The following is a 72,089-nucleotide window of genomic DNA, read 5'->3' as shown; positions in this document are numbered from 1 at the left end:
CTTTACAAGTCCCACAATACTTAGGCCAAATATTGGGTCTCCATACGTCTCGAAAAGCTCAAAAGCAGAACTATATGTTCACTTGTCAGACCCTCCTCTAGATTCCATCTCTAAATTTCCATTTGTGAAGAAATTGGCAACTTTTTGAAATCTTTAGTATGATGATACATTGGACCTGCTGGAGCAAAGTTGGACAAGGGTTGGTAGTTAATTGTTAGTGAAATATGTTGGGAAATGCAATTTAGAATAATTATTGGAGCGTATTATGCTTTTGATCTCAAAATGCGGATATTCATTTATATATTGCATGACCAAAGTGCAAATTACTTTTGGGCCCACTAGAACACACTCTTTGAACTTGTCCAAAGATACAGAAATTTCAGACCATGATGGTCAATTTCATGACAAGGGTCGCATGTTGATCTAGATTAGCTTCACCCACTTTGCTCCACTCAATGTACCTCCACCAAACCTCAAAGTTCTCAACCAACCTCTCTATTGAAATTTGAGCAATTATGCCCCCTGGCTACCAAGAAATGTATCATGCAAAACTGTCTGAGCCCCTCCCCTCCCTCCCTACCCTAATTAAACAATTACTGCACTGCCTGATACTCATGAACAAGACAGAAGCAAGTCAACACACTGACACTCACACCTCATGTTTTTTTAGCACCTGGATGGCTTTCTTTTCTGAGACACTCACGCCATCCCAGCTGGAGAAAATCATAAAAGCTTTCCATAATTCATCATGGTACAACTTCCGTGCCTTGGGAGGCCATAATTACAATCAACGGACTACTCACCATGCTGCCCCAAATTGGACCTTTTTATTACAGGAGAATACATATGGATTTATTATTTGCTCCCCCCTCATCTTCTTACATATTTAATTGTTGTATCCAAAGCATAAAATCCCTAAGCTCCCTTTCTTTCTCCCACCCACATAATTGAATTGTTTATATGTTAAGTCTAGTGCTAGTCCTGTTCTCTTTAACCCACCCCAATCCCTCCTTGTTGTCCCTCATCTCCCTAAAAAATTGGAAAATGAGCCAATATATTGACAGGACACTTATTCATGATGTTTTATTTCACTTTCCCTTAGAGATACTTTATAGTTTTGTAATAACCTAATACCTAACAATGCACTTTATTGCTATGGTACAGTAGCTTGTTTGTACTGCCAATATTTTCCTAGAAATACTTGCCAGTATTTATAAAATCCATGGAAAGCGTAGTATTTTCCTCTCCTATTAACTTTTAGTAATAACTAGTCCCAGAGCTAGGAATATGGATTTATGAAGAGAAGAAGGGACGCCTTTTAGCATAAAGTGCATAGGCAAAGGAAGTACTCTTTTAAAGTCTATGAAAAATACATATACCAAAAAACCCTGGTAAACCCACAACTGCTTTACCTTTACTCAATTTAAGGAAAACAACAATAAAAGATTCCCTTCCTGTGACAAAACCCCAACAACTAAAGTGAGAGAATTGCTGATTCCAGGAGACCTCCAAGCATTGGCTGGTTAAGTAGTCATTTAGAAAATAATGTACGCATAGAAGGTGTACTATAAATTCAATTGTAGCGCTCCAGAGGTGAGGAAGTGCCTGGTGCAGTCAGATGTTTTCAGAGATGTACGCAGGTTTTGTTTTGATTGGGTAAAGAGCTTTTCCTAAAATACTAGTCTGATTTTGAAATATATATTGTCAATTATAAATACAGTAACGTTGGTAATACTAGCCCAGTGTAGATGGGTTTATTAGACCATCATTAGTTGTAACCTTGTAACCTGTAAGGTAAATTTCATATGCCAAGCTTACCAAGAACTTTGTCAGCACTGAGCAGTCCTGTTAGTTTGCCATTGCCTTAGTGCTGCAGTAGTATGGAGAGAAAGTGTTGTCTCATTGAACTAAAATAAAAATGTTGTTACATGTGTCATGTGCATAACAAATATAAAAGTAATTTTTTTTATTTTAACAAAAAGTTTACTTTGGAATATACTAAAATGTAATATTACAATACAGTACTATAGTAGCTACATTGCTTTTTTATTTTTCAGTGTATGTTGTGCAAGTACAGAAAAATACCTGTTGGTCCTTTCAGAAATCTTGTTTCTTTGTAACTTTCCTCTGCACTGAACTTTCACTACTATCATTTGTAAACCATGAAACCCATGTCCCCATGTAATTGAGATAGGGCTAATTCACACTGATTCACAATAAGATTGTGCATGTACCACTTCCTCACCCCAGGAAACACTGCCGCTTAGGAAGAAGCCACATGTAGTGTCTCTCTGCAAAAGCCCCATAGGGAATGAATGGCCTCACAAAATTAGGCACCTAAGAGGCATGAAAACTTGACCATAAGGACAGGGGAAGATGGTTGTGTCTAAATCATCATCCTAGGGTGGCAATGCTGCTCTTCCATTATGTATGGTGAGTACGTTTGGCAACCTAGGATAAGATAAATGTAATCTACCAAAGACTGGTAAACTGCAGTTTTAACTACAAAATAGTAATGATCTGAAAAAGGTAAAGAAATAAAATAGTTGCTGCAAAATTAATTACATCAAAATCACCAGAACTGATGAAAATGTAAAGGAGTTTATCCGATGAATAGATTATTTAAACAGTGTATATATTTTGTTAGGTTAGCTTTTTTTATATAATTTTATGTTCAGTTCTTAAATCCAGATGTTAATGTTTTTTTTTAATTATAGTATTGATAAGTATGTGTCATAAATCTTTCCAAATGCCAGGTTTCTTAGTGATGATATTCTGCATAGTTGCCTAAAATCATGATAAAAATACTGTATACAAGTCTGTAACTCCTGAAAATGTAGATATAAAATGACTCATTTGATAGAGATTTTTTTTCACTGCAAAGGAATTTGTTAATTAAAACGGGTAAAAATATAGTTAGGATCTCACATCTTTATTGGAGGCAGGTTGACCTAATTTGAAAGTAAAAAAAAAAAACCCTCTGGCATATAAATTTGAAGATTTATTTTTATTCTTGAAGAAAAAACTAAAAAAAAATGTATCCCTTACCCAGCATTATACATACCCAAGTATTGTTAGTATTATACTGTAGGTCGTTTCGTTCTTTTAATTCAAATACAGAAACCCATACGCCCAAGACGATTGTAGTCAAACTATTGCACTTCATCAACACAGTTGTGTACTGTCTTTGATACTTTTTATTTGCACTTTTTCACAACAAGCCCCACTTGGACCAATCAGCACTGACACACAAATGTTTAGCAGATGTTAAAACATCTGTAAAGACATCAATCAGAAAAAAAACACAAAAAACAAAAACAAAAACAACAAAGTAAATCAGATACGGGGCAGACAAGTGGGCTTTGGGGATGAGAGGGGGAAAAAAAGAGGCCCAGAAGTGAGAATGGTCATAAAGCTTTGATAGTGATTTAGAAAGCTGATTTCCACATTCAGTTTTATCTCTTGTGTCAGATAACAGAATTATCATTTGTAATTCAAAGAAGTATTTTTAAAATAAAGAACTAAAAAAGTCATGTCTTCTTTAAAGTGGCTGGGTTGTGAGAAATGATGTCCCATGGGTGTAGAGAAATCGTGTAGAATAATTCTTGTATGTAATTTCTGTTCTGTTTCTCCAATATAGCATCCCTGGCTGCATTTGTTGAGTTGTTCGAGGTATACCACATTAATGGAGGTGCAGCTGTATGGTCCAATAATACTGAAGGTTCCTCTTCTGTGTGTGTGACACTTGCAATATATCAGTGTGGCTGGATACAGGGACCCATAATCAGATAAGCAATAGGAGGGCATATTGCACTTAGCTGAAAAGATAATGTGAGGATGGGATTCTGGATTCTGGTACTGTTTGATCTCCTACTGGAGACAGCACTGGTATCTACAGGTGGCCCTGACCTTTTCCCTATTTATATTGTAAATCAATCAGCCAAGATGAACTCCTTCAGTGTCTACAAATCATTAAACATACGTCTTGTAGGTCTGACTATACTCTGTATGGAGGGATGCTACAGGTAGTCATAGACAGAAGAAGGTGTCTTGACATGTAGGGTTGTTAAGGAAAATCTGTGTTTAAAATGATGGAAGTTTTCCTCACTGCTTACAGTTTAGGTAATTGGACAATGTTTTCAAACCTTTACCTAATGTTCACAAATATCGTATAGATTATCACCTTGATAAAGGCTATTATCCAATATCTATAGACACATTGATGCCTAGTTACAATGAAGGAGCAGGATGAAGGGATAACCTTTGTCTGCACTTTATGCAAATAGTTGCTATTGTATAAGTTTGAAGTGCAAGTTAGAAACTTATTATGGCAGCACCACAGGTTGCCAAAACTGAAAGTTAAATAAGGGTGTGAGTCAAAATGGATGCAGGTAAACAATGGTACAAAGAAGTATTAAACACACCAAGAGTCAGATAGATATTATGATGGCAGGCAGATAATGCATTCAATGAAGGCATTTTCTTGTAATTACTTTGAGGTGCAAAGCTTTATGTGTTTCAGTCTAATTCCACTTTAATCCCATCTCCCTTCTAATCCCACCTCCCTCTTTCACCTCTGCTATAATCCCACAGTATTCATGCTGTGTCCAATGATGCATTTATCACTATGCAGACAGACTTTGTGCTACACCTTACCTTTTTCTGCTATTCCACTGCCATTAACTCCACTCACTTCCACAGCTCTATTGTCCTTCTCACTGCTGCACTTCATGCTCTTTGCCTCTCCTAGCTATGTAATGGGACAAACAATCTGCTAGCAGGCGGCCACATCACCATTCATTTTATCATTGATCCCTATCTGCTACTAGAATTCTTCTTATCATTGCTCAGCTATTCTTATGTCATTGTCACTCAGAAAACCATGCATCACACACAGTATTTCATCTGCATTTCTCTTATCTGTTGAAATCCTTGACTTCTGCTTCTATAGTCCCTAAGATTCTATGCAGGTTCTATGCACCTTAGCTCTGCAGCTCCCTCTGCTGTATACCTGCCTTGGGCTTTAAAAAAGAAAGATCAACTTTTCCTGTTTAGTCTAATGGTAAGGAAGTGAATGTAAATCTCCCTAAACAGACACAAATGAAAAAAAAAGAGAGCTTTAGTTTTATAAAAGGCTGCCCCCAAAGTGAATGTTTTGTATCAACTGTAAAACAATAAACATAAACATACATTTTAAATGCACAAATGAAATACATATGAAACTGTAAAAAGTATAAAATAAAAAACTAATCATTGATCGTACCCTTCATGAAAACATCTTGAAAATTACTTTATTCATATTTTTTATTATTCCAAAAGCTTCAGTTTTAAATTTTTATCTACATGCACACCACAGAGTGAGCTTTGACAGGGACACTAGCAAGAATAACTTCCTGGACATGTTACTTTGTATGATTATAAAACCATTATATCGGGCAAATGTCATTCAGGCCAAACTACGTATAATTATAGACATGGGATGAGTCAGTTTTTTTGGTTTGGATCACAATTTGTGCCAATAGGTGTTTTGTGTGACCATCAGCCGACAACTCTTAGGAGTTTTCTGGAACGTTAATAAAGTTAGATAACCCATCTTTTATGTGGATGCGGGTTGAGAATGGTATCTACAGCACTGTCCCCAGCTTCCACAGGTGAAGGTGATATTTAAAGGTGGTATTCCTATTCATCAGCCAGTTGGAGTGGTACCTGAAGGATGTAGATTAGTACCTGCACAACAAGTGTGAATCAAATGTGTACTGCTGAACATAAATATGATAGATTTATTGCTGTTTGCATTGACGATTGTAGGACTCTGATATGGTAAAACATCGAAGATAATGTGAAAGTAGTAGGAAGAGAAATCTGGACAGTTTTGGTAAAGCATTAGATTTGGATTGATACAAAATGGAGACATTGCATCTCTTAGCTGTATGAACATTTTTAACAATATTTTCAATTTACCATGTACAGTATATATTTAGCTGTTTGTTTAGAATATTTTTTTAAGACAAAAATACTTTTATGGTAATTTCTTTACAGAACATGAAGCTTGCGTCACAGATGTTACTTGTTAATATAGTTTTTGTAGTATGTTGTCTACAGTGATCAAATAAAATTCCTATTCAATAACTCACATGGCCTAATTTGATAAATACTTTTTAGGGCTTTATTTCAAAATACAATGGGTCTTCAAAAAGTTTCTGCACTTTTATATTTTCTTTGGAAACGGTGAGATTGGAGCAGTAATTGTTCTTGTCTGAGACAGACTGGACTAATGTTCCCCCCACTTTCACTGCTTCTAACGAAAATATAAAAGTGCGGAAACTTTTTGAAGATCCCCCGTATGTTTAATCTTTTTGTTAAGGACAATGGCAAATTACATAGAATACAACATTCACCAAACATTCAGAGGTAGTTAATCACTCCCGGTATTTAAAGGCATATGTAGTAGGAAAACTCTCCTGTAATGGATATTTGGTAAATGTCATATTCACCCCATTTTTAATGCAATTGTAAAACAGAAACTGATTCTTATTTTTCAGCTGATAAAATTTGGATAAACAGTGTCATTTTAAGGATATTCTTAAAAGGACATTTTGCAAATTTTTATTCTCAATAGCACAATTGAGAATATGGCAAAACACTGAAACATAAATTAGGAAACATCAGTGTTTATTTGTCTACTGTGTTTATTGCTTATGAGAAAACATTAGTTATTTAATGATACGAACTGGAAGGGCATCATGTGAATGTACAAGACAACTGCTGCTGGAGCTGCTGGCCATTTTATCTATTTTATAATAATTGCTCCAGAAGAAATAGGTAAAGCGGTTATCTTCATGCAATATCTGTACAGGGCCATGATCTAGAGCCCTAGAACCTTCACAACAATACAGTCTGTTTCTATTCCACCTGTCACTTTTACACTCATCACATGATGATGGCAGATAGAAGATCTGATATCCTCAGCTGTAAGACACAGTGCTCATGTGATTATGTAACTTTAAACTTGGATTCAATAGGAAGAATTAAAGATTGTTTGTCAATTTATTTTATAAATTTGCAGCTTGACCAACCTAAACATCTCCTGGTTCTACCTGACCCCAAAATAGATTTCAGATTGAGCCCTTTATTCTCATAGTGTTAGGCAGAGCTCCTTTTCAGGAATGTTGGAGGCCATGGTGATGGTCCTGCAATGTAACACAGGCTACTACACTTTAAAGCTCCACAAATTCATAATCCAATAATCTGTTCACATTTCAGTTTATTTCAGTTTTGCCACTACAACTTGCCTAAAATAAAAAAATAAGGTTGCTAGATAATAGTATAATGGGAGTATGAAAAGCAACTGTAAGAACTGCATTACTTCTTAGTTCCTAGAAACTAATGATTTGTTCTGGTCTAGCACCATTTTTTTTTAAACAGAAGCAAGTTACAAATGAATTATGACAGTTTTTATTACTAAACAGATTACGAATGCAGTAAGAACTAGAGGATTTTTATTGAATAAAAATAATGGTATTAGTTACTGACCTGAGTTGTTATTGTGTTTACAGGTACAATTGGACTCAAGGTAAAGCAAATATATGTGTGTATAGATTACAAAATAGCAGCCAGTGTGCTAACCAGTTTTTCATTGCTGATGATTTGGAAAGACATATTTGAAAATTGCAGAATTTCTAGATCATACTTTCCTATTCTTTCTAACTCTGGTCTAATCCTATTAGTAAGCATTGTTCTCAGTTTTCTCTGTGGACTACAGAACATTTCTCACTTTTCTTATGCTTATACCATTTAACTAGAGTGACAACACCGCTCTTCCATAGAGAAAGAAAGGTTAGTGAGTATTATTAGGTTTAGGTATTCTTTAAGGTAGTTCATACTTAAATTATACAATTTACCCAACTAAAGACTAAATAGGTTCATCTTCAGGTAGGAATTTTATGAATAAATGCGATCTTTGATCATCCTTACTAGTTTTATGGAATGATATTAAGATGCTTATAAGAAACTTATAATTTATGTGATATTACATATTCTAACAGAGTTTTTATGACCAATAGTCTGCAATAATTCCCAATCAACTGAAATATGGAATCCAACAAATACAAATATAATAATCACCCTCTACAACTTTCCATACATTTAGAAGAAAACTGGGGACAAGAATGCAGTGTTTTCCTTTGGTTAATATTATACTTTGGTATTACAAACCCACACCCCCCAAAAAAGTTTTTAGGAAATTTTTTAAGTGATGTTTTGAGCAATATTTTGGAACATATGCAAACCGAATCATTGGCTACTTCTGGCATATCTGATAAGGTTATGTAAGAGTAAGGATGGCATATACCAAAACCAAGACAATTACTGTTTGGTGGTCCTCGGGTATTGACTGCTGCACATTCAGCAGTGTGGCTCTGCAATTGTTTTTATTAACCTTTATTTTTTAATCATGCAGTTTTGACACAGTTGTATTCTTAAGTTTATGATGTACAGTTTGCAGTATATGCTACACAACCAAAAATGACAGGTCCTGTATGCTTTGTGCCAAGAAGGATAATTAGTTTTACCTCGAAAGTGCCTTATTCACAATGGCCTCAAAGAACTACAAGCCATCAATAATGATAAGAGTGATATACAATATTTCTAGAACTAGGATAGAAGAAAGATATGCAAAGAACAAGATTAATATTTTCCTTTACTGATACTCCTATTTAATTGTACTATATAATGGCTTGATCTGAAGCTTAAAAATAAAAGAAATGCGTTTGGTCTGATCACTTATGTTTTCTTAAAAAAGATGTACATCTTACAAATTCTGCCAAGGGTATCAAAGCAACACAAAACCATAATAGCAAAAAATTAAATGTAAATTAGGATTTGAAAGAAACATCCACTTTTTTTAAGAGAAGCTTTTATGAAAATGATTTTGTTTTATTAAAAAAACGTACTAAATACATCATGCACTACCAACAAACTCTATCAGTCCTTGGGTTAATGTTACTTAGTAACAGAGATTCATCTTAAACAATACCTCAACCACTTATAAGCATTAGGCATCTTTAATGACATGCAAGCATAAGTCTTTAAGCTGATACACCTCCTCCTAATAAACATTAGTTTTAAAGAATGTGTAATGCTGAGTGGCCAGAAGAAGAATCGCCTATTACAAAGCTGGCCTGGGATGAGTGTTTGCACATATTTGTCATGTCTTTTGATAGAAATAGAGGACAGTTGTAGTACATAGCCCCCTGGGGAAAGGGGATCTGTCCCGTCCTGCCACTTCTTACTAAACAAAGCAGTTTTGCAGCCAAGATCTGAAGCAGCAGCACTTGCAGATAATGCTAATCCCTGTGGCTTTGATCCGACAAGAAATGAGGGGAGCACATGATGTTGATGCACAAATGTCATTTCTTGATTAATTCAATACAAGTCTGCAAAGCAACACACCTGCTTTGGAAAAGCCAACCATACATTTTCTTTATATAGGAAAGCGTAACGAAAATAGAAGCACTCTTATTTTGCTGCTATGTGTTTTATATAGTGATTACTTAGGAAGTTTGCACAGTCATTTTGTTACACATATAAAGTATATTCTAAAAAAATACACATAGAGTAAATATACAGAAGTACACTAAAGTTTAGTGACGTCCCAAAAGGGTAGAGGCAATACCCAATAGCGTTGATGATAGGAATAGTAATTGGTCAATGTGGTCCACTTCAGGATCCTACGAATTTACTTTTAAATGCCAAAAAACAGCGCCTGCCTGGATAAACTATATCAGCTTTACAGAAAACCTAAACACTACAGCTGGTAATATTAAAAGCCCCTTTCAAGGGTTTGGTTGAAAATTTTTGGCCCATTGCACAATCCCTAAAATTTTTCCAGAATACCTTTATTATTTATAGGCTGCTAATTGTAAGGATATCGAATGTTGTGCTTGGCAAATACCACCAACATTACTTGGAAAAAGATGGAGTCTGTGTCAAACGTCTGATGGATCCAGGCAAATATTTTCAGCAGACACATATCAATTGGTAATTAATTTGCCTAGATTAGTGTGTTAGTGTGTTAAATGCAAAGCATGACAAACTCACTGGATGTGAATTGTGGCAGCAAAAAAATTAGTGAACAGTATGTGTTAAATAGGCATCAGAAAAATGGAAAAAAGTTAGAAATAATATTTATGTTTACTACTTTATACATAATTTAGAAGAATTCAGTTGAAGCACGGTTTTGAACAAGTTTCAGAAATGTATTTAGCTATTTGTTTTAATTCCAGAATAACGACCTGAGATGGATGATCACTAGGCATCAACCCCTCCACACGACCCCTAGCTAATATTCTAATCTAAATGCACATTTTACTTAAGCTTAAAACATGGTCCTGAGTTTCCTTTCTTGCCTGAGTGATATAGACCAGTGGTTGCCAACTGGTTGTCCAAGTGAAAGTTTTGGTGGCCTACAGAAAAATTTGGACATTATTTTCAATTTTTATGTTTTATTAATATTAAAACACAAATAATATTCTAATAAATTCCTATATTCTGAATAACAATTTTCACCCTATATTGCAGTAAATTCATGAACTGTACTAGAGCCAGAGGCGCAGCGTGATGTTAGTGTAGTATTAAGTTGTATGAGACAACCGTTGCTGAGCCGTACGCTTCAGTATTGTTTCCACCATTACAACAGTCACCCCGCTCCGCCAATACAGATTCTCATTCAATTGTTTTATTTTATTTGTTTTTTTCTCAGATGCTCTTTTAGGTATGTATGACCTTAACTGTGTATTTTCTTTAACTTTTCTTTAACTCCAATGTCACTGTCTGTATTTGTTTGTCATTTGCACCCCCTATTTAATGTTCAGAGCTGCGTAATATGTTGGTGCTATATAAATTCTGTTTAATGATAATGATAATAATAATAATAATACCTGTTATATTTAATGGCATCAAATAGTTTCACTTTGATAACTATCATTTCTTGTTTGGTCTTAGATTCAAATGAAATAAACCCATAATGAGTGAGAAAAAGCAAACAAATGTTTTGCACTTCCTTAGTAATACCAAAGATAAGGCAACTATTGATAATAGTAACTATAGTAATACAACACTTACCCGTTAACTGATCAATAAATCAGAGCCACCACAGTCCTTGTCAGGCACCAATGGGAAGATCATTATTTTACAAATGTAGTTATCTTTTTAAAAAAATTCATATTAATGGTCCACAGGATTTCAAATTATGAATTTAGTGGTCCATGATGTCCGAAAGGTTGGCGACCGCTGACAAGACAACTTGTATTGGCTGGCCAATGGAGGGCTCCCTTTTAGATCTGAAGACTGCAGAAGCATGATAATATTATGATGAAGAGACCAGTCTGTGGCAGACACACAGCAGAGCTAGATTTAAAATTGCCTTCTGCTCCAAATACAAAACAAGTACCAAGACAAGACATGAAATTGGGAGAGTAAAATAGAGGTTAAAAACCAAAACATCATATTGACTGGGAAGGTCTAAAGCAGACCTCTTCAGTTAATAGAGTCCTATTTACCTGAGTAAATTCCACATGCAAGGTGGAAAGAACTTGTCATTCATTTTTTCTAAATGACATAGCATATAGGTCCCTAGATTAACTAGCTTTAATTGCTGATCTCCAGTTTTGCCTTCAGTCTTACACAACTGTGCAGGCTTATTCCCCGTACTGGAAGTCAGATTCTAATAGTGTGCATTGGAACCTGTAGCAAAACAGAGCCCATCTTATTTCTTAGCTGGTGGATGTCCAGCATTGTCTAGCTCTTTTCTCTGTATCCATGCCTATGTACTGTGAGACCTAATTATCATCATTAGCACACTAGAAAAGATCCAATAATCAGAAGCAGTGATGGAAACTGAAAATATCACTTGCTTTTATTAGGCTGTCTACCAGATGCCTTGGTGTCTATGGCATCCTAAACAGATGTATAAGACAGTGAGTTTGTGGAAGAGGTTAGACCATACCAGTACATAAGAGTTTTGAATCAGTAGCTCCTTAGGAGGTACATATGGAGCTCTTTGATAAAGCAGACAAAATGATTTGCCATATATGATGTGGAACGTTCATGTCAGGTTACAATTCCCATCCTATCATACATTTATTTTTAACCAATTGTTCAGTAGGTAAATCTATAGAACGTAATGCATATCAGAAGCAACCTTTTTTTCAGGATAGGCTTTGTTTATACAATTGGACAAATGCCGTTAGTTTTGAAAGCATGCCAATTGTAGCTAAATTTTGGGAAATTGATAAAGAGTGACAGTAAGCACTTCATTAAAAAGTTGTAATGTTGTGATTGTATTTACATTCAGAGTCTATGCAGATATTAAAGATGAAAAATATTCCAATTCTTTATTCATTAATACATCAATAAATTATATTTTTTAAATATAAGCCATGTTTCCAAATGTGACCTCTTATCAGCCATTTGTATTCTAGTATAAAGCAAGTCTCAGACTGGGAAAGGGCAAACAGTTGTGGTGCAGTGCTTATGTGCTAACAAGAAGCATGCTCCAATAAGAATGTTTTACTTTCAAAGTCAGATTGGCCTTTCATGATTTCATGTCCAGTTATATTCATTATTCTCATTTTTTCTGGTTCTTGGTATCCACTTGGCGAGTTATACATTGCCTTTTGTTAGATGTATTTTACTTTACTCCTGGTAGCTGAGCAGAACAGTGGAAAAGTGAAGAAAAGGTAATTACAAGCAACAAAACAGAAGCTTACTGCTTGCATTTGAAGGTTCACTTTAAAGCTCAGCTGGTTGAAAAAAATTCTGCCAAGCACATAAGGAAGTAAAGCACAGTGAAAGAGAAGCTCCTCAGTGTTTAAATGTCCGGTCAAAGTATAACTTTGCTGCGCAAAGAAAAATTGGCTAGACGTGACTGTGCTGGGTATCTATGTAAATCACTGACCAAAATGGGCAGAAATACAAATTTGTCAGCTAAAACAGCTTGTATTTTTTTATTTTATGCATTTTTATTAAAGAAGAAATGAAAATGCTTATCACAAGAAAGCCAAACACTTCTAATTTTAATTTGAAGTTCTAAATTCTAAGTAAGCATACCCTATGAAAAGTGCTAATTTTCCAATTTATTTGAACTTGTGAACATTGGAGATTCAATAAATAGTGCCTACAAGTGAATGTGATATGTTTCAATAAATGGCACCTTAAAGTGGAAATAAGGTTCCATGGATATTGATCTTTTAACATGATAATGATCTAAGCACAATAACACTTACACCAAGAAATGGATTAAAAAGAAGGTATTGGAGACTGACCTAGTCAAAACCCTGGGTTCAGTCCCACTGAAATGTTGTGGAAGCTGTTGAAAAAACAAATTAGATGTCATTGACTGATGGACAGTTATAAAAAATACCTACAAGAAGTCATTTCAGCTAAAGTGGGTATTACCAGCCTCTAAGGCCAATGGTGTGCCTATTTTTTCCCACAGTTCACTAGTCTAATTAAATATAATTTAATTTAACATATTGTTTCTTGTAAAAAAAATGCAAGTATATCCCTTTAATTGTTAAATATTTGCCTGTCATTTACCCCCAAGCAGGTGCACTTACTTTTTCTAGATTACTCTTTAGTAGCCTACTTTTGTGAGAACCCCATGAGAATAAGATGCTATATGTGGTGGGTTCACATACATCTGCTATTGATTAAACTGGAAATTGACATCACTGTATTACTCCAAAGGGCTAAAGAAACTTAGTAGGGTCACCATAGCACTGGTAGCAATTTTCATAAACATACATCAACAATTTTAAAGGAAACACTTTTAAAACTGTTTGAGAGAACTCATGTTCTACAGGGAGAACATAAACAGAGAATGTAGAAGAAAAGAGAATAAAGATGGGAATATTACAAAGTAGGTGGGTAAGATGGTAGGTTATGTTTAACCTAGATTGCATTCAGCATTTTCACTTTAGAAGCACTCCTGTTTATTTCCAACAATAGGCAGAATGCAGAAGAGGTTATATCAGGCGTCAATCCGGGTGATTCTAAAATAATTTATTTAGGGATCAAGAACAACATACAACATCTCAAAGCAAATACTTTCCACCCCATCTCACCTGTTCAGGACCTAATAAATACCTTATAATGCCCTTTTCTATTTACTTAACACTGCTACCTGTGTTCCATGCAGGAATGCCTTCTGGGAGTGGCAACTAGTTAATCCAGTGCCGCAGTCTGTGCCAATGCCAACCAGTCATTTCATTGTGACATCATCAAACTACTGCAGCCTTCTGCATCCTAACAGCACCCCATGGCTAGACTGTCATTATGAAGTGTTCACATCATTTTGGCAGAAACAGTTATTACACTCAACAAATGACCCTCCTCCTTCTTAGGCAAAGAAAACAGGTCACTCGGGACATAGCATGCCACTTGACCATGGATTTAGGTGGGTAAATGGGCGATTGAGTTCTGATGTAATTTTCCTATTTTAAATGTTTACCAACTACCATTTATTTTACATTTTTAATTGGCAGTATATAATCTTCATTGATTTCATGACATTGTGTTTTCAAAACATTTTTTTCAGTAAGATCAGCAGATACCTTAGGACTGTCTCCTTCTAAGTGATAGTCTATCTAAGAACATAAAAGACACTAAGAGTAAATCTTTACTCCAACTAACGTAGTTTCATGACCGTTCTGAATAGAGCTGCAAATCTTTTTCAATGGGCAAAACTTATAACTGTATAATCGTTAACAAAAAAAATACATATAAAAAAGGGGGCATCCAAGTGAGTAACAATAAAAGCCCAGAAGGGATCAAGGCCACCAGTAAAGAAGCTTGAAGATGAAAGCTTTGAGCTAAGAACTACAAGTCATCATCAAACTGCATTATGTGTGTAATTATTTTATGTATGTATTATATTATCTATGAATTAGTATAAACAGATGTCAGGTTCAGCATTAAGGCGATACCATCAAGAATTCTGGGGTCACACTAATATGTATACAAGCAAGAAAAATGTGTGTCTTCTTATGATTACACACTAAGAAAGGAACACTATTGTGATCAACATGTTATCAACCCAGATAGGATTTCACATGAAAATATGGGTTTGGACAAATACAAAAAAAACTTCTAATATAAAGACAGCGTTCCTCAGAACATTCTTTACAGTTTGTACGTGTGTCTGTAGAATAGATACATAATAACTTTATCTTGTTGAGAAAGGTGAGATCAGATGACCATTGGAAGGTCTATAGCTGGCCATGCACTAGTCAACATTTTTAATAGAAAAGACAATAGATTTGATGAAAACATCAAATTTAATAGGAAGGATTTTTTGTAGATTGGTCTCCATTTTTATCACTGCATTTCTGTATTGATTCAGTGGCCTCTGTGGGCTGTTAGGGTAAACAGCAAGGAGTGCTTCCATTGGAGGGATAATAGAGGGATATCAATTGTTTACCTAATAGTGCATCATTGACTAGTATATGGTAGGATAACCATAGACATCAACTTTTTCAGCAAACTAGATGTACAAAAAACTATAGGTCATGGTGTTTTTATTTTATATCATTCTTTACTGTAAAGGGGTTGTCTACAGTGCAAAAAGGTGGGTAGGCTCACATAATAGAGGTTCCATATCTATTATTATATTCTTGTATTTACAGATCACCAAGACATTGTGCAGCACTTTACAAAGTCCCTAGTTAGACCTGTCCCCCAGAAAAGGTTCACAATCTAATGTTTCTATCATAATCATTTGTCATTAACACAGTCTAAGACCAATTATTGTGGAAGCAAAAATCTAAACAATTAGGATTCACAAACTAAATGATCATTTCTGCAGCCTGGACAATTTACAAAATAAATTTTGGCCAAACGTGCTTGATTCCTTAATCATCTCTATCTACAGAAATAAAAATATTTGGGCAATAGTATTAGTAGGACAAGGTTTTTTCATGCAATAGTGGAGTAGTGTAACTTTTATGACAAACTGCAAACTCAGTGACAATCCCCCTTTTCTATATAATTATTCATATTGAAATAAGATTATATGCATCTTAATTATTATTATTATATACCATCAACACTCACCCCTAGTATACTTTTAATATTTTATTTATGCTTTATACTTCTTACCTTAATATAATCATATACAGATCAATAACTCACCTGAATACTCCTTTTTTCCACAATTTTGGTAACCTACTTGGAGAGATCCTCCATTTGGGCTCATGTAAGTCATATCTTTTTATTTTGGCCAGATCAACTTGATATACTTGACTGATGAAGTCAATAATTAAGCTATAGTGACAACATTGAACAATTTGATTAATACTGAGTATGTAATTACTCACTCACTCACTCACATTCTACTTATTCTTCATTGCCCCAGTGGACTATGCCTAAACAAACTATACACTTTGCCAAGGCAATAATGATCAGATGTTATACTGTTATGTTTTTACTAACCAATATGTGCTTTATAATAAAATCCTATGTAATGATAGTGTGCTTTAAATTGTGATCTTAGGTAATGCTAATGTTTACTTGTGTTTTATAATGCACTTAGACTGCACACAATATTTGCAACTACCAATGCACAGCTACCCCTGAAGAAGCCCACATTGGGCAAAACGCGTTGGGTTGCGTAAACATCACTGTTTGGTTTTATGGGGCCCTGATACATGTGATGATTACTATATAGTAAGTAGGTAACCTTTGTCTACCACCAACCTTTTGGGTTGAATATTGGACCTTGTAAGGTATTGGGAATACCTTGCACCTTGAATCATTGTATCTTTATGTATGTGTAATCTTTATGTATTTATTTGTGCTGTAATTTTTGTATCTTTGTATTCTGAGACGTATCACTGAATACGGTACTTATTTGTGCTGTAATTATTGTATCTTTATCACTGAATACATTACTTATTCTTGCCTAAAAAAACCCACTTGCCTATTTGTTTTCTGTTTCAATAGTAATAATAATAAATACCCAACAACCTTATAGGTTTATGGTTAGTTTGAGTTGGCCTTTTTCTTTAACTAACCTCTTTTTCTATTTGCAATGCTTGTGTCTGAGATGTTTTGCAGTGACTTGCATTTTTTTGTGACAGTAACGAGTTTTTATCTTTATGTATACCGACAATATCAAATCCTACGTTTTCCTATCTCTATAAAATTCAGTTCTCTCTTATTTCCCCATTGCACCCTGTTCAATTCTGCCTTTTTCCTTGCTCTCATTCCTTCTCTTTCTTCTCTCTGCCTTCCATTCCTCTTCCACCCCCCCTTCTCTGTGCTCAGCTTTCTCTCACTGAGCAGTAAAACTGATTAACCCCAGGTCACCCCCTCCCTCTCTTTCTCGCTCCCTATTGCTTCTGGCTCTTCTCTCTTCTGATTTACACGCTGCGTTCCGCTCACCACATTTGCATATGGTTATTGCGATTTTATTCTACACCAGGATTTTTATTTTAAAGGAACAACCGCATGAAAAAAATGAGCCTTGGGGGCTGGGAGGGAAATGAAGTGATTTCAAGGTAAAAGAAATAAAATAGGTATACAGGCAGGATTAGAATGGTTAGGTCATTTGAGAGGTTATGTTTGTTATAAAATATTGATCTTTTAATTTTTTTTTAGAAAAATGGGCTGCTTGGGGGGGGGGGCGTAAATTTTGGTTCTGAATTGGTTAACGTGCTCACAAAACCATGCATGCTTATGTAGTATGAAGGTTATAAATCTGCCATCTTTTCATGTCTAGGGTGGATGATATTGGATTGTTGTTCTCTTCATTCATTTGTCATATCTTAGGTGGTCAGAACAAGGTGAAACTTTCCAGCATCTTCCACCCAGCAACTATGCATTCATCTTGGCCGGTGCTAATGGTAAAGAATTCAGCTTGCTTTAGGTACTATGTGCTAGTAAAAGGGAACATGCCATAGTTGACCAATTCTGTTCTGTTATGATGAATGGCGATATCTCTACATTACACATAATACAGAGAATATGTATAAAACAGAAAGGTATTGTTGAGAATTTAGTATTTTAAAGATCATTGGGAGTCACTGAAAAGCACATATAGTAAAGGAACTTGGTTGATAGGCAAAGGGTAAACATGTATGGTGGATATACACAATACCAGAATAGTATCGAATTGGTTCTTTAAAGAATAAGTGCAAAAATTAATAATTTTCTCCAGGGCACTGCAGGCGTTGCCTTCACTTTTAGATATTTAGGGGGTAAATTGCCTTTTTTTTAATTATTTACTAGTCAACAAACAACAGGTAACAATAAAATACTTGTGCATGTTTTTAGCAACTTTTATAGACACCCCCTGACCTCAGTGGAACAATTGAATGAGAACAATATTACTGGGCAATGGCTTCTTTCTGCAGAGACAATGATAGCTATGTCTGCTTCAAAGAACATTTGTGCCATTTTATGCCTAGTTGTTTTTTGGGCATTCTAGTAGGGTTGTTTGTGCTACTGTTTTCAACTTTATTCAGCTGCCCATTAGAGGAAGGTTGCACTTGCCCTGTGGCATTGTTTAGCAATGTTGCATGAAAGGAATCTGTCAGGAAGCCAAGTAATCCCTGATAGCAACTACAATTCACAGGCTAGCAAGCTTCATCTTAGATCTGAGGTGGTATTATTTGTAAGCAAGCTACAAAGACTCAAATTGATTGATCTAAAAATATAATTTAGAATGTAATTTAAAGTATGGATACCTTCATTAGAAGAGGCTGAGACAGATGTTTAGTTTCTCAGTAATTACATTTAAAGATGTATCAAAACGCAAAAACAGTGTGAAAAGAATATTATGGTAGAAGCCATACCTCAATTAATGTTATGATTGCTACCTCCAATGAGGTGAATCTCTGGATGGGTTCAGATTTACTATGTAGTAACTACTAGGCGGGCACATGAGCCTAGAGATACCCATTTCCATTAAAACATCATTACATATAATTTATTTTGACATATTTCAAAAAAGGATAAGACAACAACAGGAGAAACATGAGTAGACCTCCATGGATGGACGTATTCTAGTAGGAGAATTTTTCCATTTATGGAAAAAAGAAAATTAAAAATCAATGGGCATTCAAACCCACAGCATGCCATAGATGACCAAACATAGAACGGATTTTCACAAAACTTTAACACTTTTCAACTTTTTTCAAGACCAAAAAAGAAAGTTTTTGAAACTTGGGTAAAAGTTATGTAAATATTGTAATTCCTAACAAGAGCTAGGGTGTTTTCTAACTGAATTCAAAATGTAAAGCATAGCAAAGGTAATGCATTGACCCCCAACCCCTTTGTGCTGGCCACCACCTTAGCTTCCGCTTGCCAAAGCTGCAATGAAATGATAATTTTCAATGGTTGGCATTAGATTTTTCATTTTTACATTAATTTATTACTCTAAAAGATCATTTGGTCTATTAATTTGACTATTCAATATATTGGAATATTGTTAAGTGATTCTTGAACAAAAATTGTACGTTTTGCGTACTACTTTTTCTATTTAGGGTTTTATATCTTCAGCAGTGTGGCACATCTATGAGGGCTACATTTACCCTCACCTATAGTATCTATGATTTAACCCAATCTTGGCTGAAATGTGTCAAAAAAAGAGGGCCCAGGCAGAGCTGAAACTTGTAGGAGGTTCTAAGCAAGTCTCTGTGATGAATATGATGAATGTCATTTTGAATTTTTTTTTTATTAACATTGATATTATGATGTATCCCCTCTACAAGGCTCCAGGTATAAACCATTTTTCCAAGCTTAAAAACAAAAAAATTATTTTTCTTTTAATGTAATTTGGGATAGAAGGGTTGATTGCACTAATTTTATGATGTATTAATGCTGATGTATTCCTAGTTATGTAATGTAAATAACCATTTTCCTTTTCACATTTTTTTTTGCTTCTCTGATCTTAGGTGTGTACTAGGTCTATGAGTGTACCACTGTGCCGAGAATCTTTGTTGGGGTGCAAACCATGTGCTGACTCGTTTGGGGTCCCCAAATAACAAGTAGAGCAGCAGGGTAAATGTTGATCATGTTGGAGAGCATTTTTTTCTTAGCTCTCTCAATGTGATGTGCTGGCATTGTATATTTCTGAATATATTTAGAATTACTCCACAAAGCTTTGTAATGGGACATGAATGTCAGCCACTGGCATGCAGATAAAATATTGATCTCAGATGATCTTAAGAGCCCCTCTATCTACCTCTGCTAACAAGCAACTAGCAAAAAAAGGGTCTTATCTTAACATGTTAGAGTAATTGAAAAATTATATATCCCATTTAAGTTATTTAAATGATTTTTAATGATGATGTATTATATTGGTTGTATGGTTGTGCCCCCTGCAGATCTTTGAGACGGTCTCTCTTGCTGCACACTTTGTGCGTTCTAGTCATAGCTGTAATGAGAGTAACATAGTTCTCATTTCCACATTTCATGTAAGGTCTTTTTGTGCATACATTTATCAAAATTGAATTTACATTTGGAAATAATTATTATTAAGGTTGAAATATTTGAATATAAATATTGTTCTAGGTTGAAATAGGCTTTCTTTTTCCTTTGGGGGAGCAGAGTAAACGTGGTCCAGACATTACTGCCAAATTGACCATACAAAATATTAGAGAGAACATTGTAGAAATGTGTTTAATTTATGGATGGTTAGGAGAGGGATTACAGGCATCTTTGCGTGTAGGTATCTATGTATGTTGTAATAAAGATTAGAAATAATTCTGTATGAAAATATAGGTAATTGTACAAACGAAATCCACATTAGCTGTTTTTTATATATACAGGTATGTGGTACCATTCACACCCCACCCATACTTTGAATATCTCCCTGTTAGCTATGCTACACTAAAGAAAAGCTGTACAAATCCTACTTACCTGACCAGGGACTGCATTTCACTGGTGATCAGGGTGATCATCCCTATGGTTTACAGTGGGACTGTCCAGCATACTGATGGGCTTTGGTGGAACTGCTGCTTAAAACTTTTTCACAGAAGCTTCTATGAGATTCCAACTAGTGGTACCTTCAAGTTTTCAAGTCCTACCCTAGATTAAATATTTCACTTAATCTGTAACAGTTCTGTGCAGAAATCAAATGTGGCAGATATATTATTGCCAATGCTTTTGATATGCTAGCTTGGGATTTAGACAAAGGAAACACCATATTTAAGCATGAATGTGTAAAAACTGTGTATTGTATGGAATTATATATCAGAGGGGCTACAATGTTGCACTGACGTCTGATTTAGTAAAACTGAATGTGTATTTGTCTTTATAACTCCTAAAACATGCAATTTATTTATAGTATTGTAGAAATTAATAGGAAAATCATTCAGCAAAATGCTTTAAATTGTGGTCCTTAAGTAATGTTTTTTTTCTGTGATAATATAAGTATAATTCTACAGAAATGTAATATACATATTCTACTTTGGGAATGGCAATGACACCACCAATGATATTTATCTCTAGAAATTTTTATTTCTGCAATGTGGAATCAGGTACTAGTATGTACTTGTACTAATGAGTAAAAGTATGTTTTTTAAGTGTAGAATAATTCATAAATTCTCGTTTATACCATGTTGTGTGCAATGAAAGTGAAAGTAAACAGGGCTTCCATATTGAGACATACTGAAAGCTGTTACAAAGTGGCCAATTAGTAAATGTATTTTAGTTTATCACTCAATCTGCAAAACCACAGCATTGGAATATTTTTGGTACAAGGAAATGCCAACAATATTTTTTATACTGTGTGCTATTGTGGTTATTGTTAACAGTTGTTTTGTGTGTAGTGTTTGCTGTTCACCTAATACAAGCCACAAACATCTGTGACGCTGGAAAAAAAACCCCAAACACATTCTTCTGTAATATCTCTTCTGAAGTAGGCTAATAAAAACTAGCTTCCAATCAATGTTAAAGCAGCTTCCCCATAAAATGTAAGTGGAGAGTGCACATTCATGTATAGCTACCAAGTGAAGCTATAATATTGTGTAATTGCAATAACCAATGAGTCATTAATGTGTGACCAACCTGCAGCCTTAGAATCCACCTGGTCACCTTGCTCTTTAACATATTATGATCTCTTTTAAACTAAGAAAATAGGTGTTTTAAATCTATGACAATTACTATCATTAATGTCTGGTTCATGCAAAAAGTGAAAACCGGAACTGACGTCAGTGATGTCAGAGAATCTGCCTAGAATCTATCACCACGATACAAATCACTGTCCTGGCACAAGTATGTCTGGTGTTGGAAAACCTGATATGAGCATACTTGTTTCAGTACATTGTACAAGGGATTGAATATATGTTTAGGTGAAGCATTGAACTCCCTTAAAAGAATAGAAGTTATGCTTCTCAAAACATTTTGCTGATTAATATTTTATGTATCGTGTGTGGTCACAGATACGTAAATGTAGAGTTTGTTAATAATGAAAATAAAAAAAGTAGTAATAAGTAGTGGCAATCAATAAGTTTATTTCTAAAGGTATACTCAAACATGGCTGTTTGCTGATACAGAAACAGCACAGTTTGGGTCAGACATAGCACTGCAAACATGCCTTGCTCTGATTATAAAGCAGGTATCTCACAGATAAAATAGTGTGCTGTGTGCCTGTTGGACATCACCTTTGCCTAATTTTGGATGAGAAGGGATAGAGTGAAGTGTCCCCTGAGCAGCCACCCCCACCCTGGGGATGGGCTGCGTACTGACAGGAGGCCAAAACCATTTAACATCTCATCAGGCAGCATGGCGGTCCGGCTGTCACCGTGGCAACGCCGGGGCTCAATTTCACAAATGTCACATTGCGTTAACATCTTCACACTGCCCCACAACCCTGGGATTAACCCCTGCCAGTCTGCAAAAGAGTGTATAGCCTACAAACTAACTCGTCTTCACGGCATATGAGCAGATCTTTTCCTAACACTTGCAAAGTTTAAATAAAATATATTGTTTAAAAACATCAGGGTTTTTGCTTTCTTGGATTCTTAAACTGTAAAGTTGTGTAGCAGAACCTATAAGAATTGTAACCAAACACCTTTCTTTAGAACTCTCAGTCTATTTTTAACAAACTCTCCTTGGAGTCTCTCAGATCATTACAGATCCTTCCCATTGCCCATAAAGATTGGGATAATCCCCCTATCAGATTCCCAGAACAAGCTTTTTTGTACTTATACAGAATCAACGCCATAAATATGTAAAATGTGACTTTTAATTAAACAAAATGCCCCATGGGCCTGAACTTCTCAGCTTAAAGATGATTAATAGAGCAAACAAGTCTTTGACTCCTTCTTCAGTATCAGGAAGAGCTTTCAGGCCCTGGGATCTGTCCAATGCCAAAATGCACCGGGAATCCATTTCGCTTCCTTTAACAAGCCCGAAATCATTTTTTTCCCATTAGGACTTTGGGTGACCGATGATAAAGATGTTTTTCCAAAGAGATTCCCCAGGTTGGCAGTTATAAAAACTAGAAAATAATAGCACTCATGTTTTTTTCTTTACATAAAATGTAGAGATGGGTCCTTCTGAATTCAATGCAGAGGTCCAGCAGTCAGGTACAGGTCCATCAATGGGTTTTGTTACAGGATCTCAGAATCACCTCTTAAACAGGTGTAATTTGAATGATGACAGACTCTGGAGAAACCGTTCACAAAACCTTAGTGGGGGAAAAAGGGGAGAACAATTAACCCAGACAGCCAAAAAATCAGCTCAGCTCAGTAGAAGCAAAGCCTGAGGCTAGCAAGTGTGCTTAGCTGTGCGTTCAGCGGTATGTCTGCAAATCAAACAGCTTGCTCTATACACTGTGCCTACTGTAATAGCATGCAAAAATTGATCTGTATATTATAGTCTCAAAATGTACCAATAAAAATTTGGGTTCTTCCTATGAATAAATTATAAGTGAAGCAAAGATTAAAATATAAGGAATTGTATTGAAAATTACCAACACGAGGCAGAGAAAGGGAATCAAGAAGCTGAAGAAAGGACATGTAAAAAAGAAAATTGGAATTCTGTTTAGAAAAGGGTTGCAGATATGATTGGACAGGGGGACACTCATACTGGTAAAGGAGGAGAGAGGAAATACAAACGATGGACAGACTGGGCATCCGGAGGAGGGAGGCTGCACATGGAAGGAAGGGGGAGAGGAGCCCATCTGGCCACAGTGCTACACAGAGATTGCTGGTATTAAAGGTTCTCTCGGCTGAGTGGAATCAGGGGACGGCTGGTAATGAGATGACAAAACGCTGGCAGTCTGGGAGGAGCGGCTCGGTCACAGCGCTGCGCGCTCAGCTGGGTCATTTGTAAGTGTCAATCACATGGTGCCCAGGGGGAAGAGAAGGGGGGCATCATTCTACTTCATCTGTTCCAGCATAAAGCTCTAGCTGAACCAGGTTTTCCCAGCTACCTGAAGTATCTACAGACACCACCTGTCAGCATGTGTACACATTTATACAGAACATTTTAAAGAACACTAATATGGATTTGAACACATAGACGATGCTATTACCAATAGTTATCTGAGTAACAGTGTTCCTATGGTTTAGATGCAGACATTTAAAGCATATCCTAACCATCTGTTGGTCTAGTCTATGAACACTGCTCATGCAGCTTACACTCATGGTACAGGCAGAATGACAATTTAGGCATATTACACAAAGTCTAGATCTAAAACCCTCACTAAACATTTTTTTATCGTCCATGCCCAGGCAGCGCTAATATTCAGTTGAACCTGGGACCATAATCCTTACATATTATTCATCCAGATCATCTGTCTCTAGGCTCCCCATGAAATCATCCACCAGTGCAGAAGCTTTGCTTTTCTTTTTTGGAGGACCTGTGTGAAGTAAAGAAACAAGGAGGACAAGGTGCAAATTAACACTATGGCAAAATGGTATATGCAATATCAAGAAGTCAGATGTGCAATGCTAATAAGACTCATTGTTGAATATACAAAATAAAGTTACATTTACTAGAATAAAAATAGGATTTTCAAAATGGCAGAAAATGCTTGTTTAATGCATGTACACCCTAACATGATATTTTGTTGCCGTTAACTTAAGCAAAAGAGGTGTTTAGGTATCCTGCATAGTGAATGGTGACTTCCTGGATGAGTGGCACGCCAGTATTCCCCAAATCCCCTGCATTATTTCTCACTGTTGCCCTTCTGTCTTCTCCAGGGAAGTTCCCTCCTTTGAGGATGGAGTGGGAGGCCCCACTGACTGACATGTTTACAGAATGCAGAAAACTAGTCAATACTAATTAACCTGCTAGGAGACACAGTTGCTGACGGTGAAAGTGAAGGAGGAGAGAGAAAGACAGAGAAAGGAGAAGAGAAGGAGTGGAAGAATTAGGAAGTTGAGAAAAGTAAACAAAAAAGCAAACAAAAAAAGCAAATACAATGCCACAAAGATTTACCAAAAAACTTGCTTATTCCTAATTTGATAGGTATTAAATGAGCTCTAATGCAGGAAGAAATAGTATAAAGAGTTGGTGATAAACAATGGGAAACCATACAGGGAGAAGTATTATGTATTTAATGGAGGTGCAACAATATACATTCAAATTTGTATAAAAGGTAAGCACACTCATATCCAAACTACAAAAGCATGAATAATAGGCAATGTGGACCAATGGTATATAAAAGGGGTACAAACCAAGAGAAAATGTGAGATTTAAAATATCAAGGACATCTACAAACACTGCACAGGGGGCATGAACACAGAGCAGCAACAGCACTCTGGGTTGAAAAATGTAAAGGGAGAAATTTTCCAAGTCCTTCACTGAACTTTTGATACATAGAAAATGAATTTTGTCTGGGGATCAAAGATTGTAGATGAAGGACATTGTTGACTGTAAATGTTCATTAATATCTCTCTCTGCACCCTATTCATTTGGAAAGACTGTGTTTGCAGGTTCTGCTGTGTTTGTACAAGAGTCATGGGCAGCACTATTCATTTGATTATAATCTCTTGTTCTGTACATGGTAAGGGTCAATACACATCCGCTTACATTAAAGGACTACTAAAATGCTCACAAGTATGAATAGAAAACATTTAAAAAGCTTGTCATAATAAAATAGACATGAGGTTACAATCTCATCTGAAGATAAACTGACATATATCAGAGTAGATGATACATTTTTCCACTTTTCCACATTGGATCTGTTATCCAGCCATGTTCACAGAATATATTTCAATAAAAATTCTGCAAAATCTGATTAGATAATCCAAGTGAACAGTGTCTAGGGTGAAAAACATTTGTAAACTTGTATACATTTGCCACATTTTGCACGGATATCTATAGCTATAGGCAATTAAAGCCTATGTATTTTAAATTCCCGGACCCTATATTATGCTATCATTAACTAAAGTGCATTCAACAGTATTTGCAAATTAGAGATAACTATTGATTTAGGCCACAACAAAAGCGTTAGAGACAAAGAAATTGAAATAAATTGCTGGAATATCTTGTCATTTAACATAAACATGTAAAAATGAACTAACCTACTGTATATGGATGGCTAACAAATTGACTACTTATGGAAAGTAGATTTTTCTGAACTGAATATAAATCATGGGTATCAAACAGGGTATCAAGCACAAAATGTGGCTGATTTATATGTTACTTGAGCTTCTTTTTAGATGAATCTCCTTGATTTGGGTCACAGGTAGCAATAAATGCCTGATAGAAGTTTTAATCCTTCCCCATTCTTTCCCAAACAACTTTGCTCAATAAGAACACAGGCTTGTATTTATGTAAAATGCATTCAAATGTTCCCAAAAAGATAAAAACATGCAAAAGTTACTATTTGTATTTTGGGCAAATATGTAAGCTCATCACCCTCATGACGAGTTCTCGTCTTTGGTGGCTAGTGTATTTTATGTATATCACAGAGATTTTTCGAATGACAATCTCTTGTAACCTTTAAATGTTGCACTATGGTTATAGCGCGGTCATGGACACACTATGGTCTGTTGGGCTTTTTAATTCAGCCCAGCTTTACATGTAATTTATATCAGCTCATACAAACACTCTACATCCATTTGATACTGCCCTCACCCATCTCTCAAATTTTGAAACTCATTGTGGCCCCTGAGCCAAAAAGTTTGCCCACCTGTTATAGCAAGACAGCACATGTAAAAATGATCACCTTGTGCCGGGTTTTTTTGAGTGGTTATAAAGCTAACTAAATGTGACTAAGTGTGCTTAAAAACTCTAAAAAGATCCCAGTCCGACCAGTGTAGCAGCCAGTATTTTGTTTACAAGCCAAAGAAGAACAGACCCATTTAACAATATCAAGAAAGTATAAAAAGGTAGACTCTAGATGTACTTTTTAGGTCACTGGGTCTCTTTGGAGGCCTGTTACATAATAAAAAAATAATGCAAGTTATCACACAAAAAAAATAAAACAGTAAAACTTGCAAAAAAAAAAGAAAAAAAGAAGACATTCAGTGGAAAGCCAAGAAAAATATTGTTCTGAATGCATTCCCGCAGAAGAAGGGGAAAGTTGTCCTCTTTGGATCACTCAGGTATACATTACTTTAGATATACCAATATTAAGAAAACAATGTACAACTGTCTAAAAGGCCTAATCACCCCTCCCTATGATGACTTATGGTATAAGCTACTAACTGAAGTGGTTATCTTGTAACAAGAAAAAAAAAATCAAAAAATACATTACTGCCCTCCTTCAAGAAATGGTAACTGCATTTTTGTCATACTGATCCAGTGGCTTCAGTCCTCTAAGTCACTAAATAGTAATAAGTAGACAGAATTGTTTAAGCCAAAGTCCTTATCAGCATACTTATTTTTAGTCAGGGACTTCTGAAGAAGGTCTGTGTAACAGCCACATAACCAGCATCTTTGATATAAAAAAAAAAGGTCAGCCATTTTGCCCGTATTGTTTAATGCTTTCTTGTTCCTTGGACTATTACTGTAGGCTTCCTGGAAGAAGAAAGTCTTTGCCACAGGGGAGAATTAATGTACAAGTGGGACTGAAGGTTACAAACTGGCTCTGGTCATGTGACCCAACAGAAAGGTTAGGCATTTAAATCATTTCTGTAGCTTCCTAAGGCGGATGGCAGGTACAACAGGTTTTGCATGCCATATCAAAATGCTCATTTTAAACATAATGCTTGTTTACTCAGGATACATCTAAGCATCCACATTGGTGAAGTTCCACTTTAATCTTTCTCTTAATTTCTAGTAGTGCCTGCCAATTGCAAGCTTTGAAGCCAAATCACTTTAAAGGAGAAAAATTGTTGCACTGGCTTTTCAGATTTGAATGCCAAAAGGGAGTGCTTACCATGACTTCCGAACAAAGACTGCAATCTGTGGCACTCAGTACATGAAAGCTCAATTAAGATACAGATGAGCACCCCATGAAAGGCCTGCTTCAGGCTGAACAATGACACGTTTCAATATATGCGGTCCAAAGTGTCTGAGCAGGTTTGATGCAGCAGTCATAGCCATTTGTAATGCACCACCCAAAAAGCCCCCCTACCACCAGGGAAGAAGTTGAGAAGTTGCAATTGCTGTTAGATGCATGTCTGCATTAGGCACATTAATGCTTGTTATATACGGGCAACAATTGTCACACGTAACACACACTGTAACAGTATTTTGCTTAGCTGCTAGTCAGCACAGAAGTGTGCGTGCAATCCAGGCCATCATGTTATGAATAATAAAGATCTAACAACTGAATACTAATATTTTAGTAGAGAAGTTAATAACATTACAAGTACTGCATATCCCAGCTCAGCAGCAAACTGACACCCAAATGACCAGATATTTTACGTTTGCTTCTTACCGTGATACTGTTCTGCCGTCTTTCTTCTTAGAGCCTCTATACTCTCTTCAGTATCCGCCCACTCCAGAACCAGTCTTCTTCCATACAAATGTGTACTGTGACAAAGTGCATTAAACGCTCTCTGTGTTGAGGGGCACAGAATGAGGATTAATATAAAGGTCAGGAGCTTAAAAACTGCACAAAAGTGAAAACGGAGCGTTAGGAGGTGTTTAACTTTGCTGAGAAGAATAGAATTCCAAAGCTTGTATTACAAAACAAGAACCTAGAACTAGCCAGCTTCAGTAAATTTTTATGAAGTCCAATCAAAGTTTAATAACATGTCTTAACCAATTCTGGCATACAATATAACACAAAATAGAAGCACAGACATCAACATAAATTAACATTTCCCTTACCCACATTCACTGCAAAATCAGAACATTTCATCTACACTTTAGTGGTAGAAAAATCAAGCATGGCCCCTAAACAAAGGTATCCTATAACAAAAATACCATGCTGGGAATACTAATTAAAGACATATGGGATTTGTGTATAAATTGCCAAGTGGTGCTCAACCTGTAAGAGATTTTGTAGCAATAGAATCTATATATGATCAGGTTTATAACTCTCAAACCTCTAAAATGGACCAGAGGAATGCATGTATTATATATTTTACACTCATTGTAATTTTTCTCTTTTACCAAAGTGTCCAAAATAGTACATTTGTTAAACGATAATTAGCAGATTCAACTTTTAACCAGTACAGTGTATAAAATCCAGGTAGGAAATTATATATATATATATATATATATATATATATATATATATATATGTGTGTGTGTGTGTGTGTGTGTGTGTGTGTGTGTGTGTATATATATATGATACAAAAAACTATTTGTTATGTTAAAAAAAGCCTTTACTTTACATATCCCACAAACACCGTTGAACACCAGAAAAGTCAATAGGTCAAGGACCTTAACTATTATGCCCATTGATACCCACAGATGTAAAGGAAGGCATTCTTTCCTAAGGTTGACTTTGCTTGTGTTTCATGTGAGGTAGCAGAGGCTGTGGCATCACAGATTCAAAGACACAGAGACCGGGTCGAGACACAGTGTGAGCCAAAATATTAGCAGAACTGAGAATGTAAGAGTACAAATGAGGATGTAATTGGAAGATCCTGCTCAACATAAACAGCATCTAAACATCACCCCCCTCTGCCTGTTTATTTACACAGATGCATCACTTGTTAATTGGGAAACAGGCAGTGTGAAAACAGCTATTTAGGGTGGGGTGGGGGGGTTGAAAACAGGTTCCCCCATGTCTGCAGGGAAAAAAAGTGAGGCACAGAAGATAAGATAATGGAAATGAGCTGCAGAAAAGACTAGCTGAGGCACTGCTGTATAAAAGGTAGGAGTAAGGGTGGGGTAAAGACCTGTGTGAGAAAAAAGCACATGCGGGTAAATGGTAATTGAGTACTGTTAGTTTGCCAAGAGCCTCATTATCCTCATCATTATTTAATAGAAGTGACTGCTATATACAGGAAGAAGGATTTTAGCACATGAGTTTACACAGCCATGTCAAATATCCTAACCTGTATTTTCTCACCTTAGCATCTTGTTTAGTTACAAAGTCCACAAAGCCAAAACCACGATGTGCTCCCGTGCCAGCCATCTTTTTGGGTAGACGTACAGTCTTCAGTTCTCCGAATGTGCTACATGTGAGGACAGCAACACATATAATGACTTGACTTTATATTACAGTATTGTAAAACTAGCTGTAATAACTTTCAAGCTCCTCTTTACTGTTACCTTTCTAAGCTTTTTATGGTTTGCAACACAATTTAAACCAAAAATTCTAAAACTCCCCGGATCTATAAACACCACCAAAAAGAAATTAAAAAAAAAAAAAACAACAAAAAAAACCCAGATTTTAATATTTCTAAACCTGCAGAGTGCCATGAAGGTCCTTGTTCAGTCAGTTCTTGTTTTGGGGTGACAGCAAGGTTTCAATAACTACCGTGTTTCCCCGAAAGTAGGACCTACCCCGAAAGTAAGACCTATCACTATTGTCCCAACCTGCCCTAATATAAGACCTACCCCGAAAATAAGACCTAGGAAAAAAAGAAAGAAACAAAAACAAAAATAGTACTTACCGACTTCTTTCCCTGTGAAGGCAGCGGAAGCGCACACTCCGGAGCCGCACAAGCCGATGCTTTCTGTGTAGTTCCGGCTCCTGTCACAGGCGGAGTGATACTACATGCACTTCGCCTGTCAGAAGCCAGAACTCGGGATCGCGTCTTCGGATAAGGTAAGTTTTTTTTTATTTTAACCATCTCAATTTTAAAAAGTTCATTTTGGAAATGTTTGGACATTAGGCACATGCACAATATTTAGGAAGGGTGAATCTTTCAAGTTAACCGGCTTCCAACCGGCTTAAATTTGTATATGGTATATTACACTAGTTTTTTTTAAAACCTTGATGCAGTTCTCTTTGCTTGAATAGCAGGATGAGTGCTGGGGATCTCTTTATATCTTTTAAGCTGCCTAATGCCTTGGTGCCTAAACCAGACCTAAACCTAAATCTGAAAGAACATTATGGGGCAATGATTTAAACAGAAATAAGGACACAGTCTATTTGCATCTACATCATATATTCATCATTAAACAGATTTTATACGATTATAGGTATATAAGACCTACCCTGAAAATAAGACCTAGTGTGTTTTTGGGAGGCCAAAAAAATATAAGACAGTGTCTTATTTTCGGGGAAACACGGTATTACACAGGCACAGTCCAACTCGGTCACCATAGGGAAAAATACAAGGCACTACACAAATTATGTACTGATATTCATGTGTGCCTGTTTAGAATTCCCCATACTTTAGTATATTATAGATTTGCTGGAAAACCAAGGGTTCATCAAGAAAGCAGCAGTATGTCTATTCCGGCACATTTGTGTAGCCCTGCTGTGTGCTGTATAAATGTGGTTTACACTTCACTTGCTTCAAGACTTTTAAGCAAGCCCAAGGCCCATTCATTCCAATAATTGGGCAAAAAAAAAAACCAGGTCATGTGACTGCACTCTATCTGACTATATGTGTATCTTTTATGCAAATAACCAACTGAAGTACATGGTGGGTTCCATATGTACTATTCATTTAAAAATAAAACAAACAAATAGCAGTACACTTTTATATCAATACCCAGTAGTCTACAGACAGTGCACATCTGAGTGTAATCACCTGTTTTACAAACAGTATCTTTCAGGTTTAAAAAAAATGTACACAGAGCCGAGCCCTACATTGAGCACCCCTCTGAACACAGTAAGTATTCATACAATGCTTGGTGATATCCTAAGTTGTGTGTCTACTGAAGATATTCACAGGAATAAGGAACGTTGGCAGAATTACTTTTTTAACCTTGCATGACACAAACTTAAGTAAAAATTTCCTGAATGCAGATCAATATCGATACATCTGGTAAATACTTTTCTTAAAATGCCAAGTGTTCCCTTTGGCAATAGGCCCCCAAGACATGAGTGTCGAAATGGGGCCCCTAATATGCACTGCTTGATCTCCTGAGTGCCCCTGGCTACAACAGCACAATAAGCTGTACAGCTATTTACCCAGGGAAGCTTAGTACACATTCAGCACAGGTACTACTTATAATCTGTAGGACAACGGAACAAAATGATAAGTATGCACACTACAATAAAAATAAAAAAAACATAAAAATAGTGTTTTTTAAAAAATAGGTTTACTAGTTTTTTACCTAGCACAATTCACCACTGTGAATGTACAAAGCTTTTTTTCAGAAGAATATATGAAATATTTCTCTTTGCCCTGTTCTCCCCAGGTTTCACTCTCTCCTCTACCTATAGTTCATGCTACAGGCAATAATCCTGTTACAGAAAAATAACAGAACGAATGTGGGATGCATTAAATCCTCGCAGGAATGTTTTCTTACAAGAAAAGCCTTTACTGCCCCAGACATTAAATTCTTGTAGCCAAGTCATTTTAGAGCCCCTCAAAAGATGCAATAACCCCCTCCTCCCCAAGATCTTTAAAAATAGTGTTTAGTCTACACACAATGTGTCTTCAGTGCATACCAAGGACATGGAGAACAACAAAGATAGTCAAGCGTGAACACTGCAGTGTTGCCACACAGTGACATGTAAAAAGACACAAGGTCACCTGGATCCATTGGGCACAGCACTACACACACTGCACGACACAATACACAGATATTCACAATCAGGTGGTAATAAGATGACAAGATGTTGTAACATTACACACAGCATACTAATACATATGAATCTTCCCACAAACACTTTCCATAGCTCATTCCATAAGCACAAAACCACAGCTCCCCCTGGTGAATAGTTTTCATTACAGCAACACATAAAGGTTTACTAACCTGAACAACTCTCGGATTTCCTTAACAGTCGCCTGGAAGGGGACATTTCGAACCAGAATCTTCGAGGTCGTCTGTTTTTTGGTAATCTGTTTTTTACGATCAGCTGACACCTTTACTCTGCAATTACACATTTTTCATTTTTTTAATTTATAATTAGTTCAGCTTTATATCATAGGAACTACAAATACTGATTCATTACACTTTATTATTTTATATATCTATTTTAAAAAAATTAGAAATCTGGGTGTAAATATTCCTAATGTATATACATTTGGATTAAATAATCATCTTCCCTTTACCAGAATTAAAAAAATACCTGAAATCTCAGATTAGCAGAAACCTTATGATAAATAAAGTTCACTAATTGTGACCTTGGAAGTCTCATTCCAGTATGGTACCGGTGATATTTAAAATCTTTACATTTTGTAAAACAGGCTACATCAATGTTTGAAATAGACTAAAATGATAATAATAAAAAAGTCTAGATTAAATGGCTGGGAAAGCCCCACTGCAAGGGTCATTTTTCTTCCCCAGAGTTCTGCTTAAGCTGGTCATAAAAGTTATGTTATGATTGTATTACTCTCGTAGATTTAACAGTAACAGATCTATGGCAGTTAGATAGTAAATGACAGGCAGGTATCCTGACAGCTAAGGTTTTACCTTACAAATCCAAACCTCAATGCCACTGTTCAAAAGTCAAGGAAAGGGGTACACATAAAGTGTGGATTCAGGTATAAAATGGAAAACGCAATTTTTTAAAGTCTGTTTTTATTCAATACCAAGCAAATACTGTGTACATTGATTTATTTCTTGTATAACATAGGTGATGCAGTAGCTAGCACTCTTACCTATCAGCACTAGGGTTGAAGTGTTGAAGTTTGTTTGCATAGGATAACCCTATGTTATAGACATAGGTTAACCCTAAATTATGTGATGAGCTCACAATCCAGTAACAGAATGATTCTTTATAAGTTTGGAATATATTAACCATCCAGCAAAGTACAGGGGGTATATGTAGAACATTGACACAATAATAAGGGTTACTGGATACCTATGGCATAAACAACTGGGAACACTAAATTTGCAGTGCCTTCCCCTGCCCACTTTTTGACCACCCAGGTACAGCTTTCCCCCAACCTGCTGAAAACAATTTCCGGAGAGAACACACTGACACACAATGTAATTGATGTAATTTTGTTAAACTGTGACATCTAACACTAATCTGATTTTCATAAAGCCTCGTACATATACTCTTACAAAGAACAGTACTTTCACACAACACAAGTTGACTTGAATTGCACACTATTTGCAGACTTACTGGGTTGCTCGTTCAGACTGTTTGACCTCCAACTGATGACCATCTACTGTGCAATGCTGTAAAAAATGAAAACACCCATATTAGGGCCTGTTCACAGTATAACACCCTGAGCAGGAATGCACATATATTCATGTGTTAAAGGATGCTGTATTAGATGCAGATTAGTCCATTTCAAATACAAAAAGATGCAAGAAGCTCTCCAAAGCATGGTATGCTTTATGAATGTGGTGAATAGTGAATCATTGCAGCAAAGGTGCTTTGGGTGTAATTTAAAATAAATGCAGCCCAATGCACCCTCACATACGCAGTGCATGACAGGCTGGTATGAACAAGCTCCCTATGAATTTTTCCACAGTGGTACTGTTTGTGCTCAAACAATCCTATATATGTTATAAGTCAGCAAAATTAACATTTGAGCAATGACACTAAGACAATACATTTAATAGAGGTATCATTTATTTTTTGGTATTTAGAAGACAGTGGTGTACATACGGCACCTATGGATTTATGTTATCCCATATCATAGATTTCATTACCAAGTTTTGACTGTTCTACATGATTTGGTGTCTGTAAAATCTGTTCACATGACTGACAATGGTCAGTGATCATCTTTATCTAATTTCTCCAGTAAGTGCATTACCTTTATGTCACACATGAAGAATACATACCTATAAGCAGTGTGCTAAACAGGAAAATACCAAACAACATTTTTCTAAGGGCATTGTTATTATCAGTGAACATTTTACCAACAATAAAAGTATCCAATAGTTGTATGGCTGTTCTGGAGCCAGTATTAAAAAAAAAGGCTGCCTACATTTTCCTGTCTAGCCATAAAGCAAAAACTGCAAGATGAGTAGTAATAGCACACTCAGTGTGCATCTCCTTTTTCAGTGTTACATTGGTACCAAAATTTAGCCCTCTAATTCTGTGCTAAAGTTCTTAATCTCACTATCAACGCTCTCATTGTACCTGTGAACAATATGTGGACAATATTTAACTCTAGGAGTGTGATTTCCTCTTTTCACCATGTAAACCCAGGATTAAGGGGAAGATCAGAAGATTGCTCTGCATGCAAATAAAGAGCAAAAGCAGAACTTCTACACAGAATGAAAATAAATTAGAAAAGCACTGATCAAGATGGAAACCACTATAGGGACCTAATTATAAAGGCATAAACAGACATACTTGCAACTGCCGCAGAGCTTTTTGTGCTTGTTCTGGCTTTTTATATTCCACAAAACCAAAGCCCATAGATAGGAGAGTACCTGTAACGAAGAAGAACACTTCATGTTTGAAAATATAAGTGCAAGTAGTATGTCGAAACGTGACAAAATTATATTGTACAAAGAAATTGTAGTAAAAGGCTATCTAAGCTGTACTTTTCTATATATATATTAAAAAAAATTTCTTCTTTTAAAGTCATTGGACCTGATTTATTAACCTCCCTAGCAGTAATCCCGAGTGTGGCTCTGGGTGATTTATCCATACCAAAAGTGGTAAACCCGAGCCACACTCGGGGTGCAAATTGCCAGGGAGTTTAAAGTCTTACCTGGTCCCCACATTCCCGCAGCGTCCTCCAGAGATGCCTGGCATCTGCTTCCCCTGACGATGCCGGCCGATAGGGATTCAGAGGCCGGCTGGGCAGTGCGAGCGTGTGGCTTGAGGGCGGGACCGTGCAGCTGGGATATGGGACCAGGCGGGAAATTTAAAATAATATTTTTACATGTACCGTTTTAAAATTACCTATTATTCAGACTGCCATGGAAGTTAAAGCTCTCAAAGGCTGGAGAAGATACACTTTCATCAGTGAACATGGAATGGATTTCACTTCCTGAATTGGAAGTCGTTTGCTATTTGTTAGCAAATGTTTTCAACCCTGGACAAGATCGATTCCAGATTGTTTGAATCACCCAAGTTCACTGATAAAAGTATATTCTCTCCAGTCTTGGGGAGCTTTATTATATCAGGTCCATTATGTCCAGGTAACATCCCACAAACTCATTCAAGGTGAATAAACATTAAGTCGACATTTCACAGATTTATCTACCCAGATCAAAAACTTGGCTAATATTTTATGGATTATTTTACCAAAATAACTAAAAGCTCAGGTAACATTCCAGTGATACATTCTCCTATCCAGACTACCAACATCTGGGTAACATCCCACTGGATCATTTACCCATATTACCAAAAAAAAAAAACAGGTATTATTCCAAAGACTCATTTACCCAGATTATCCTAAGGCTGGGTAACATTTCACAGACTCATCGACCCAGACCATGACAAGTCCAAGTAACATTCCACATATTATCATGGGCCAGCATACCATTCAATGGACTCATTCACCCATGCTGACAAAAGCCCACCTGCACATCAGTTATCTCACCTTGTTTGTCTTTCTTTTTTGAAATGCTACAAGATTTCACAGCTCCAACTTTTGAAAAGACCTATGTAGAAAAAAAGCAAGGTTATGATGCCATGTTCATAACAGAAATAAGTATTTTATTGTAAAAAGAATGTCTAATATTTTTCTAAAACATACAAAATAAATAAATATTTGAAAACATTTTTAAGCCAAACCAAGAAATATAAATTTCTTACCTCCTTCAGTGTTTCCTCGTTGGTGTTAAAATTTAGATTTTTAATAAATAATGTACAGCCAGGAAGTGTATCTTCCTCTTCTTCCTCAGACTCGTTGTTTACGTCAGTCTGAGCTTCATCACGTCCTAGGGAAATGTCACCTATAAAAATATTAAATATATATTGACAGTCAATATGATAGTTTGCTGTTGTAAGGACAAATTAGCAATTTTAAAGGAAATATGGCACCACCTAATAAAAGTTTAGAAACTGTTACCTATATAAAAAGAGCTTTTATTAATTACTCTTCCCACTGCCAGCATTTCCAATTAACTGTTTTAAAGAGATACACAGCTGCTAAAAAAAATATTCTCCATCCATTACTTTATGGATATCTTGTTCGTCCACTTTCTGGTATCAAACACCCGCACCTATCACCCAACATAGTATATGTAGAGACACAAAAACAAATACTATAGTAGAGACACAAAGTCTGGCACATTGGGTAGGCATTAAAAACATTTTTTTTCCTGCCTGCAGAGTTTTTTTTTTTTTTTTAGTTTAGTTTATAAAGGACAAAGTCCACACATTCATTCTCGGTCATCTCACCTTTCTCTTCCATTGCTGGCTTGTCCTCATTGACCACTTGAACTTTCTTCCCTGGAGGTGGGGTGTTGAACACATTCATAGGAGCCCATTCCAAGTATAGTGGTACATGCTGAAACTGGTATAAAGAAAAAAAAAAAGGTAAAACATACCATGAAAAAAAAAAATAACTAATAACAATAATGGAGATACATGAAATAACCAAGAAATAAAGTACCAAAATATTCTGAAGATTTTGAATTTTTGTTCAACTTACACAATGTGGCTAATTCAGTTTTTATTATTATTTTTTTATTACCATTAGCTGGTATTTATATAGCGCCAACATATTACACAGCGCTTCACAAAGTCCATTGTCATATCACTACTCCCTCAAGGGGGCTAACAATCTAATGTCCCACCATACCACTACCACAGACTAAGGTCAGTTTTTGAGAGAAGCCAATTAAGCGAACCATGTTTTGGAATGTGGGAGGAAGCCAGAGTACCTGGGGAGAACCAGTAAACTCCATGCAGATTGTGTCCTGACCAAGATTCTAACCTAAGACCCAGTGCTGCAAAGACTACCACGCTGCCCATTTTCATGGCACAGTTCTATACATTTGGTACAATAAAACTTTGTATTGTTATTTCCACATACAAAAAAAATGGATCTCAGTGTTGGCTCACACTTTTGACACAAGTCTCCACAAAGAAATCAGTGAACTGATTTTTTAATAAATGCTAAATTTCAAATGAAATCCCAATGCTTTAAGCCAATCAGACAGATTTTGTAAATTTATGAAGCCATTTGTGGACCAATCGAGGATGAAAAAGCTAAAAAACAACAATATATATTTGCTATTGCAGCTTGTCTAGAAAGAGGGACCTGCTCTAACAATGAGCCACAAAAAGATGTTACATGTAGCTGTGCCCAGGGAAGGTTTTGCGATGTTAGGCAACGTGGGAGCTCCTTTCACTCTCTCTCCCTGGATTCCACAGTATGCTATCTTTGTGGCAGTCTCGCTGGACCCATGCCTCCATTTCCAAACCACATCTCTGTTCCTGTTCCATCCACACTTTTCCTACAATTCTGATCCTCTAACTCTATAGCCCTGCCTAAATGAAACCCTCATGCTATACCCCAACATTCTTTCTGTCTATTGCTCACATATCAAGCAAGCCCCTCATTTTCCAATCCCACTATAGTTTGGACTCTTTTGTCACATTGCTTCTAATGGTGTCTGAATAGGTGTTTTTGCAACTACTAATTGTTTAAGTTATAGTGCACCATTTGGTACCCCAAAAGTAAATCCCTGAATTTCATGTGTAGTCTAGTTACCTATCAATGCAACAAGCTTGCACATACATTTAAAATCAATATGAGACACATATGAAATTGTTCAAAATTAACTGATAAAAGCTTTTGGCCTGCAGCAGATGTCTATTTAACCTGATGTTAAATAGACATCTGCTGATGTCTATTTAACACAGACCCTAACGCATACTACCTTGTTCCATTTAAAAATCCACAGACACAGACAAGTCACCATGGGCCACTCCTGACTGGGTGCAAGGCAGAGTCAATTTCTAAATGTATCCATTGCCTTGCACTAAGGAGTCTATATAACAGACAAGAGGAGTTGGGAGTGCAAATATTTCCTCCTATGGAGTGGAAATGTCTCCGACACACAATTGTATATCTTTATCCTGGCATTAAGTTGCAATTGTAAAGGTTTTAGCATTGCAACAAATTTAGACCAGTCCAAAAGCTTACATTGTTTCCTATAGTCATGGCAATGCAATAAAAACAAGTGTCAAGGCAGTCCTCAGTTTTGAATCAATGAATAATATGCATACTCATCTCATTCTTTTACAAAACCTTTTATGTTTCAACACTTCTTGTGAAACTTGGCAGCTACACTCCCAGGTCACAAGAGGAATACAATTTAATATTTACACAAAGGCTGCATTGAATGTGGCTCAATATACAAATAAAAAATACAGTGGTACCTCGGTATAAGTCCACTTTGGAATAAGTCCAACTTGGTATAAGTCCTGTTCGGACATGAAAAATTTTGATTGGTATACAACCTTTGCTTGGTATACAACCTTTGTGCTAGAACTTGTATGGGTCAAAATGAGTCATAACACCGCGTGATACCCTTATTTACCTCTCTCGAGACAAATCCACCACTGCCCACAAGCGTCAGTACGCCAGTTGCCACCATTCAGTGAACAACCCGCACTAAAACTCTCTGTGAATGACATAACATCTTCTCAGCACCATCCTAGTAGGCACTCGACTCTTCTCAGCAAGGTAAAGGGAGGTTACATTTTCTTTTGTTTCATCTAATTGCTTTTGTGTTTATGTGCTTTAGTATTAGGCAGTGTTTAAATTATTTCATACAGCCCAATCAACGTAAAATATGCCAATAACAATAGGATTTTTTTTCATGGGAATGGATCATTCATTTTCCTTTTATTTCTTATAGGAAAAAAATTGTTTGGTATAAATCCTGTTTGGTAGAAGTCCAAGGATCTGGAACAGTTTAAGGACTTATACCAAGGTACCACTGTATTTAAATAAATTGATCAACATCAAACAATAATATTATTCACTTAACTACAGTAAAACAAAATGTGATTGGTTGCTTTGGGTTACCAAAAGGATGCATATAAAGGCAGAGCAATAAAAAAGGGTTGTAATTATGTTTCACGCTTCCATGAGCATTTATGTCATTTTCTGTATATTTGTGCTGATTTATCCTATTCCGATTCCTGAGGGCTTTGACAGAATATTGCTATGTTTCTCAGAATATATGCTGTATTTAGGATGTGTATTTTATACTCATACGAAACCAATGCCATTAAGGGTTAATAAGATTTTTGTGTTTTATGTTTTAATGTTGCTATGTATGTTTGTTTTACTGTTCTGTGAAAATTCAATAAAGTTGATTGACACAAAAAAAAAAAAGGGTTGTAATTAGAACAATCTGTATAAATTCCCGAGTCACCAGTAACGGCAAAACACAATGCCTTCTTACCTTTGTATATGCCAGTTTACGGAAGGCTTGCTTGGCTTCAGTTGGTTCAAGGAACTCCACAATGGCAGTTATTCCACCTTCTGGAAGCAACACCCTTCCCAGGTCACCGAACCGCTCAAACACTTCCTGTAGTTCTGAAACCTGGGTGCCAGCTGGGAGATTTTTCACCAGGATCACAGTTTTACTGCGTGGTCCTGAAGCCTGATACATAGAGAATAAAATATATTTGTCAGATATTGCTAGATTGTACAGGAAGGATTCACAAGTCTAACTTGTGGCAAATGCCTCCATTCGTTATATGTAAATTAGAACACCGCCTCCCCCATAATAAAAAATATAAAGAAACAAAACTTCAGTGAAAAAAAAAGATAAATAAGCTAGCAAATCAAATTTTATTTAGTGCAAAATTACCTGGCTGAAAGAATCCAGACTGACTCCATTTTCAGTTAGAAACTGACGAACATCTTGTACTAACTGGGTCTCTCCCAAAGCAATTCTTACAGCTACACTTCCTTTTCCCTCCTGTAGGAAAAGGGACAATAGAGAAACATTTAGGTGAAAAATTACAAAGTATACATGTCTCCATCATTCCATCACGCAAGCCTGGGCGACACTTACATGGTCTAACACTTGGCTTTTGCTGGTGTTGTACTTCTGAGCAATCACCTCTGCCACCGAGCTGGTGCCCATGAAAAGCGTATTCCAGTTGTGGGAGCTGCAATGAGATTCAAAGTGAGAGACTATAGAAAACTATAAATACAAGATTTATGTGCTCCTTTTATTGTTAGAAAAAAAAATAGTTGGGCATATAATTACCCACAAGTCATACTGGACTGACACAGACGATTGTGAGAACTCATTACATGCAGTTAGGGAGGCATATCAACCCAAAAGCACAATACATGTATATATGAACTATATATTTATGTATGAATATATGAATTGTTTTACCTGAAATTATTTTCACCTCACATTCTGCTACACTACTCAGTCAGAATGATGACACTATTTCCTGTTTCATGCCACCTTCCAATTCTTTGGACAAAAATTCTGCATTAACACACATCGTTTATGAAACCGGCAAAGTAACTGCAAGATGCAAGAAATAGGAAATAGTGGCATTTGCCTGTCAATATGTCACTTGCCTGGGTAGGTTGTGTAAAAGATGCATGTGAATTACAAATCCTTTCATAAAAGGTCCCATATTTTGATACTATAATTGAACTCTTTTAGGGATGGTGGCAGTATAAAGTAAAATTAAAATCGGGCAACAAAATATAAAAAATCCTTTCAAGTAAAAAATATAAAGCATATATAGTTTGTGACGTTCAGCATTCAGCAGTTTATTGATTGTGGCATTCAAAAGAAGGTGTTTTAAACATGGTTCAGCTATTGTTGAAATCTTCTGATTACCTATTTTTTTGTGGTGTCTCTTCTTTGAATAAATATGGGATTGCACTAAAAGTCAAAACATAAAGCTAATATGTATTAAAAAAATTGATGGTAATTCGATTTTGAACAACTTTTGGCAACCCACATGTTCTCGATCATCAGTTTCTCTAGTCTCTAATATCTGACTCTAGAAAATTCTGACCATGGTATTAAGACTTCATTAAGAATGAAATCAATGATACTTGTGGAACTAAACCTTTAATGAAAAAAAATTGAGTAGGCAGTTTTTTTTGTTATAAATGATACTTACCTGCTTGTTCACAATCTTTCCTTCAGTGTACAATGAGCTGCAACTGAACTGGGTATCCTGGCATACCCTGGCAACTAGGAATTACAGAAATCACGCATGCACAGATGAGTGACTAGGGACTAAAGGGACATGACCTGTCCTTTCTGCAAAAAAAGTTCCTACCTGCTTACAAAATTTTGTTTTAGTTAAACAGATTTTTGGGCCTGCTGCATTATAGACAGTACCTGGAGCTATTGGCCTTTTCCTTCAGAGCCTTTTGTTTCTTGTATCCCGAGGAATCTGTAGCTCCCTCAGCTTCCTCTTCTTTTTTTATTGTAGAAGGAAGAACATGCAACATCCGGCCCTGGTGAGCAAATTACAATTATTGAGGAGACTTACAAAACTTTGCAGAAAGTGCCCAAGTATAAAAAATGGAAACAAACACAATATTGCACAGTAAACGACAATATAGTAGTTTGTTATTTTTTTATTTAATAAAAGCCCATCAGCATGATAACTTGCCATCTATTATTTAATAATTCATCAAGGATCTCCCAAGCTAATTTCTAACAGATATTTTGGATAAATATTTTTTCAGACAGGGGACAGAGTCCGCAGTCATTGTGGGAGTGGTCACATGTTCTTTGTTTATGTGTGATCTAAAGAAGCAGCATTCCACTGCACACATAAAATGTCAATGAGAGAATGTTGATATTTTATGTCACTCTTCCATTACCACATAACCAATACTTAGGATTTTTCCTTTAAAAATAAAACATACACTTTACCATAAGAAACTAATAATGCATACATCAGTCTTGGGATGTATTTCAAGAGAGGCTGTCAAGCATGTGCCAGGTTTAATACAGGTTGGATGATGGTGGCGTTGGTCTCTAACTATCATACTGAAATTACACGTGTGTGTGTGCATAGAGAAGATTGTATAGCATTTACATTTACAGAGTGACAACAAGCACACAAGCAAAATGCATACCAAGCAAAAAACTGAGGTTGGTTTTAGCATTTAGATTTTAGCAGAGCTGTGCATAAATGAACACCAACAAACCTCAACGAACTAAAGCAATGTTGTAAGAAAATAGTAGGCCATCAATTCCTCCACAACACTGAGAGACTGGAAAAGTCATACAGAAATGATCAAGTCAAGCTATTATTGCTAAAGGGGTCAGCATGCATTTGATGAGAAAAACCTTCCTAGTGTGGTATACCAAAGGAGATTGCTCCTAGATAACAGCTGTTAACAATAATGTATTGATCGCAGTTAACTAGAAGTTGAAGAGATTTATGCAACATTCTGGACACAATACAGCACATATTTATTGAAGAAACTGTCCCCTTGCTATTTTATAATATAAAATGAATTATCAAAGACAATTAGCTAAAATTCCCAGAAAACATAATCCAAGAAGTTATCTAAGCTGCTGTTAAACCTATACTGAAAATAATATTTAAACCTGTACCCATACCAAACTACTTCTAACTTAAGATGTTTGTCTGTAATTTATTTATAATTACCAGATGGCAAGATATAAAACTATTTTTATTGCTAGTGAAAGCAAAGATCTATTAGATAATAGCATACTATACGATGATGGCCACTGCCACACAGATCAGTTTGCAGCGCAAAATTATAAATGAGTAATAAAAAGGTCCACAAATCCAGGCGCCAGGAATGGGTCATAGTTAATGTACAGCGCTGCGTAATATGTTGGCGCTATATAAATCCTGTTTAATAATAATAATAATAATAATAGTGACCTTGCACTGTAACATTTTCTTTCTATAACTGTTATTTAACATTGTCTGCAGCTCAATCTTCCTTTGGGCACTGTTCATGTTCTGCCACAAGAAAGGCCAGTTAGGAAGTTAGAGATTCAGCAAAGTGATAACACTCCTACATTTAAAATAAAAATCAGACCTTATAACACTAGATACACTGAACATCCTTGCAAAGTTTTGTTTGTTTAGTTTTTTTTTACTCACCTGAAATATCTGTCCATCAACTTCTGCGTAAGCTTTCACTGCATGTTCTGTGATAAGGAATGTAACAAAGGCAAAGCCTTTTGGTTTCTTTGTTAGCTTGTCAATGGGAAAATGGATCTCAGAGATTTGTCCTAAAGGAGAAAACATAAGAAGCCGTATTATTTGAGGCAGTTGAGGTGCCCTGCAGAGTTGTACACAAAATGTATTTTAGCTTTTTTTATTTTAAAGGATTAAAGTACTGTAAATCTTTTCAGCTTTAGTTAGAGTGGGTAAAGGTTAGAATCCCCTTTAGACTTTAATAGATTAAATGAACTTTAGAGTTAAGGACAGAATAGGAAGGCTTTTTATTGCAGAAGAGGCAAACTGAAATACAATGCATTAGTAGAAACATCAGACATTATTCTCTATGCAATGTCCTTGAATATTGAACACTATACAAACACTATACAACACAACAACATGTATAGCAAGAACAAACACTTAGAATGCACACTGAGCTGCACATGCAGACCGTGATGCTGATACTAACTCCCATATACAGACATTGCCCCTGATTCATCAAGCAAAATCGGATTATCGGTCGCGCATTCGTATTAGCGATCCGGAATCGTGCGCGATCGCGCTATTCAACAACTGAAAAAGCTCGCGCACGGAGCCGCGCTTATTTGACAGCTTTTTACTGGCGATCATGCATTAAAAGTCACTGTTCCCCTAAAAAATCATTCTTTCTAATGGCACACACATTACCTACTCGAGCCCGGCCCACGGTGATCCGCGATCGCTGGCCGCGCGTACGTTCGCGCTTCCAGCGATCGCGGATTTCAATGATGAATCAGGGGCATTATGTTATCATGGGCCAGTCAATAATGATGGTCCTAACATACTAAACCCAGAAAAAGACCAGTCAAAGCGAGTATAGTTGTTTTAAAGTTGTGTCACCAGGGTACAAAATTAGAGATAAAAAAAGGAGTGGCCTCTAAAACAAAAATAAAGATGAGGATATTTTATTTCACTTTCTGTTTTGTCTACAAGTGAAGACAAATCTCTTGAGACAGCAATCACAGACAAAACTCATGGGTATCACAAAAAAGGTAAGTTTTGGCTTTAGATATACAAATAAGAATAAACTAAAATTATAAATCTGCTAATAAATCTGACTAAATGGACGTCATTGCTTCAACATATAACCAAAAAGTAAATACAGTTAAAAATACTACTGGATAATATTTAACCCTATATAATAACTATTTGCATATGATTAGTTGTGTGACAAATTCCAAATGTTTAAAACTGGAAGAAAAAAAATGCATCAGGCAAATTCCTTCTACAAAAAAAAATCTATTATCTTGGTCCACTGGCTCCATGTCATTTTAAAGTGAATAAATAAGGGTTTTTATATGTTTATCGGGGCCAACACAAAACGTTTTTGGGCAATAAATAATAATACTTTTAATATTTTGTATTATGCATTGCAATCAGGTGTCTCTTTTCACACTTTCCGGGCAGTGTTTAGCTCTTCTGTCATAAAAAAAGCCTTTAATCGGACAAAGTAAGCCTTGAGGCCAGAAGCAGACTGCAATGTAAGTGGGATAGTCTACCTTTAATACTTTAAACCTAATATGACTTGTATGTATTTTTCTGTTCAATAAAATAACATAACATGCAGGTAAACAGCATATACAATTCTAAAGTTATAAAATTCTTCTTGTATTTTGCAAACAAAGGAATAATATTTTGCAAAGATTTACCGTATTTAGAGAACAGTGCCTCTAGGTCTTCCTCAGTGCAGCTATAAGGCAGATTTCGGACAAACAGCCTTCCAGATTCTGATAAATCCTCCTGCAGTTCAGAATCATTTTTCTTCTGTTCCCATGGTCTACTTTGTACACTTTCTGAGTGTGAAGAATCTTTCGCTTGCTCAACTCTAAACACTTCTATATATCGTCCACCTAAAAGACATTACAGTATTAACATTTATAGTGTCTTATGATAAGAGTGATTAAAGCAATTATAGAAAGAAGAATAAATAGGGTGACCTGGGAGGTAGTTCCCACATGTATGGCTATGTATGTATGTGATATTCACAATATCTCCCTTAACGCCAAACATGTCTTTTTCCAACCAATAAAATAACAAAATAAAACAAACAAAAAAAAACACTGAACACATATAGAGTATACAAACTGTGTTAAGAATAATACACATTAAAACTATAGATGAATGTTTATCTCTAGTGTTGGTGTTCAAATTCGAGTTCTCCCTATATTCGACCCGAAAATGGTGGTTCGAATTCGGGCAGACCCGACCCGAAAAACATGGAACTTGACTTTGCGAATTCGTGTTAAAAAATATGTTTAAAAAAAAAAAACGAACTCCAGATGAACTCCCAATGGAGTTCCTTTATGGAGAGTTCATCTGAGTTCAGTTCCCACAGTCACCGGGCTGTACTTATCATCGATAAGTACAGCTCGGGGAGCTTGGGAACTTGCAGTCACAGCAGATTGGAGGAGGCACGCAAGCTGCCGAATTAAACACTCAGCTATTCAACCAACCTATTCATCTCTATTACAACTGACAGCACGGAAACAAATGACACTGCATTCTGAAATCCCAAAATCAGTCACTCACCCATATAGTCCTTATTCTTTTTGAGGGCTTTTTGAATATCATCTTCATTTTTGAAATCCACGAAGATATAACCTAGACAACAGAGATATGAGAATATGAATACACAAAGTTTTGTATTCTGTTGCATTGTAAAAGGTTTATGGATCTTTAAACAAATACTGACATTTTTCAGTTTGCCCTACTTTTAAAATGTTAAGAGTAAGGACTTTATAATTATTGGTTAAGGTACTGTACTTCGATAGTGGTGAACTCCACTTCCTGTGGATATCAGGAAGTTTGAAACAAACATCCTGATCATCACTTTAATGTAGTAGTGGTAAACGGTTGCTAGCATGTCACAAAACATTGTGGATTATGGTTTGCTTTGTGACAATAAAATCAAAAAATATTAAAGTCCTCTAAAATATACAAACTACAATATATAAATTATACAAAAGTGTTATATCTGCTGTATTTTTTAAAGCACCTTTGCAATCCTGTGCTGTTGTTCTCTCAATTACGCTATCCTTTTACCTATTTTTAATAAAAAGTCATGTTTGCCCTGTAAAAAATCTTCTTTAATATAGTCTAGCTTGTCTGTATCACCAATAAATTATCCCAATAATTCTATGGTTCATTTAGTTCAAGTCCTTTCATCTTTTCTGACTTCCAAGTATGAATCCTGGCTTTAAATACCTTAAAGCAGAATCAAAGAGAACCTTACCTGTCTTGTTACCGTAAATGTTTCTCACTATCCGAATGGCAACTGGCTTCAGTGGCAGAAGGAATTCACGCACGTTTTGCTGTAAATGTAAAGTGCAATGTGAATTGCAGACACTGAAAAATACTGGACACATGACTAAAAGGACATTAACACCTATCGTTTCTTGAATCAATAGGACAGGAAGTGAAGAGAAAATCTTTTAGATGAACATAGACAGAAAAAGGGCTTAAAGTATTTTCATCCTTCATCCAAACTAAAAAACATTCAGAAAAAAATTTGATTTGTTGCCAGTATGTCTCAAAAAGTAATGTTAAAAAAAAGGATATTAATAAAAGACTATAGAGAAAAATATCGTTTGTTGGAAAATTGTTTATACAAATTAGCTGATAGACTTACTTCGGTTACATGAAATGGTGCTCCCCTCAGCTTGATTGTATATGGAGTTGTAGGCTCATTCAGAATAGCAGGTTTCTGGAGGGAAATGTTTTGGTCACTTGAGTAAGACTTTAAAATTAAACATTTTCAGCAGACCCAACGGAGAAGCAAAGTAAATATATTTTAGTTTATAAAATGAGAGAATTCAGAGAAAACACACACAAACGAGGAAAAATATAAAAACTAAATATGCCATGGGGCACTTATACCCAAAACCAGCAAAGAATGCTGACCACTGGGCTAATGAAGGTAGAAAGTCATCTTCCACCTACCTCTTTCTTTGAGGCTTTGTTCTTTGAAGAAACATCTTGACTTTTGTTTGTGCCAACTGGAGCATTATGATCAACTTCTTTGTTACTTTTAACTTGCTCTTCTTCATCCTTATTTGCAGATGAGACATCTCGTACTACCTTGGACTTAAGGTACTCCATGTCAGATACTTCGGTCTGCAGAGCAAGCTTTCCACCTGTTAAAAAATAGTGAAAAAAATCATTAGTACAACTATCATAGCACAACGTATGTGGACATAATGAAACACAGCAGGAATAAACAACCACATTTCAAGGAATGTAATACAGTCCTACACTATATGGCCGAAAAGATTGTACATCTGTCAGTCATACTTATATGAGCTTGTTGGATATCACATACCAAAGAAATCAGCATAAATATGTTTTTTTTTCAGGTATACACACTGTATAAATAAAATTTTCAATTTAACAAAAGTTGTATTTAAAATGTTGCAAAAATATAACCATTTAATTCTGGTGAGAGGTTGTATTGACATACATACAAATCTTTGTAGGCTTATCTACATGGCTTTTGTGTTACTTACCTTTTTCTGAACCCTCCTCACTTTCATCATCTGTCTCCTGCTCGGATTCTGAATCGAAATTCAGGTAATCATCTTGTGAGCGGCTTTTTGCTTTCTCTACTGTCTCCACCTTTGTATCATTGGCCCATGTAGCTGTTTTGCTCCTGCTCTGATGCACTGTAAGAAACTCTTGGAAGCCACTGTCTTTTTCCAGCTGTATACAGCAAAGCAAACATTTGTTAACTAAACAGCAACACAAGAGATTAGTACCATAATAAACACAATTAAACGGAGAAAGTGGACTTATAAAAAAAGAAATAAACCAATCGTTGTTACACCTTTAGGCAAAGTCTACATGCAATTTACCATTGTAGTCCAATACGTATTATAATTCTATACCAAAAAAAATTAAAGGTTACATATATAAACATAACTGATGTATTTCACTAACTCATATTCTGTTTAAATGACAATAAATGTACAAAATCTAAAAGCTTCCATCATTCCCCTTGAGTTCACCAAAAACAAACTTAACTGGATAATGGTCAATGACAAATTAACCTGTACTCTTAAAAACAACCTTAACAAGCTCTACAACAGATGGGACCCGTGGTTAGATTATAATCATGTATTATTCAAGCAGGGAACCCTGACCCTTAACTTCCCCCCTCCCTTGTGTAACCCTTAATGTCCTATCCCCCCCCCCCCCCCCTATTTTTCTCCTACTTTTTTTCTTAAATTTAAATTTTAAATGTGAAAGATTAAAGGTACCTCCACCCACCAGTCTTTACGATCTCTCTAAACTTGATATGCCTGTATACCTCACAAGTTTCAAATCTGTGACCAAAACTATTTTTGTACTATTGTACTTTTTTGTATTATACTTTTTATTGTCAATATTGGAAAACTACTTGTTGTATTTAGACTTTGTAACCTAAGAGGTGATGAACTATGATGTTTGACCTCATATGTTTATCCTACTGATGTCTGGTTATTGGTTGGTGCTCTTCTTTTACTTTATTTTGAAATTTTAATAAAAACTTTGAAACAAAATAAAAAGTAGAAAATCTTAGGTTTCTGAAGGAGTGCCGCCTAATATTACCTTAAAACAATATAAGAATATATAATTGAACATTAGGTGGACACTTACAGTAAAGTGCATTTAAGGGGAAAAAAGACTAAAAGATTTGGTTTACCAACTGCTAAAGATGATTTCTTCCCTCAGCATACCTAGCAAACTTTAGAATTGAAATCTAATTAATTTTATACAAGCTGCTATAATACAAGTTGCGACAAACAACAATACCAGTTTATATATAGCCAGAAAAAATGGTTATAATAGGTATACATGTGACTTGAAGGTATAATAATCCAACAAGTGTAAGGCCAATTAATTACATATATGTGCTATATACAGATATGTTCACAACTACTGCACAGAGAAACATAGCACAGCCCAATACGAATTGTATATCCTAATAAGCCTGGAGGACCTTCTGACTGTAAAGAGCAACAACATACGTAGAAAAAGAACACAAGAGGTACCTAAGAAAGGGGGGTTCAACCTCCCTTACACTGCCCCTAATTCATCAAGCAGAATCGGATTATCGCTCGGGCATTCGTATTCGCGATCCGAAATCGTACGCCGTCGCGCTATTCAGCAACTGAAAAAGCTTTATTATGAAGGCTGGAATCCGGCTGGCAGTGAGGAGGCGAGTGTACGAGCACACTCGAGTCCGGACCGCGGTAAACCGCGATCGCTGGCCGCGCGTACTTTCGCACTTCCAGCGAGCGCGGATTTTATTGATGAATCAGGGGCACTGTCTTTTTTACCTCCACCTCTCTTTTCCTCCACCTTTGCTCCACTCTTCTGCTCTCTTACTGGGCCTAATTTATTGAAGCTCTCCAAGGCTGGAGAGGCTTTGTTTCTCTGTGCAATGTGAACCTGGGTGATTCAGCAAACCTGGAATAGATTTCTTAAAAGTCATTTGCTATTTGTTATCAAATGTTTTCAATCCTGGACCAGATCCATTTCAGATTTGCTGGATCACCCAGCTTCACTGATGAAAGTGTATCCTCTCCAGCCTTGGAGAGCTTTAATACATTGGGGCCAATGTGTGTGGTTCGTTTCATTCAGGAGGTCCTCCAGGCTAGCTAGCTAAGGTATGCATAACTCACTGGGCGGTGTTATGTTTCAGCTTTAAAAATTTGGTACTATATATAAAGCTTGATACAAGGGAAGGTCATATACTTAATAACTTAAACTTACTTCTTCCAAGGCAAGATTCTTCTTTTTCTTTGTCTGAAAAAAATAATGATGTTAGATAAGTGACAAGACAGAAGTCTAGTAAACAGAAGGTCTCCTATCAAACAAGCTGAAAGAAACATTTTCTGCATTGTGCAAACAGCTAACACAGGCGATTTGTCTTTCACAAATTCTGATAAGCCCAAAATATTCCTATGAAAACAGTAGAGATACTGAGAATGATTTAGACTGGACGTCCAGAGCAAAGTAGATCTGTGTCAGTTGATTATTATTTAACTGTTTGGTATGAAGTTCTCCTTTCAAGTTCCTAGATTCAGCATCTAAGGCAGTCACTGCTTAAAAAAATCCCAGAAAGATGTTGCTATTGCAAAGTTTATCATCTCAAATGTACTATCCTATGTGATGAGTTGATACAATGCCCAAATGCAAGGGAATCCGGGAACCATAGCCCATTTCTTGCCACTGGCTGTGATTTTGCCCTGCATAGCCAAGGTGACAATGTCTCCTTAAAAATGAAAAGGAATATTTACACTTAATCAGATTTATTGACTAAACTGTAAAAGGTATTATTACATTTTGTATTTACTTTGATATTTTTTACATTCACTGTAAATTATTATTAATATTATTATTATTATTATTAAACAGGATTTATATGGCGCCAACATATTACACAGATTATGTACATTAAATAGGGATTGCAAATGACAGACTAACACAGACAGTGATACAGGAGGAGAGCACCCTGCCCCGAAGAGCTTACAATCTAGTAGATTCATCTTCTATTACCTGTGTTCTAAATGTCAGTGTCTGATTTACCACTGGTGAATGTTTAGTAAAAGTCACATTCACTGCTTTTTAAATATGTTCCATATTGTTCTCATATGTGTATATTAAGATTATAAATAAATTGTTTTTTTGTGTTGATCCTAAACCTTACCGTTTTATTTTCACCTCCAGACAGCTTTGCATCCTGATTTGTGGCAGATTCCTTGGCTTCTTTATTGGAGTATTTGCTCCAAGCTTTGGACTTTGAAGGATCTCCAAATGATTTACAGACCTCAACCTTTTGAAAATAGTGCAGTTTTAATAGGAGAAATGTTACTTAGCCAACAAAAACAAATGTGTTTAATATTTAAATAACTCACAGATACACGGGATGTGTCAATAAAGCTTTTGTTGAAATGGCCGAGTGCTGCTTTGGCCTCCTCTTCTGAGCCATAACCAATAAAGCCAAATTTTCTGAATTTTCCATCCTTTGTATACTTTAGGGTACAATCTGTCAAAGTCCCAAATGCAGCAAATAGGTCTCGGAACCGATCTTCTTTAATCTACACAATAAACAGCACAAGAGCATAATAAATATGTATTACATGACTCAAAGGTAGTGTATGGGCTAAGGCTACACCCCTTCTCCCTGGGTTCCATATTGATTAAGCCAACCCCAATGATGTGAGAAATATCAAAAAAAAGGCAGAAAAACTCAGCTTTTTAATATTTATTACATATTTAATATATATATAAATATATTATTTATTACATGACTCCAACATCGTCCAGACTTATCTGGATAAATTAAACAAACCAACACTATGAATTGCTGTCATCAACATGTAAAGTCTATTTTAGATATTTTAATGACAGCATAACAATATAAAACCAAACCTAAGTGTGAATACAAATGTAAGTTAAGTAATAAACATGGTAACGGCTTTTCTGGACAATTTCTGGCAATTGGCCGGCGGACCTAAAGGTTTTCACTTTCACAAGATACTAAAAAAAATTAGATTGTTTATTGATGCCCTGTTTGCATAGACATTCTGCTCAGTCTGTAATAACTGCAAAGAAAGAAACCAGCAAATAAATGACGTTGATTCCTTCACTTTCCTATTTTGTGAAAACAAAAGTTTTGCCTGAAATTTCATTTTAAGCTGATGTCTAAAAATTAAAAGCCTTCAGGTTCCCTAACAATAAACCTTTTGCTAGTAGTGTGTATACGATACAATATGACAACAGAGACATAATGCCTAGGCATCACGTGTAATGACATGAACACAGCATGGGACGGATGCAGGCAGCTGGTAAACGTGCGGATGTTCGCATTGACACCGCTTTGGCAAAGACAACAGTGCTTATTCCTGCCTGTAATACATACCCCGTTAGGGAGATTCTTTACTATTAGCCGAGACATCTTGATGTTTATCGCTGCACGATCTAACTAGCTTCACGTTGTGTTGTGGACGCCGCCATCTTGACCGGGATCACGTGACTGAGGGTGCGTGCGCAGCGCTTGGCTCGAGCTGAGCTGTTAGGTGATTTGTGAGGCGCGTAGTCGTGTCAGCGCCCCCCTCTGGTCTGTGCTGTAATGACAAGTCACAGTGTCAACAACACACACACATACACACATTCATGGAATAGGAAATGTTTCTGTTCTGTTTCCAGTAAATTCAAACAAATTACTCGTGAATATGTATCTATATAATGTAACAGACCTGTATTTACCATACAACCCAGCCCCTTTTAGCTGGGCGCACCACCTGGCACTTTTCAGTGATCACCCGGCTGTTTTTGGGCGGTTACTGACGCGTTGTTTTATTATTATTACACAGTATCTATATAGCGCCATCATTTTACGCAGTGGTGTACAAAGTCCATAGTCGTGTCACTAACTGTCCCTCAAAGGAGCTCACAATCTAATGTCCCTACCATAGTCATATGTCATTAATACAATCTAAGGTCAATTTTAGGGGAAGCCAATTAACCTAACTGCATGTTTTTTGTGATGTGGGAGGAAACTGGAGTACCCGGAGGAAACCCACACAGACACGGGGAGAACCTGCAAACTCCATGCAGATAGTGTCCTGGCTGGCATTCGAACCTGGGACCTAGCACTGCAAAGGCCAGAGTGCTAACCACTGAGCCACCGTGCTGCCCTTAGTATCACATAACCACCCTGCCACCCGCCTACAATTTTATACCACCCGGCTTAAAAAATATTCTGGGTTAAACACTGCGAGTGTTATGGGCACGTGGCTTATTCTCTTTGTGGCTTTCCTAAAAATTCAGGATAATATCCTCAGGTAATTTTGCTTCCCTCACCTGTTTCCATGGCGAGTGGCGGACATATTGTAGTGCAGCTGTAGGTGGGCCCCAGGACAGTCCTCAGCCAGCAGGGGCCCCTGCAACAACTCCCCTGGTCCTTTTCTGCAACCTGGCCCTTAGATGACGGATCTCAGTGTGGGTTGTACACAGAGGGAGAATTTAGTCGTTCCTAGATTGTAAGCTCTTTGGGGCAGGGTCCTCTCCTCCTGTGTCACTGTCTGTATCTGTCTGTCATTTGCAGCCCCTGTTTAATGTACAGCGCTGCGTAATATGTTGGCGCTTTAAAAATCCTGTTTATTATTATTAATAATAATAAAAAATAGAGTATTGGCAAACTTTTAGGGAAAGTGTATTGTGCTGCAACAATAAAATACAAAGGATAATCAGGAATTTTCTGTGAGAGCTCACAACCCCTATCCCAAAAAGGTCTAAACAGGGGGCAGGTCCAAAATATGTGCAACATGGTGCCCACATCATTACTGCTTCCCCAAACAGGTGGTTGGCACCATTCATTGGAAAAGAGGGATTTAATCACTTCCATGTTTTGTACCAATGAAACCCAATCCTATCACCCCGTTCTCAGAACCCTCTACTATTTAAAAATGTATGGGTTCAAGCGAAAATCCCATCTCATTAAGCACAGGTAAAATAAAAAAAGAATGTCCGACTGCCACGTGTTTATGGGGTATGAAGGGACAACGTGTGGAGTAAAGGATGAGCTGGATATGGCAGCCCCCTCCCTTCCCACTGTCAGGGGGCAATCAAACAATAGAAATAGCAATAAAAATGAGCTGAAAAAATCTCCAAATATTCCATACAAAAGGGAGATTTTACAAGGTGATATCAGTCAGTGAGACCTATTGTCAAATGTGTGATGATAAGAGGCTATGGATACTTGGCTCCTATATATATATATATATATATATATATATAGCTTCCTATAGTAAGAAGTATATTGGCAGGGGAGGCACATTTCTAAACTTGTCTATATCAATTTATATGGATATCTTTAAATCAATCGTTAAAAATTCCCCAGAACACTATCACCATAATTTATCATCAAATATGGTAACTCACCCACTGATGAAAATGGGTGAAAGGGGATCAACATTGGAAAAAGCATCTAAATGACCTTTTATAATTTATAAAAGATAGACCCGTGCTTAAATAAAATAATAAAAAATACAATGCAAGGAGATGCAAGGACATGAGAATAGATATGTATGCAGTTATTTTATTCTGTACAATATAGCAATGGCAACTATGATAGAGAGTTGAGCTGTCAAAAGATAAGAAAACCATAACTATTTAGACAGACTTTCTAAAGTGTTCTCCATGAAAGTGCTCATATGTGGAATCCATGGACATACAATTGTAAACTAAGATTAGGTGCCTATCATTTTATATTTCATTATTTGTCAGCATGCAGCCTAGGTTAGAATTAAATATTAGATTTATAGCAAAGTTACAAATTTAGAAAGTTGTATTTGGGAGACACAAGGTTAACTAAAGTATCACATCCCTAAATATCTAAAACATGTTTGACCTATAAAGTCCCAGTCCAAGAAATTTCCCTTTTTTTTACAAAGTTACAAATTCGGAAAATGCATCAATATATTCTCTTTAAAGAAGATAATCAAGGCATAGTTAAAGTGTGCCGTGCAAAACAAAAAACAAATGTACGCATTGGATGTTTGTTTTTGTTTTTATACATCTTGTTCTCTGTATTTCATCTTTCAGTTGTCATAAATGAGCTGGTAAAAGTATATGTAATATTGGTTTAACATAGAGCCCTGCCTGACTGCTCCATGGAAATGGAAAGTACTTTTTCATGGTTATGGAAGGAGATTTGTACATCATTGATTGATCGCATTGGAGACAGCAGATGGCAGTGTTGCACCTAAATGAATCTGCAGCAGACCAGGAATGGGCATTGAACTTTCCAACTTGCTTGTACTGTATGCAAACTTGTTTAAAAAACAAATTTGTGTGTCACAAGCTGGTATTTACATATGTATTACCTTAATTGTTATTGTTAATCAATAAGAAGTATTAACAAATATTAATAATGATTATTGTAATGTAATCAGGACCTCTGCTGGTACAACGTCTAATAGCACCCAGAGTATCTAAGTTATTTTCTAAAAGAATTCAGATTGCACATATCATAAACATAATATTGCTGTCTCACTGACTGTTATAATAACAAGATCCATTAACTGATTCTCCTTCCCGACGCGTTTCGCCTAATTGGCTTCCTTGTGGATATGGAGACTTGTACAACAGGGGTGTCAGCAAAAGAAGTTCAATAGTGGTTATCCCAATGTTGTCACTAAAGTTGTCAATTGTCAATGTTGTTTAGTTGTCACTAAAGAATCTGACTGCTTTGGATAGAGGTATTCAGTTATGTCGATAGAAAGGCTGATTGATTTATATTTCAGAAAAAATTATGAGTTTGAACTCCCATTAGTGTTAAAGTAAGTTTAGGTTGCCAGTGTATAATCTTGTAAATACTAGGTGTTTATTTGCATTACAATTTCATTATTTGAGTTATTATGCTGTAAACCAGAGAATCTTTCAATAGTACAGCAAGTATAAAGAAAAAAGACCTGAAAAGGATAGGACTTTGGTACATTGGTGGTGAGAGGAAAGAGCAGTGTGTCCGCAGCCAGCCATCAGTGGCCATTTATTTCTATTTATTATTTCTATTTATTCTATTTATAAACATTTTTACCAATATGTATATATTTTCCATATAACCCATAAATCCTATGGGAAAAATGTGTACATTTTGGGTTCATCAAGAGTTCATTGGAATATTGAGGTAAAACATTTACTGATAGTTTATTGTTAAAATTTAATGAAAGCTAAACAACTAATCCAAGAAAAATGTTATTCAGCATTTTAATACTGAGGGTTTATTTCTTTGTAGGTTGGAATTCGAAGATATGCTTCCTATTATATTTAAAACCCCCAAATTGGGGAAGGGTCTGGTATTAAATGCTGTCCGTGTTTATGACAGAGATTTCTCTATACTTCCTGTTCTGTCTGACACTTCTTAATTACAAGAGGAAACACGCGTAAATCTCAGGACACAGAAACCAGCAAAAAAAAAAAAAACCTTCATTGCGTTTGAAAATTTCTTACTCTGCTAGAACATTTGTAATTACTCATGTTTGGGTCTGCATTTGTTTTGTTCTTTTTGTCTTCCATCCCTATTCTCTTCTGTCTGGCTGACTTGATTTGGCCCCAAGTGTCCATTTAAAAAAGGCTTTTGGGGTTAAACATATCCTGAAATACTGTATTTAGTATATAATCTTAGTGGCCATGATGGGTCCCAGCACTGTAGACATTGAATCCGGCTGCTATAATTGCAGCTGAAGCCCAGTACAAAGCCAAGGGGCTGAAATGAGCTTGTGATCCTGCTACAGAGTGCACAATAAAAGTACATTGTAACAACACAGGCATCTATATTTGCACTAGCATACCCAGTAAAATCTAGCAGCCAATTTAAGGTAAATCAAATCCAATTGGATTGCTTGAGAAAAAAAGGTCTGAGTCGGGATTTATATTTTATTTGATTAGTTTGTGATTTGTTGATTAGTTAGAAGGTTTGATGTATTTTGGTAAAAATCATTTAAAAGTGGCGGTAGCAAATGTATACAGTTTGAGGAACCAGACAGCATGGGACCAGCCTGAATCATTGCTTAAGTTCTATTCAGCTTTAATGGTGCCAAAAAAAATTTTTTACACCGCAATGGAAAAAGTTGCCTGTGTATAACTGGAACTTATTGCTGTGATTTTATTTGCTTAAATGTCTTTCAAATAAAAAAATACAACTTACCTTTACATCCAGAGAACCCTCAATTCCTCCACGCCTAGCCTCAATTCAGGCCAGCGCCGTCCTGGATTCTTCCTTCGTCCCAGGGCAAAGGAAGCGCCCTGCAACGCAATCTTCTTCCACCCTCCTATGTCACCGGATCTCATACTGCACAGGGGCAAAATCAGGTAATGTATCCTCCTCTAAATGAAAAAAAAAAAAGAGTGCCTGCACATGAGTGAGCTTGGTACTTTTTTTCTTCCATTGTGGGGAAAAGGCCCAAAGCTCTTTGCTCCCATTCAGTGTTTACTGCTGCGGTGTAAGGACAGAAGGTAAGGGGCTTACCCTTTTCTTTTAAAAAAAATAGCTTAGGGGAAAAAAAGCAAATAATCACAGTTTTACTCCATATAAAAGGATTATCTACCCTTTTTATATAAAGTAAAAAAATCTGGTGATATGTTCACTTTACCAGTCTGATCCCAAGCACTTTTCCCAAAGTATTTTTTCCCAAAAGCACTTTCCAGATAGTACTTTGCAGTAAACATTGTCTATGCCCTTTATTTATTTTTATTTTACATTCCAGTTGCCCCTATAGTTTTGCTCCAAGCTCTGACAGAAAATGGCGCCTTGGCTAGGTGTGACGCCATTCCTAATGTTGGCTGCAGCTCACTATAGAGAACAGAGATAGGCATACTAATGCCAGACATGTAGGTTATCCAAACATGGAATTTGAGCTCTGAGAGCTCAAAATTCAAATTTTCATTCAAGGTCTGGATAGGTTAAATCTGAATCGAAATTAACTTAGATTGGAACAATACGAGCACCCCACTTTCTGAGCTCTGCCATGCCTCCAACTGCAGATTTCACCACAAAAGTGATCTATTGCTACAGAAGTTCATGGGGATAATGACAAAAACTATCAATAAATAAATAAACAAATGTAAAAGTTAAAACATATACATAAATGTATTTTTTTTTTCAGTTTATTCCTAGGTCCATATACTTTGGGTACTTTACATGACATATTCATTTACTGGGTGAGTGTGTAAAATTCCTATACTATGCACAATTTGGGGTTTGGAATGGCACCGCACTAATTTCTATATGGAATTGAGTGACCAATTTTCTGTTATTCTGATTTAACCTCTAAAAGGGAATATATATATATGTATATATATCTTTATCATTGAGCTTTTCGACTAGGTTACATAAAAATCACATTTATGTAATGTCTTTTGTCATTAAAATACGGTTAAAAATTTTAGGATTAAATTAAATTAACGTTACATTAGCGATTTGACAGGAAAGAGCTCTTTGTTTCCAAATCTGTCCACATCCTGCCTAAATTTAACCTAATACATATTTATGTATAATACATCAGGGTAGACTACAAAAGCTGGAAGGCATACAGTGTTATCAGAGACATCTAATAAAGATAAAAAATTTAAAATGCTGGTTCCTAAAATGATCCAGGAGCAATGCCAGTCAACAAACTGATCCAACCAATGAGCTAATAATAATATTCTGCAAATTGCAGTTGCAATCAGTTTAGAAAAATTGATTCAGTTTACCTTAATCATTCATACATCAAAGAGCACCTCTCAGACTCTGAACCTTATATACATTTTATATCAGTTTACACAAATAAGCCTATTAAGTTTTCAATAAATTATTAAGTTTATTTTATATGAAAGCTGCAGAAGTATTCATCCTGAAGGGTTCAGATTTACTACAGTTGATAGTTCAGTTGCTGTTTATTGTTGAAGGATAGATTTAGATTTTGTGTAACGGCTTGTTATTATGTAAAACACAGAGAAAGAATGCTTTATTTTATGCTAACAGCCCTAAAATGTTTGTAATACATTGCATTAAAGCAAATATGACAACACAAGACACAGCAAACTGCAACACTTGTGTTGGTAAACTAGGTTACAATTTATTGCTAATCACCGCTCTAACACACTTTACCAATGTAGTGCAGCACAACTCGTGCCAGTCAGTTGGCATCCACTGCATTGTATTTTAACATATGCAGTGTGCATTACATTACATTTGGGCGCAGGAGGCAGTCAGTTCAAATAAATGAGTTGTTATTATACAATGCAAACAACCAGTGTAATGCACTGCTTTATGCAAAGTGTGGCATACGGGCTAGTATAAACAATGCCAAAATATATGATTATTTATAATATTTGGGTTGTGTTTTTGAATAAAATGTCAAAATTGGAATGTCATTAAAATGGCATTTCTCACCTGTATGTATTGAATTACAACAGCCACATGATTATTGCTTCCAAAATATTTTCATCTGAGTTTCCTAATTTCCAATTAAATACAAGAGATTAGTTCCTGTGATTGGCAATTCATATGTTTTTATTAAAATGAATCCTTAGCTGAAATTTGTGAGAAAATGCCCTAAACATTTACACAAGGTGTAGCCAGGAATGGGCACATGTAGTGTTGTAAACAAGGTGACCTGTTACTCGAGGGCAGCTAAGGCCTCAAAATGTTTCCTGATGTTCAGAAGGACAGGCATTGAGAGAACATTTGGCATGCCTAGTGACAGTACAGCGTCCCCTTTGCAGCAGCTGTCACTGTTGTTGTCCAAGCTGCCATGGAAGGACACAAGGTGCCTGCAGGGTTCTCTGCGCCATGAAGGTGAGCAGGGACAGTTACAGAGAGACCTGCTCTTTTGGTTCTTGTGTCCCCCAAGGTGACTGATGTCGTTATGCGTGTACTTTTATAGTGCCACCACATTTTCCAGTTAACGATGCCCCTGGCCGATTTTTTGTGATGGTACCATGTAAAGAATTAACCTAACGTACTTCTTGACCTCTGCTAAAGGGACCTTTTCAAAAAGATGACAGGCTTTGTAACCTGAACACTTTACAGTGACAAAATCTGCTTCCATTATTGATTTGATTTGCATGACTGACTCCTAAAATACAAGAACCGCTTTAGATTGTTTTTAGATCATCTTGTTTTTTACTCATTGGACTGTAATGTTTGTTTTCTTTTTATTATTTATCATTTTATATTTGTTTAACATCAATGTCAGCCTCCAGCATGTTTAAGTATTATCTAGTGCCCTTTGTGTGTGTGTGTGTGTGTGTGTGTGTATACTAATTAGTCTGCAGCTTAGGAAGACACCTAAGCTACAATCTTTTTAAAAAAAAAAAGGCTACAGGTCAGATTAATGCTAAAAATAAAATCACCCATTTACATTTTGATGTGATTCTTCTGAATGTTTGCCAATCTACAAGTTGCCGAGAAAACCTAATGAAGTATAAATATATTGCAAAATTGTAACATTTATTTACATTCATATCTTAAAGCTAAAAGTAGTATATGAATTGTATCAATTATATTTTCTATAACTACCTTTTTAACATCTATATGTCCATTCCAAATTTAGAGCATTCACAGTGTATTTAGAAAAAAAGCTGTAAGGTCACTTTGGAACTGGCAGTTATTAATATTGTATACTTTGTTTTATATATTAGTGCTATAAAGTTGTTGTAGGACAACACACACCATGATCTTTTCTTCGTCTGTAGGTGTTATATATAGCTTGCATTGCATACTAAATCAATTTCAATTGTACAGTTATATATATATATATATATATATATATATATATATATATATATAAAAATAGATAGATAGATATTTATATATAATTGCAAATCTGTGTGTGTTGAACTTGCTGAATTTGGAAGAAAGTGTCCCTGCAGTAGTGCAGATTGTGTGAGACTTCCCCTGCCTCCTAGATTGTAAGCTCTTCGGGACAGGGTCCATCCTGTTTATTAATATAATAATTGTTGTGTGGCAATAAGCATAGAAGTGGGTATCTCTGCAGTGGTGAGTGGACACATGCAGGTGGGGTTTTGGGGAATAAGGATGGAAGTAAAGGTGCTTTGAGGGGATGGGGACAGGTCAGGTCAGTTTAAAGAAGGGGGGTGCAGGCACAGTGATGTCACAGTGGGGCCTGTGGAGCAGTGTGTGTGGTGGGAGAGGGATGGGGGTTACAAGCAGGTTGGTGCATGGTGCTGCTACATGAAGGTATACATTTACATGGTAGCAACAGTCCTCCTGGTCATCAGCAGAAATTGGGGAGGGTTGAGAGAGTATGAGATACCAAACTGGGGTTTGCACATAGCCTGGGTTTGGCATCAGGAACTGTTCCAATAGATTCCAACAAATCCAAGTTTGATTTGTAAATATGCTGTATGTTACAGCATATAAAAGACAATGCTACCCATCCTGGATACCCTACAATGTCAGATTTAAGGCACTTTTAAGTTCAATAGGTACTTGCAGTTGCGGTTCACTGGGTGTTTCCAATAAGGGCATTTTTATCCAGGCACACATTATTCAAAATCTCTTCTCATTCAGCACATCCTCTGGCATGCAAACTGAATGATTTCCTTACCAAACTGCTGGTGGTACAGTCCCTTCTTAGCAAGTTGGTGGATGTTCCTTTACCTCTGATGAAAAATACCAAGCTGCCCCTATTTTCAAATCCAAGCCATCTCTGCCATGGCAGATATCTGAAGCAGTGGCTACAGGCAGGAGTGGTACATGCCCTTCATGGCCCATGGAATGAATGTTTTGCATGGCATGGCATGTTCTGAAGTGCCAGATTACCTAACTCTTGGCCTAAAGAATTACAGGGCAAAGAAACTGAAAGTTTGGCCAGAAGTATCCAGGTATGTGATCAAAGATCTGTCTTGTTCACTCCTGAGTCTTGTGTCAAAACAGTTTTTAGTGCAGTCAATTGAATTATTGCTCCCTAATAGACTCAGCCAGTAAGAGTGATTATTACTCATTAAAATGAAACAATCTTGGATTGATGACCTGTTCCAGGACCTGTTCTTGATACCAATGCTCCACCACTACTATCTACCCTAGCATAACCACCACACACACCAACTGTGCAATTAGAGATGAATCAATCAAAAAATGGATTCCACCAAAGAAAACAATCACTATATGGGAAAACTGACACATTTTATTAGCAATTTTTGAGAAAACCAATTGTGACTGTTTACAAAGTGAAATTGCAGCATTAGTGAAAGTTGTACGCAGACAGTTCAATTTGTGGTGTACAAATTTGCCTTTTTTAAGCACAATTAGAAACAAAATGAGCCGAAAAAAATGTATTCAGACTGGCCCAATGCTTTCCAAGGTTCCACAGAAATTGGCTAAAAAACATTTTTGAGTGATTTCCCACCAAAAGGAAAAGTCGGAGTATAAGAAAACTGGCCAATTTTGTTAATGCCAATGGAAAAAATTGTTAGTGGTTGCTGGATATAGTTGAGCAGTGTTGTGTGCCTGTGTGTCCCACTTCCACTTTCCAGAATAGTGACTGGCTGATTGCCTGATTTACTTTTTAGTAAACAAATGCAGGCTTCTACTATCAGCGGTATTGTGTGCCTGTTTGTCCCACCTCTGGTGACAAGTCTCCCAGGTCCAGCTTCCTGATGTTGGCTTAGAATGGCGGGCAGGAAGGAGAGCTGTGGCTCAAAACTTTGTCACTGTGACTGCAAACACAGGCACATTATAGACTCTATTTATTAAAGAGGAAATCTGATAAAGCTTCAAACATTCCCTGGTAGGAATCTTCCAGGTCCTTGTGTTTTAATGATTCCTGCCAGCGAAAGTTTGAGGGAATGTCAGATTCACCATTTTATAAATACACCCCCATGTGTGTTGTGTTAGTCATGTGGGATGGTGTAAATCAGAATCTTTTTACTTCTCGTGCATTGTGCCAATAACGTAATTTTCCTTAGCTTTGACAGACTTCTAATGGGTCATTATTATTAAAGCTGGCAGCTTTCACCTATCCTTACTTTTGTTTTTCTGATAATTGTTATTTTGAAGCAGTTAGGATTTAAAGCTCTGTACACATATGCGCATGGTGGTGCAATATTAGTACATAGTATTATTTGTTCATTTTAGAAACATTTTACATGCCTTACTATTGACATCTATCCATTGGAAGCAAAGTTGAAGGACCTTTTCAAAACAGCGCACCTTAAACTTACAGATGTGAAAAGAGTTTGGCAAACAGGGCATGTGCAAGAAAACCCTTTCCACTGTCCACGTGTTAATGCATAAAGTGTTTGCTTAAGTTAATTAACTTTCTAGTTGTTCATGTTTTGTAGCTGATTTTGATTAAGTATATTTTACACTTGTGTGAGGGGATATAAAGAATACACTATATCCTCCTGGGAAGATGGTTTGTGTATCCTTTAAGATGTTATGCTCCTGCGATGCATTACCCAGTATATTGCTGACTTAATTCACCATTTCTTCTTGCCCTATCCTTTATGGGTCATGGAGCTTAAAAAAGAAAAGCTGCTTTCTTTCCTCACTTTCTGACCTGCTCATTTTGTCCATAGTTATTTTGGGAAATAAAAGCTTTTTGGCTTTTGTCTTTCCATACTCTTATTTTGTAACACAAATAACTTATCTTTTATCTTTCTATTCATTCAGCTGGAAAAAGGGAGAAATGGTTACCAGGGGATGGATAAACCATACATGCCTCTTTCTTTGTAGTATTTTAACCCTCAAACTGCTAAACACCTTTCCTTTTCCTAGACTATATTTTCTTTAGAATGCTATCATTAGTTCTTTTTTAATCATTGCATTCCTACTGGTAGATAAGTGTATTAGTATGTTATAGTTTATAGCAGCCATCATTGCAGAAAAAATATTTATGAAAGTCTGGTGAACATGTAAATGTGCCCTGCTACTGGTTTCACTACAACAATATGATAAACAGATATCTAATGTTAGCAGTGAATTTTAGTCCCTTTATTCTTAATATTTGATAAAGGTAGCTTAGTAATTAGAAAGTATAGGGGTTGCTGACCTCTACAATAATCATTTGTTTCCTTGCTTTCATGCTGATGCTCTGTCTTTATGAATTCCTGACTTGGAATATGTAGAGAGATAAGAATTTCTGATACTATACTGACACACATTTACAGCATGCTGGTTTGAAGCTAGACATGGCCTAGTTAGCAAAAGCACTTTAATCCTTAGACTGTAAAGTGGAATTAAAAGTCCACTTTACAAATTGGCAGTCAGGCAGGGCGTTATTGCAGAAAGCTACAGGCAATGTTTCTTCTGTAATAATCATTCTTACCTGCCTGATTGCTCCCCTTAATTGGGGCTTCTCCCGCATCTGATAATACTAAATGAACTCTCGCGTGCCTATGTGGGAGTTATATCATCCTGACCCAGTAATTAAGATGGCTGAATGATCAGAAAAAGGAAGAGAAGAAGGAAGAAGATGGCGGTGCCCACAATGAAAAGGGGACAGATAAGTTTAAATTGAGTTTGGTTCCACTTTAAAGCTGCATGCACTAAATACTAGGGAGAAATAAAATATATAAATATTCATTCTTTGTCAACAAAAGCACCAACTCCAGATCTTCATATTTTTTTCCTTGGTTAGGTTCGTTAGGATCCGGTGTGGACATCACTGCTTGCATGACTTGGACACTTCCTATTTCCTGTGAATCTGCATATATAGAACCCAACAGCTAACAGAGTTGTACAACAGTTTGCCTCGCTCTTCGGTTCATCGATTCTAGATATAAATAGGCAGAAATAGCAGAGGAGGCACAATGTATTGTTTTTTTCAGTGTAATGGTAAAGCTGCTTAAACTAGGGCAGGAGGTGGGTGGCAAAAGACCTGGGACCTGTCTAGTCCAGCACTTATCTATATTGATTGGCAAATGCATTAAATTGAACTTTTTTTCTGCCAGATGCAATGTGCCATACTACACTATATGGAGATATATTCTCAAGCAATCATACTGGGGTTGATTTATTGAGGGGAAATTGGCTGTTCTCTTAGCAAAGTGAACTACTTACAAGATATACATTACTTAGCTTAGTAAATGAGGTGAAACTCTGTTGACTTAAGTCTTCCTTTCAGGTCCATTCAAGTGACAGGTAAAAATGGGCCAAGGAGCATTTTATTGCAGTGCAGTGTGCTTTAATGCATTACTTTACAGCAGAGCATGTAGCAGCACGTTAAAGCACAACTGTCAATTAAAAAAAGACACCTCTACAGCTGGAAAGCTGTCAATCCCTCCTTGATCCTGGGCAAATTGGTCCTACGCCGTCCCGTCATCTTCTTCTTTGTGGCACAGGCTGGACTCCAGGTGTCGCCATCTTCTTTCTTCTTATGATGTCACCCTATCTCGCACTGCACAGGTGTAAGATTGGGTGACGTAACTTACTGCCAATCTTACTGCACATGCATAGTGAGGTTGGCACTTTTTTTTAGCAGCCCGCAACCTCCTGGGATATATGACCCATGTATTCAAGAAGGCTGTGGGTTTCGCCTTCAGTCTTTACTGCGGTGAAGAAAGAAGATGAGGTGTCCTTCCCTTTTTATTAAAGGTGAAAAAAACATTTTTTTCATTACATAAAAGGGCCAGCCACCCTTTTGTATGATGTGAAAAATTTTATGAAAGGTCAAAATAAAGTGTTTTGTCTTCTGCTGTAAAAACAATAGTATGTCAATGCAAATAATTTATTTTGTGAAATAATTTAAAAAAATAAATAATTTCCATATGATTATTTTATAAACTACCATAATTGAACAAGGTCACCAAGTATGAACGTGTCCATTTACTAAAAGCTAAAGAAAACTGTCAATACCTGCAGCAGTAAACTTTATTTTTTTATTAGTGCTCAGCAACAACACAGTGCAGTTGGTGTAATTTGTATGTGAACCCAATTTGTTTTGAATTACTGGCCTTTGCAAAGCATTGCCAATCGGTGAAGGCACTTCAACGGAGTTTATCAAATTCCAAAATGACCAAATACATATTTTCTCTGTCATAAAATATATCAGTATTGCAAAGAGAAACATTTTAACAGTATGACCTTGCTGGATGACATAGGGTTTACATGTTGTAATGTATTTCACATTTATATTCTTGGTGTAACTTTTTCTATATTCTTAATGAATGCTCATAAGCCAAATATTTCTGTTCTCCAATGGGTGGCGCTAGTATTACAAAGAGTAAAAGAACACAGAAGTGACTGCAGAACAGTGAAGTGACCTTAAAATTAAGAAATCTACTTGTGGTTTCAGTAATAGTTTATATATCCATTTTAACAAAAGTACCTGTGAAAAATGTATCATGCTTCTTTAGGGTAATTGCATTTAACTGTATTGTATTGACTTGAATTCAATTGTATTTGGGACTATTATTGTATGATTCATTTGGTAAATTAAAAAAAATTATAATATTTGGTAAATAAAAAAAAAATAACAAAAATGTCAATGTTTTACTTTACCTAGTAGTAATATACTTTTTTTTTTGTTATTAACCATATAATAAAGAATGCAAAATAGGTTACCTAAGGTTCTGGGTTTCCCAATGGGTTTATCCTCATGGAATTTGTACATTTTTCCTTGTGTTGGTCTCTTCTATGTACCCCATAAACAAAAAAAATAAAGGCAGGTAATCAACTTCCACTTAAAGTGGCACTAAGAAAATATTAGATACTAGACTGAGAGTTGTTTTTCTGGATTTGACAGATAGGAATATTCTCTTTATAACATTTGGTGGTACACCAGTGCTATATCAATGAAATACATACATTAAATAAAGGTCTCTTAATTACACTGTATAAGGAAAGCATTACTAGTCGAGTATCAGAATAGAATTTGATATGGTATATACACAGGAGCTTTAGGGATTAGCTGCAGTATATATATTCTGTTCCTATGGCTGCACCAAAAGGTTTTATTTTTTATAGCCAAAGTTCTGCAGCTGCACATACCTTATTTTCTATACTAGTCTACTATTCCATTCAGCTGCTGGAAAGGTTTCCCAATGTAACTAACTATGCTTACAGTCAGAACTTACATGAAGTTAGGGACTTTTCCCACCCCCAAGTGATAGAGCTGGTCCTATCACCACCACACACTTGTTTTTCCTTAAATATTAATATTCTTTATTATCAGATAAGACGGTATGGTGTGTATAGGATCATGTTTGAAATTGGTGATAATATAAAATTGAAGCACATGTGTTATTATCAATGGATGTTTGTAAATGTAGTATCATTTATTGTTCACATGTCCATTGTTTATAACAAACAAGAAAAGTCATATGATTACATAAGTGAAGGTAGAAGGGAATACAACTGGAATATAGTATTACAGAGACAAATCTTGTATTGTATACAATACAAGATTGTTTATGTTGAATATTGTATATTTGTATAGACGAAAAAGTTGTCAGGGTAGGAGGTAGCAGTAATAAATGGGATATGCAATATGACCTAGCAGTCAGAATACAGACCTAAGTGAGAAACCAGATCTAAAAAAAAGGAGGGTAATATAGAAAGAGAAAGGGTAAGAGGGGGCAGTGAAAAAAAGTGGTTCAGACCAAGGGCCTGATTTATTAAAGCTCTCCAAGGCTGGAGAAGATACACTTCCATTAGTGAAGCTGGGTGATCCAGCAAACCTGGAATTGACCTGATCCAGGATTGAAAATATTTGTTAACAAATAAGAAATTACTTTTAGGAAATTCATTCCAGGTTTGCTGGATCACCCAGCTTAGCTGATGAAAGTGTATCCTCTCTAGCCTTGGAGAGCTTTAATAAATCAGGACCCAAGTATAGATGCCTATATTGTTGATATTGAAACCTAGTAGGAGAAATTGTGTAGTTGAAAGTGTCAGTGATTTTTTTTTTACAGTGTGAATCTAGCTTTTCATATTTCATGTAGGAGGGCCTGGGTGACCCTGGATCTAATTTCTGCACTAGGCACAGTCCTACTTTTTCAGGCATCTCCCATTGTCTGTTCAGCTCATTATTTTTTGTCATTAATTTAAATTGCCAATTAGAAAGGTCAGGTGATCTCAGGTTTAGTAAAGCAAAACTTCTATTTGGTCATGTGGCCCATTAATTTTGTGAGAATATTTCAGATTTCAACCATTTTCAAAAATGGGCAGCTATTGGCAATTCCATCACATATGAAAAACTACCTACTTGACCACAACCTCAGAGACAAATTGAAGTATATGCAAGCATATATTTGTACTGCAGGGGTTCGTTGTAGCCCAGATTTGGGGCCAATCTTCGTAGTCTTTTTTGTCTATTATATATAAAGAAGAGTTGGGGGCTTCCCACTGTTTTTCCTAAGTGAGCCAATTTTGTGATCCTGACAGAAGCATTGCATAGTCAGTAGCTGAACAGAGGACCTTATTATATAATGTATTCTTGCCTGAAAAGGATGTACCTAAAGATTTCAAGGGTTATACAGTAACAACTATGATTTGGCAACACATTTGTGAGAATGGGAGGAAACTTGTGAGATGCATTTTATATGTGGATATAAAGAGGTGAATCTGGTGGAGGACAGAAAAAGATTATTGCTGATAGAAGGTTGCGCTTGGGGTGGTATCTGAAGATTAGTTAGGATATGTATGGAGGAGACAGACTATACATAGATTTGTGGGTTGGAAATTTGAATTAGATAATCTAGGTAATTGATACCCAGTGATCAGCTGGCCAGAGAAGAACAGCAGCTGAGGAGCAAGAAGAGAGGTGAATAAAACAAGCAACATTTCCAATGTGGATTGGAGAGGTGGATTCTATTAATTGCCACAAAGGAGGATATCACCATAGTCATGGTAGGATTTAATGGGGGCATGCACTAGCATTTTAGTAGTGTTATTAGTGAAACAGGAGTGAGTGCAAGTTATGTTTTATAAATGAAAATGTCAGGAAGTATTTAGTGAGTGAATATGTGGAATTAATGAGAGAGCAGTGATGAATATTATCCCTAAGCATTAGTTTAGTGCAGTGGTAAAATAATTCATACCTATAGTAAGTTTTAGGAAGCAGGAGGTTAGGAGGATATGTTTCTTGGACAACCCAAAGAGTTATGGGCCTTGGTAGAGTAGGAACTTCTCTGTTCTGCACTATACTGTCTGCTGCTGACTCTGAGGTCAGTGAAAAATGGAAGGTTGAAGTGAGTTACCCAATGCATTTTTATCATTGCCTGCTCTGGCAGTTTGGGCCTAAAATTTTATGACCTAAGGCAAAACTTGGGTTTGTCATGTTCATTCTATCAGCGGGATTAGGTCAAGGATAGTTTTGATTATCACAATCTTTAGCCTCATGGGGAGAGGGGGATTTAGTGACCAAATAAGATAGCTGCAACCTTACCATGAAATGTAATTATTTAGAAAAAACATCCTTCCATATATTAAAAGCTTTCTCAAAGTTTTAAACTCCAACATACATTCTCCAATCTTCCAGCATACCTCTGTTCAATTTTCTTTGTTTTTCTGGGGTTAGCTCCACATTTGAGGCAAACAGCTGACTCTTTGGGTAATAGACTTTAAGGTTGTGAGCAATCCCAAGAGACTTGACTGGTCAAGTGAATTTCAATAAGGAGCATCATTAGATAATACTTTGATATCACAAATTCTTCCTTTCTAGTTTGCTTAAATGCTAAGAATTCCAACAACATCAATGAGAACGCTTTAACTACAGTTCCACTTGAGCAGAAACTGAAATAAAGTAAGAAATGTTAATATGACTCAGTCTTACTTTGCAGCTATCTTATTTATATATATATGATAATCAACAACTATCCTTGACTTAAAGCGTACCTAAACTCAGAAATTTCACTTTATATAAAAGGGTAAACAACCCTTTTATGTTAAGTAAAAATTCTGTTTTTCTTTTTTTTTCTTCAAAGTGCAACACTCTTTTTTTCTTAAAAAAAACAAAAAAACAAAAGTACACCATCGCTACCTAATTTGCGATCGCCTAGGCGGTCGAGAATGAATGGGAACACAAAGCCTTCCGGGATACCTATGTCTGGCATCCCCGGATGCTCTTCCTGGACATCCTCCTGTGCATGCTTAAGCACCTCGGGCATGCGCAGAAGGAGCCTTTTCGTGGGGAAAAAAAAGGGTTTTTTCCAACCTACGTCAGCTAATCTCACACCTGGGTCAGGCGACGTAGGAAGAAGAACCCGGAAGTAGAGATGAAGATGGCGGCACCCGGCTTTCTGGTGTATGCCGGGACGACGCGGGACCTGATGGAAGAGACTTCCGGATGGATGGGACTGCCTGCTTTTGGGTTTAGTTCCTCTTTAACCTAGCTAATAGATACTTTATTTCAGTTGCTGCTCAAGTGGAACTGTATTTAAAGCATTCTCAATAAAGTTGTTAGCATTCTTAGCTTTTAGCAAAAATGAAAGGAAGAAATTGCGATACCAAAGTAACACCTAATGATGCACCTTATTGAAATTCAGAAGTGCTCCTAATCACATGACCAGTCAAGTCTCTTGGGATTGCTCATGACCTCTATGGTCTATTGCCAAAAGAGTTGGCTGTTTGCCTCAAATGTGGAGCCAACCCCAGAGAAAAGAAGAAAATCGAACAGAGGTATGCTGAAAAATTGGACTATGTGTGTTGGAGTTTAGAACTTTGAGAAAGATCTAAATATATGGAAGGGTCTTTTTTAGAAATAACTTGCTTTATGGTAATTCTGTAAAGCTGAAGTCCAGGCAGCAACAGAAAAATATTGTGTCAAGAAGAACTGAACTCCCTTAAAGATATGTGCAGCAGCATTTATTTTTCTTCTCAGTCCACCTGTCAAGTTTCACAAGTATCTGTTCTGCTACTAAAGCCTAGTTGTGCAGCTTCATGCCATTATGTAACAATACTAATGCACTGCTTTTGAATTCATAGGCATTATCATCCTCATTTAAACTGTGTCTTCTTCTAATACAGTGAAATTAGAAAATGTGACAATGGATGTGGCTATCTTATTGACAAACCCTACAGCTTGTCTCTCAGCGGCTGGCC

General features: G+C 36.3%; 1 protein-coding gene across 1 annotated transcript; it reads right to left on the bottom strand.

Moving 5' to 3' along the window:
• Window positions 1–23,230: 23,230 nt before the first annotated feature.
• Window positions 23,231–53,607, bottom strand: RBM19 (RNA binding motif protein 19). Its single transcript, XM_072415331.1, has 25 exons — window positions 53,454–53,607; window positions 52,447–52,629; window positions 52,239–52,364; window positions 51,302–51,334; window positions 49,054–49,246; window positions 48,491–48,684; window positions 48,180–48,254; window positions 47,784–47,862; window positions 47,081–47,152; window positions 46,201–46,401; window positions 44,453–44,583; window positions 42,697–42,815; window positions 41,389–41,485; window positions 41,182–41,292; window positions 40,771–40,971; window positions 37,748–37,862; window positions 37,160–37,299; window positions 36,945–37,005; window positions 35,744–35,823; window positions 34,559–34,614; window positions 33,241–33,357; window positions 30,431–30,536; window positions 28,844–28,964; window positions 24,783–24,868; window positions 23,231–23,692 (listed from the first exon to the last, which is right to left on the bottom strand). Exons 1-24 carry the CDS (start codon window positions 53,487–53,489, stop codon window positions 24,786–24,788), a joined length of 2,730 nt encoding a protein of 909 aa, XP_072271432.1. The 5' UTR covers window positions 53,490–53,607; the 3' UTR covers window positions 23,231–23,692; window positions 24,783–24,785.
• Window positions 53,608–72,089: the final 18,482 nt, after the last annotated feature.

Source organism: Pyxicephalus adspersus, chromosome 6 (genome assembly GCF_032062135.1).
Source record: "Pyxicephalus adspersus chromosome 6, UCB_Pads_2.0, whole genome shotgun sequence".
NCBI classification, from domain to species: domain Eukaryota; kingdom Metazoa; phylum Chordata; class Amphibia; order Anura; family Pyxicephalidae; genus Pyxicephalus; species Pyxicephalus adspersus.
The sequence above is the reverse complement of the archived record's forward strand: the minus strand, read 5'-3'. Positions and strand labels throughout refer to the sequence as shown.

Excerpts from the sequence above, each read along its gene's own strand:
- RBM19 (XM_072415331.1), bottom strand. The coding sequence starts at position 53,489 with ATGTCTCGGCTAATAGTAAAGAATCTCCCTAACGGG. Across the intron at positions 47,153-47,783 it reads CATTTACGGTAACAAGACAG|GTTATATCTTCGTGGATTTC; the intron begins GTAAGGTTCTCT and ends TCTGTTGTCTAG. Across the intron at positions 37,006-37,159 it reads ACGAGGAAACACTGAAGGAG|GTCTTTTCAAAAGTTGGAGC; the intron begins GTAAGAAATTTA and ends TTTTCTACATAG.